We start from the raw sequence: 70,452 nt of genomic DNA on the forward strand, positions 1-70,452 counted from the left end.
TAGACCCTAATAGGGGTAACCAGTGGGGACCCAGAGATGGCCTAATGGTTCCCATGAATGTCAAGAGCAGAGCTCTGTGGGGGCTGTGACCAGGAGTCCAGGCAACAAGGGGGTGCTGTGCTAGGGTGGAATCTCCATCCAACCAGAAAGAGAGCAAAGAGAGCAGGTCAGAAACTGCTAGAAAAAAGGTCGTAAAATTTGATGCTTTTCATGGTGACGGCCTGGGCAAGTCTAGCCTCCTACCAGGGATCATGATAGGAGGGATAACGAGTCACTGACTGCGTTGACGAGCACTGATGAGTGACAGGGGCCTGGTGCTGAGGCTGTCAGTGTCTGTTCTGATGAGCATCCAGCTCAGTCTCTTCCGATGGACAGAGCTTTCCAAGTGGCCTTTTGGACTGAGCCATTTGTACCTCTTTTCAAGATAATCTGTGATGCTAATAGATGTGGTAATCACTGTCCCTTAGGTAGCGAGGGAGACTGTCCAAGACGTGCTTGAGTTCTGTGTCCTGAGAAAGCAAGGTCAGACACCTTAGCTGCCTCTCCCACCTGACAAGAGAAGCAGGGCTTGTTCCCAGCCTATGTCACACACTGGCACACTGTCTGGTGCAAGTGTTAAACCCTTCACCAGTTCCCACCAACCATCACAATCTGACACAGGGGGGTGGTGAGACCTGAATGAGGGGGGACCAGGGAAGCAAAACCCACTGCAAGCCTGATCATTTCGACTCATTTTTTTTTTTTCAGTCAACTGTAAAAAGGATTTAAGTGGTCAGCTGAGAGATCACTTTTGATAACAGGCTGGCATGCGATTTGGGGCATACATCTCAGAAAGATTGTAGAAAATTGACTGACATTGCTATAGCGTCTACTTATTTATTTGAAAAGCCTCCTCAGCACACGTAGCTATAAAAAATGAAAAACAGAAAAAAAAAATTGATCCTAAGTCCTACTTCATTCTTGAGTAAAATTATCCATAGAATCATGAGCAACTGAATTCCTACAATTTCATTAAGGTGTGTTTTCAATAAATGTTTCTTTTAGGCTTAATGGTTACTTATAAAAATGTTTAGTAATTAATGTTGCCTTAATCAATTGTTACTACATTCTATATAAAAAACAGTTGTAGTACTCATTCTAGGAGACTTTCAAAAACAGAACATTTGATCACAAGAGATTAAATACTTTATCTTCAATTCAAAAACATATTTTGCTGCAGATAAGTTTGAGAATGTGAGCTACAAAAGACTCTCAACCATCTGGGAGCAATGGTATAGCCCATAAGCCCCGCTGCCTGAGAGGCTAAGGCAGGAGGATCACAAGTTCCAGGCCAGCCTGGGCCAGTTAGCAAGAACTTGTCACAAAATAAAATATAAAATAATGAAAGAAAGGAGGAAGGAAAGAAGGAATGAAGGACGGAATGCAAAAGGAAGGAGAAAAGGGCTTCAAGATGTAGCTCAATGGCAGAGTCCTGGCTTAGCATGCATGAGGCCCTGGGTTCAATCCTGAGTAATGCAAAAAAGAAAAGACTGTCATCCCAGCAGCTCAGGAGGCTGAGGCAGGGGCATCGAGAGTTCAAAGCCAGCCTCAGCAACTCAGTGAGACCTGTCTCTAAAACAGGGCTGGAGATGTGGCTCAGTGATTAAGTGCTTCTGGGTTTAATCCCCAATACAAAAAAAATAAAAACACTTTCAACTATGAAAACATTGTAGCACTATAAAATTCTGTAGGAGAAGTAGGATGATAATATGAAATACAAAGGAAATAATTAAAAAATTTTTTTTGTGTGTGTGTGACACTGGAGATTGAACCCAGGGTCCCACACATGCGGGATAAGCACTCTACCACTGAGCTACGCTCCTAGCCCTTTGTGACCCACTACCTCAGTCAACGAGTGGCCAGGATTGCAGGCATGTGCCCCTGCAACCACCTAATTTCCACTTGTTAATGATGAGTTGGTTCAACTTTTCCCTTTGTGACAGATGAAGGTGGTTGTTAAGTAACCGCAGTGTTTAGGTTCCATTTATTATAAAGTGTTGTGGCAGTTTGATTTTAAAACGTAAATATTTACCAGATGCCAGAAATCACATCCTTGGAATGTTTTAAAACTTATTAAGTGTCAAATTAAAAATGTACAAGATGGAATATGTAATTTTTCAAAATTTATTTTTGTGGGGATACCTACAGTCAAAACCCCTTCTTGAACCAATGACCTGGCAGCTTTCCCTCCCCTCGATGCATGCCAGCCTCCCGGAATGGCACAGGGATGGAGCCAACCTGGAAACTGCCCTGCGGGCTGTTGCTTATGGGGTCTGAGGGGCTGTGACCACCCTACCTTGTGGATTCCAGAACGCTTGCTCTTGGGCTCAGCCCTGCTGTGGTGGCCGAGTTGTGTACCTCCTTTATCTGAATTAACTGCCTCTGGTTGGGGCCAGACACAGATATTAGCCTGGGAGAGTGACAGGGAAGGAATGGACCTGCAGGCACTTTGACCATGAAGATACCAGTCCTATGACAGGTCAGAGAGGTAGGGCTCCTAGGCTGGGGCCAGCATCTCCACTCTTGAGGGTGGGCCTGGCTGTGCCCTGCAGAGCCAATGCCCATCCTTGGCCACACCCCTCCCAGGCCTTCTCACTTGACCTAAGGGAGGCCATTTTCATGAGTCATGGTTTATTTGACAGAGAGTAGAGATGCTGTTTGGGGTTGGGGGTGGGGGCTGAAGCCCTATCTGAGAAGTGGCTGGGGGATTAGTTCCAGTCACCAAAGACGTAACTTTGGTTTTGACTGTCTCCACCTGCTCTTTCCTCCCGCATCTCCCCATTCCTGCTCCCCGTCTTGTCCTCCACTGTATATCTGGTTGACCTCAGAGCATGGCTGCCCGTGCAACCGCCTGACCCTCCCCTCTGCCCCTCCACACCCCAGACTGAGCACTGAGATGAGAAAAGTCTCTCCAGAGGGGACATGAGGCTCAGAAGTTAGCAACCTTCCTGAAGCCCCAAGGGGCAGAGCAGCTGGGAAGGTGGTGGAGGAACAGCTTGGACAGGGGCAGGGTACAGGGGAGGCTTCCCTAGCTGACGGCCCTGGGACGAAGCCAGCTGAATTGATCTTTGACTTCTCCAACAGCAGAGGGCGCCCCTGAGTGCGGAGGCGGAAGGCAGTGAGCAGGGCCAGCCCGTCCCCTGCTGCAGGTACTATGAGTCGGGTAACCAGCTGTGCGCCTTGGGTCAGACCCTTTCCCGCTCTGGGCCTCAGTCTCTTCATCTGTGAATGGAGCTATAGTGAGGATCCAGCAAGAGAGGCTGGATCCCTTTTCTCCCTCCTGCAGGAGGCTTGTGGCTTCAGCGGCCCCGGTTCCTTAGAGCCTCTTCCATGGCTGCACCCTCTCTTTTCTGCCAGGCTGGAGAGCTGGTCTCTTCCCCGCTTCTCCTACACCACCAGTGCCTGCACGGCAAGAGGATCCAGAGGAGGAAGACGGAGGGGCATGGGGAAACTGCCTCGAGGGTGGAGGAGTGATGGATAATGGGTGACAGAGGGGTCACACGGCGGCTGTCTGCTTGATGCTGTGGAAGCTGATCCTTGTGGGTGACGTGGGGATGGACATGGCCCGGGCCACAGGCACCCGGAGAGAGTGATGGTCCTGCCAGCGGTGCCATCTCTTCCTCACAGCTGAGCGCACCTGCAGGGAGGGGAGTCTCAGCAGCCCACCAGGCTGTCCCTGGCCCCTGGCTCCTGACCCCTCACCGAGTTGTCAAAGAAGAGGGGCAAAACCAAGGGCCTTCCCCAACCCCATTGCCTCCTCGCTGCAGCCTCTCTCTGGGGACTCCCCTGTCACTCTCTGGAGAAACCTGACCCCACACTTCTTTTGTCCCACATTACTCTTCTGAAGTGTCCAGTTTCCTCTGGACACTCTGCCACCTTGAGAGTGACCAGAGGGGCTGGGTTGGTGGCTCAGTGGTAGGGCGCTTGCCTAGCACATGTGAGGCACTGGGTTCGATCCTCAGCACCACATAAAAATAAATAAGTTAAATAAAGGTATAGTGTCCATCTACAACTAAATAAATAAAAGAATGACAAAGGTTTTGTAGACCAGCCCCTTTAGCCTACTTGGGGCTCTAGCCCCTCAGGCCTGGGAAGTGACCCTAGTGTACACACCTGGCTTCCTCCTCCTTAGGAAGGACTGTCATCCCCTGCTCTATAGTCTTCACCCTCCCTGTGCAGCACAGCCAAGTGCAAACGGCCCGAAACAGAAAGAGAACCGCTCCTTTTATTTCTAAGCCTCTTTGGATCTGTTTTTGTCTGTATTGGAAGGGGAAAATCTGTCAAATGGGTCATGTCTCATATTCCAGCCCAGCATATGGTCAGAACAGAATGTTATATAAACATCCATTGTCAGGTGGGCACTGTGCTACCCGCTTGTAGTCCTAGAGATTCAGAAGGCTGAGGCAGGAGGCTTTCAAGTTCAAGGCCAGCCTCAGAAATTTAGTGAGACTCTGTCTCAAAAAAAAAAAAAAAAAGGTGGGAATATAATTAATGATTAAACCCGGTGGTAGAGTGCCCCTGGGTTTAATCCCAGTACCAACAGACAAAAACATCTGTTGCTTGCTTCAGCAGCTCCTTCTTCCCTGCCATCCAGACTGCAGAGCCAGACTCCACTGCTGGGCTCTGCATCCAGGCCCATCTTTAATTGACAGGCACAGCCTGCGTAGATGCCCACCATCCTCTGCAGTTGCAGGCCAAATGCCCTCAGGAGAGCACTTGTGTTTGGTATTTGGAAGCTCTCGGGCCTCAGGGTGTGTCTGCTCTGTGCTGCAGAACCTGCTGCAAATCCTCACCCACCACTGGCTGGATTCGCATCGCCCTGGTGACTCACTGGGATTCTGGGTCTTCTTAGATAGCCAGGTTTTACCTGCTGCCTGGCACCCCCAGAGTCTAGGATATGTGGTCTTTTCTGTGGAGGGTGGGGGTAATGTGCTCTTCTCATCTGAGTCCATAAAGAAGTGATTGCATAGCACATGCCTCACCTCTTTCTGGAAGCTTCCTGTTGACATCTCTGCTTTGGCATCAGTTTTCCTTGAAACCCTGCAGCCTGGGCACCCTGCTCACCTGGCTCCCCAAGGGCATACATAGGCATACAAGGGCATAACCTGGCATGTTATTCTGGCCTGCATAGTTGACCTTCTAAACTGGCTCCAGGCCAGAAGGAATCCTGTTCTCCTTCGCCCAAGGTCTTCCCCTCCTTCCTCCGGGGCAGAACTGAGCAGAGCCAAGGACCAGGTTCTCCTGAAGGGCTAGGCAGCTTGACTGAAAACACCCCGCAGTGGGGTCTGGGGACCCTGAGATCCCAGGCTACCCAGAGGGCCCCATTTCATACCTCTCCATTGAAGAAACAGTAGAAGACAGATACGAAGAAACCCTAGGAAGGAAGGAGGGAGTAGTCAGGACCTGGGTGAGGAGGCACTCTGCCTGGAGGGTGGGGTGGGGGACAGGTGAGGGCACACTGACCCAGGACCCCAGGAGTCATAGCTGGACAGGGCTGCATCCCTTGGGGAACGGTTCACCAGGGGCCATGCTGAGTGAGGGCCGGTCTCTGGCCTAGAGTTGGGATTCCAGCTCCTCAACATTTGGTGGCCTGTCCCGGAGTGTCAGGGTTGCAGCCACTCTGACTCTTCAGAGGAAGTGCTGGGATGCCTGCGCCCTGAGGTGGGGACGATGGGCGGGGCCAGGGCTCTGTCTAGGCTGGCATCTGGTGCCAGGCGGGTTCTGAGTGTGTGTGCCAGTCCCTGTGTCTGAGCGACCAGGTCAGGAGAGCCCCCTGCAGCTGGGGCGCCCACCTGGAAGGACTGCAGGAAGGAGTTGAAGTAGATGAACACGATCTGCGACAGGTCGTCCTCACCGGGATTGACGAAGAAGAGCATGTAGGTGATGCCCAGCAGTGGCAGGAGGACCAGGGTGGCCTTCACCGCCTTCCTGGGGGTGAGAGGGTGATGACAGTCCTGAGTCCACGCTGCAGGCAGGGCCCCACTCAGGCGGAAGATGGGGCCGCTCTGCCAGTTCTGCTTCTGGGAGACGGAGCAACTCCCTGGGTGAGCACAGAGGGCTCTGCCAGGAGCAGGGGGATGGCCCGGATGACCTCCTCATTCCCCACTGCCAGGGTCAGGACACCCAGCTACTCACGTACCTGTACTGGATCGTCTCTGATGTGGTGGATGCTCGTAATTTCGTCATTAGGATTCTGACGATGTTGAACAAAAATACAAAATTGATCTGGAAGGAAGAAGGCAAGAGGGAGAAAGGAAGGCCCCTGAGTGGGGCTGAGCTGAGAGGCTCCATATCCCCCTGGAACCCGGCGAACCCCTGCCTCCCAGGAACACACCCCATCACCCAGCACCTGCCCAGGCCCCACAGCCTTTGCTCCTCCCTGGCTGGGACCTGGAGCGCCATCACTTCCTCTAAGACCTGCTCTCTGCCCCCAGCCCCAAGGAAGGAAAGGCAGCTTCTAAAGGTGGTGGACCAGAGCACAGCGGCTGCCCCTCTGGGGAAAGCTCCAGTCCCTCCCCACTCGGGTACCCCATAAGAGTCGGGCCCTGGAGTCTGCTTGAGTCCCTGCCTCTCTTGGCCACAGGGTCCCCAGTTGTTGACTGAGGGTCTCTGAGTCCCTTGCACTGTCACTGCTCCTAGCTGGCCTGAAGTCCCATCAGCCCCACCCTGGGCAGGGGTGGACAGGCAGATGGAGAGACTCAAACTCTGTGACCCAACGGAGGATGGTCTCTCACCACCCTGCACCCTGCAACTGCAGAGGCTTCCTTGGCATCCCCAGGCCAGCAAGATGAATGGGCTGTCAGATCGGCTCCGAGGCTTCTGGAAGGGCCTCGTTCATCTTCATTTTTAGCCTTCCCTCAGCATCAGAGCAACCCCCGGCCTCTGGCCCCAACTGATCTGCTGGGCTCCTAAGTCAGCTTCCTGTCTCTGGGGGCCTCCATGGCTTGTTCTGTTGTCTGGTTCCTATGGCATTGTGCTATCCCTTTGTACGTTGTGCTGGGAGTGAGTAGGTCTGTTCCCTGTGTGTTTGTGTGTGTTTGTCTGAGTGTGCCCTCTATACGTAGGGACATGGGTGCTCCCTGTGTTTCTATTTATCGGACTCCAGATGCAAGCAGGTAGGGACAAGCATGTGCAGCCCCAACATTGGACTCTTCAGAAAGTGCTCCCAGGCCAGAGGGACATGCCTATCAGCCCATGTGTGTGCAACCACACACACACACACTCGTGCATGCACACACGTTTAGAGTCTATCAGGACCATGGATGGCTTCTTGGGTTGGATCCTTCTAATCTTCCTATAGCTCAGATCCCATTGGGGTCATGGGCACACATGGTGGGACTGTTAGCCCTATGACCTCAGAGTGTCCCACAAGCTGTAGGGCAACTGAGAGACAGGAGGGGTAGACCCTCCCTCAGTGTTGGCCAGTTGCTCTCACATCACAGTGTGTGACCTGATGAGCCCAGGGGAAGGGGCCTGGGGAGGCCTATGATGCTGCCCATGGATGGCTGCCTGCTTTTGCTTAGGGAGCACCTAACTTCCAGCTCCTGGGTTTCTGACCTACTCCCTTGGATAAAGGGGCATATGTCACCTTGACACATAGGTCATTCCTATGTGATACAAAGAACTTGTTCTTTTCTGATTCTTCCTGGCTTCTCTGAGAGTAGACTATTAGAATCAAAATAAATTCTCATTTTTATCACATTTCCTTGCATTAAATAGTATTTAACTCACTAACTCAATTATCCATCCACTGTGGTCCATCCATCTGTTCTTCCATCTGTCTATCCATCCATTCATTCAGCCAATGAGTAGTCACTGAGCACCTCTTGGCTACAGGGTCCTATTCCTTGTTCTGAGGCAAGAGCAGGACAGGCAGGGTCTAGTGTGGAGCCTCTGGGAGGCAGGATCTGTCCTCACCTCACACTAGACAGGCAGTCAGTGAAGCTGCCTCATCCTGTCTCAGCCAGGTATACACAGCCTGAGTCCTTCTTTCCTTATGAGCTTATTTCTCAGCCTCCCCCTTTGCAATATCTGCATCAGCTTTCTTCCCTCTCCAGGAAGTCCTCTGACCCCAGTCCATGCGGAGCTCTCTGGCTCTCCATTCTTGGATGTCATCTTGCCCTACCCTCACTCCAAAAGTAAACCATCCTGATTCTTCAGTGTGCACTGGTGATTGTACCCTAACTCTGTTTAGCTTGGTTTCTGGTTTGATTAAATCATGATTCCATTCAATAACCCAACCTACCACCTGCTGGGTTCTGTGCTGGGCACCAAAGATGGGGAAATAGATATATAGGCATGGCTCCTGCTTGCAGAGGGCTTGTGGCTGGGCTGGGGGTGGAAGGGTATGGGGAGGAATTGCATCTTTCCCAAGGGCCTGGAGAAGTGGCAAGTGAGATGAGAACTGAAGATGAGGCAGTGCTAGCCAGTGAAGGTGGGGAGAGTATTCCAGGAAGACAAAGTCAGGAGAGAACAGCCAGGGTGGGAGGAGCCAGGGCCCTCAATGGTGGCCAGTATGACTGCTGGTGCTGTTTCAGTGATCAAGAGACCAGCCCCAGGAGGGTGGTGGAATCACCTGGGAGCCAGAACAGGAAAGGTCACCTCCTTTGGCGGTGAGTCCCCACAGGACCCTCCTACTCAACACACAATGTCCTTAGGGTGGCCCACAGGACTACTCTGAGACTACAGCAGGGGTGGGGTACCAGTGAGACCAGCCACCTGAAGAAGCTTCCCCTGAGAGGCTCTGCTTGTGCAAACTGCCATCTATCCTTACTCTGCTTTGGTGGCTCAGCCCTGACTGGCACCTCTGTCCTCCCCAGGGGACCAGCTTTTGCTCCCATGAGGCTCAAGGCAGGTGTGTGCTGGGCCTGGCGGGATCCAGGCCTGACAGGTGGTGTTGGTCAGGGCTGCCATGTGATCTCTGAGTGGGGATTTGGACATTTCAGACCTATCCTCCCGAGCCAGGACAGGCCTGCAGAGGCTAGCCAAGCACAAGGTACTCTGCCAAGCACTGCACGACTCTATTCCTCAGTAGGTAACTTTTATAGGCAAGTACAACCATTCACTCCACAGATGCGCAAACTGAGGTTCAGTGGGCTAAATAACTGGCCCTGCCACACTGCTGGTGGGGGATGCTGTCAGGATCTGAGCAGAGGCAATGGGCTTGGCAGTCTTCTCCTTATACCCATGACACAGCTTCTCCTGCAGGGTGCGAGGAAATGTAGGGCTAGACAGAAGGAATCAGAGACAAGGTGCTGGTCCTGCCGGGTCCTGGGACAGGGCATTTCTAGTCAGTCTGCATTATAGGTCTGAGTTCAGGAAGGCCCTGGGGGTCATCAGCACAGGGTCTTGAACCTGTGGCTCCAGGTGCTGGCAGGAGCTGCTGAGGCAGAGCCCCAAGGGCACCAGCACGTGTCTGGAGCCCGCTAGTCCTCAGAGTGATCCTGTGTGGCAGGAAATAGCACCCCTGTGTTACAGGAGGGGAACTGAGGCACCAAGACGGCAAAGAGATCCCTCAGGATCACATCCCAATCCCCAGGGGCACCAAGCATTGCACAGCTCCTGCCTACCTGCCACCACCCAGGGGGAGAAAATAGATCCAGCTCCCTGGTTCTTAACCCTCAGTGCACGAGCCCCTGCAGGAAGGTGGAGGCACCGTGCTTGCTGGAGCCCCTCTGTGTTCAGAGGCAGGGAGGGAGGAAGGGAAAGAGGAAGGAGGCAGACGGACAGATGGATCAGGTGCCTTGGCTTATCTTTCCTTATGTGGTTTCAGACTCAATCCCTGCTGTCTTTAACCAGGTCAGGTGAGGAGGTCCCAGGCCTTGGACAGGTCCTCTGCTTGGCTCTGTCCTGGTCCTGACCAGGCTTGCTGTGGCTCTGCACCATGTCTCAGGCCCTCCTCCTCACACTTGCCAAACTTCCAGCTCCCTGTATCAAGCATTCACCAGGAACACACCTCTCTGCCCCCCATGGATCTGCAGAGCCTGGTGACTGATTACAGGAATCCCTCAAGATGAAATTGGGAATGCCCCAGTAGTCACAGGCCTTGAGAGACTGGTCCTCATGGGAAGTCTTGTTTTGCCTTCCTATGGGCATTTTCTTGGCAGGCGAAGCCTCAAAGGCCCAAATCTTGAGGCCTACTACATGCAGAGCCCTGGCTAGACCACGGAAAAATCCCAGACAGCTCACCTCCCTGCTCAGCAGCTAACCATGCCTGGGACCAGGGTATACACTGCAAAAACCCTGGGTGCTTGTTACAAGCCACCATGCATTCAGAGCCCAGGCATCACCCAGGATGGACCAGATGTACCGCACACTATAGAAGCCCAGCCTGGGTCCCCTGGGCTCTTGGTCACTTGCAAGGGACAGTAGCCAGTCTGAGGCTTTCTCTGGTGTCACAGGGGTTAGCTCAGAATGAAAACAGGATGGCCTGGAAATTTGGGATTTTAGCCAGGCATGGTGGTGCATGCCTATAATCCCAGAGACTCTGGAGGCTGAGACAGGAGGATCACGAGATCCTCAGCAACTTATTGAGGACCTAAGCAACTCAGTGAGAGCCTGTCTCTAAATAAGATATGAAAAAGGGGTGGGGATGTGGCTCAGAGGTTAAGGGTCCCTGGGTTCAATGCTCTGTACCAAAAAAAAAAAAAAAGGAAATGTATGTGTGTGTATGTGGGGCGGGGTGTTAATGTCCCCCAGGGGAACCTCCATTGAAGGAGACATGGTTCCAATTTGCATTATGTGACCTTAGGCAAGTTGCTTAACTTCTCTGAGCTCCTGCTTCGTTATCTGTCCAGCCAGGATAAACCACTGTCTTGAGTGAGGGTCAGCATGTGTGGAATCCTCATGGAAGGCTCTGGCCCTGGGCGGGCCTGATGAATGCCATATCCCTTTCCCATGACAACACCCAGTCGGAAGTCAGGCTTCCTGCAAATCAACCACCCAATTCACTTCCCAGAACCAGAAATAAATGAGCGTCTCTTAGCAGCAGAAATGTAGCTGTGAACCGGTGAAGAGGCAGGAATGCCAAGCATGTCTCCAATCAGGAGGACAGCAGGCAGGAGGTGGGTGAGTAGAGAAGAGACCTGCCCCAGCCGCACAAAGCTCCACCAGCTCTGAGTGTGGACTTGGGGCGAATCATTCCACCTCTCTGTGTTTTGGGGGAGCCTAATTCCTACTGCTGTCCTGCATCAAGGATGTGAGGATTGGAGGTAATGCAGACAGGGTTTGTGGAAGGCTCAGCTTGGAACATGGAAACACTTATCTGTGCAAATAGCTGGGTCCAATAGCAAGGTGGGCATGATGCCAGAGAAGGGGGCATGCTCAAGAAGGCCGGGAGCTGGGTCTTGACATAGCCCTTGCACAGCTTACTTCCCCATTCCTTGTTACCTGGCCAACAGCCCTACGGCAGGGCGCTACCATTGGCTCAGCCCGGATCAGCCTTTCTTGGCTGGGTCTCAGTTCATCAAAAGCCCTATCTATCCTCATGCAATGGGTCCTCAGCAGCAGGCGGGGAGGAAACAGATCTTGTAGGGTTTCCATTCACACAGAGGGGTGAGTGACTCACCGCATCACTGTATCTGGGAGTCCAAGGACCATCCCTCCCCCACTCACTTCTGACAAGGACTGGCTCCCGCCTCTGACGTGAGTGAAGCCCTGACAGTGGAATTTCAGGCAGTGGGTGAGAAAACTTCCTAGTCATCATCAGTTACAGACATCAAGGACACTCCAAAGATGGGGTCCAATGAATCCTGGAACTCGCAACAGGGAGGAGAGTAAGGAAATAGAAGAGATAAACAGTAATTGTCTCCATGGTAGACAAAAGAAAGCCCCACTGGGCACCTGCTGTGTACAAGAGGAGGACTGTGCTCTCCTAGAAGGTGCAGTGGCCCTTTAAGGAAGCCTGTACATACCAGAGCCTGAAATTACCGTGCCTGAAATAAGTCTTACGTAAATGCCAATTTCTTATGGGTTTTTTTTTATATGTTTTTTTAAATGTATGATATATAATGGGTTCTTTTTGCTGCAGCAGCCTCTGCTTAAACTCTATCTTAATTAAAGCTCGTTGTGGATTAAAGACGTGGTGGCAATTATACCTTAGATGCCAATACATTCAGCAAAGGGCGGGAGCTGGACAAGGAACAATGGCTCATTATGCTGCATTTGGGATCTGCTGCTCCAGGTTGGGGGCGGTGGGCGGTGCCCCGGAGGGGGTCGCTGGGGGCAGAGAGGAATGCAGGTCTGGGCTGCACAGAAGCTGCACAGCCTTCTCTTGCCACCAGCTGCCTGTTCACCTGGTTGTTTCAGTATTGTACCTGGCAAGGGGAGGTCAGATGGCAGATGGTACTAGAAATTCACCAATCAGACCCTGCCTCCACCCAGAGAAAGAGTTTGAGGTCCAGAGAGGAGCAGAGGGCTCCCCAGAGCCTATAGAAGGGGGAATTGGGTGGTGCTGGGAAGCAGGGTGGTGTGTACCAGGTACAGGGTTGCAAGGGGCTGCCCAGGTGACATCTTTCCCAGCATCTCTGCTTGGGTAGGTCCTCTGCTATTCTCCCGGTGCCCAGCCCCATCCCAGTTCCCACTGAGGACCTACCAGGAGCACCAGGATGATGGGGCCCTGGTAGATGTAGTCCACCAGGTCACCAGGCTCCTTGCCAAACCAGCACCTGCAAAGATGGGGTGGCTGTCGATGGCCTGCTGAGCTGTACCAGGGGGACCACTCCCAACCTGGAACCAGCTCCTCCAGGTTGACCCTTCCTGAGCCCCATCTCCAGGGCTGCCCCTTCCCAGAAAGCCTTGGAGGACAGTCCCAGCCCCACTGACCAGCCTGGCCAGGCCTGGAGTTGTCTCTTGCTCTACATGATGGGTCTGATCTCCCAACCAGACCAAGGGAAAGTCTGGAGTCTCCTCCTCAGTCCCCCATCCCATTGGGGTGCAGGGTTGGGCATGCAGGAGCACAGGAACGAAGAGAGAGCTGGGCTCCCCTCAGTGTCCTAGGGCCTACCTGCCCTGTGCCGCCTGCTCCCACATTGCTCAGAACCTGCCGCTCTGCCTTCCAGACCCTCAGCTACACAAAGCAACAGATGTGGAGGTGGAGACTCCTCCTGCCTGAGGTGGGTCTTTCAGGACTTGAACTCAGCCTCCTGTACCTAGCAAAAGGAGCTTGCTACCTGGCTGGCCTCACTGGCTGCCAAAGGCTTGGTTTATTCTCCAGGGATGCTGGGGAGAAGCTTGAGAGTCCAGAGACAGGGCTGGGCCAGGTCTCTATCTGGCACTGCCAGCACCTACTGGACCTCAGGGAGGGTCCATTGACTTTAGGACCTAGTTAGGTCTGTCATAACTTCAGAGGTCATCATGTATACCAGCCTCAGATGGGAACCTCTCCCACTGCTTCCCAGCACCTGAGTTTCTGGTCTCTGCTTGGACACCCCCTTTGACAGGAAGTTCACAAACCCACCAAGTCAGACCTTCTAGTCTTGGGTATCTTTCACCTTTACAAGCCGTTCCTAACTTTGAGCTCCTGGAATTCTAACCCCCATTCTTACCCCCACCCCTCAACACTTCCAGCCCCTGAAATGCTGTGGAGATCTGCACAGAGATTGATGGGTCCCTTCTCTCAGTTGCTGACAGCTGACTTCCTGGTTGCTCCTTGGCTGGCCTGTGGCAGAGCTGTCATCTGGGCCATAGCTCAGCATACCAGACTCTGATGTGGGAAGGACCCTAGAATGGGTCATTGCACCTAGGCAGAGACTGGGGTGCCAAAAAGCAAGCTCTTGTGAAGAGAAAGCCTACGGAATGGGAGAAAATCTTTGCCAGCTACTCTTGACAGGGGATTATGTCCAGAATATATAAAGAACTCAAAAAACATAAAAAATTCCCAATCAGTAAATGGGCAAATGATCTAAACAGACATTTCCCAAAGAAGAAATACAAATGAGCAACAAGTATATGAAAGGATGTTTAGCATCCTTAGCAATCAGGGAACTACAAATCAAACTACACTGAGATTTCATATCACTCCAGTTAGAATGGAAATCAGCGAGAATATAAATAATAGTAATTGTTAATAAGGATGTGGGAACTCACGCATTGTTGGTGGGACTGAAAATTAGTACAACCACTTTGGAAAGCAGTGTGGAGATTTCATGAAAGATCAGCAATGGAACCACCATATGACCCAGCTATCCCATTCCTTGGTATACATCTCAAAGAACTGAAATTCAGCATATTAAGCAATATATGCATCCCTAGGTTTACAGCAGCACAATTCACAATAGCCAAGATATGGAATCAGCCTAAGTGCCTATCATCAAACAAATGGATAAAGGAAATGTGGTATAGACACAGAATGGAGTTTTACTCAGCCATAAATAAGAATGAAATTATGTCATTTGCTGGTAAATGGATGGAACTGGAGAATATCATGCTAAGTGAAATAAGCCAGACTCAGAAAGTCCAGGGTCAAATGTTTTCTCTCATATGTGGAAGTTAGAGAGAAATAAAAAAAGGAAAGGGGGATCCCTTGAAAATGGAATGGAGAACAGTGGAGTAGAGGAAGGGGATAGAGAGGGAATGAAGAGGGATGGGAAGGGGAGGAACTGTGGAATGCAGTTGACCAAATTATGCTATGTACATGAATGAAGGTATCACAATGAATTTCACTTTTATGTGTAACTAAATGCACTAGTTTAAAAAAAAAACAAATAAATAGAAGGACGTCCAGTAGAGGAGATGAAGGGGATCCAGGGGAGGGAGGAGGGGAGAGAAAGGGGAAGGATTGGGGATTGACATGGAACAAATTATTTTGTAGGCATATGAATATGCCAGAGTTAACTCCACTATTATGTATAACCATCATGCACACATAGCAACATTAAAAAACCACACACACACACACACAAATTAGAGTGAAATAAACACAATTTCAAATAAAGAAGAAAAGAAGCAAGCTCTTGGGGGACTCCAACAAATGCTCATTGATATGGCCTTGGATGGAGAACCCTGAGACCTTGTTCTCATCCAGATTCTTAGCCAGATCTGCTGCATCCAACTCTGAGGAGGAAGACATCCCAATGGCCAAAAGAGGCACACTGATGGGGCACTTCAAGAAACCCAGGGCCTCGCGGAATTCAACAAAGCTGCCTTGAAACCTACCACGTAAGCATTCCTGGGAATCAGTATATTTCTTCCAGTCTCAGGACAACCGGAAAGAAAACCTGTCATCATGGCTATGGCTTGTCTGAGCCCAAGGCTGACCTGTGCTGATCCACAAGCCACATGGCAGCCTGTCCTACTTACTGTTCATTCTCGTAGTAGAGTTTGCCAACTGCCCAGGCGATGATGATGGGGCAGGGGATGCCTGAAAGAAGGACAGACACATGCTGCAGGGATCACATAAATGGACAGGGACTCTCTTGTAGGATTCAGGGTAAGGGACCACAGGGGCCTGGGACCATATTTCTGCTTTTCCAACTGCAGGTCATCCACGACCCAGGGATGACCTATTCCTGGCTCATGGCTCCCTCTCTCAGCCATCTTTCCCAAGCAGGGAATGGTGTGCTTTTGTGACAGGGAGGTAAAGTCATCTTGTTTCTCTCTTTCTTTTCCTTTTTTTCTTTGGTATTGGAAATTAAACCCAAGGGTGCATTCCTCCATTAAGATGCCCATGGTCTTTTTACATTTTGAGACTGGGTCTTGCTTAGTTGCTAAGGTTGGCTTTGAGCTTAAGATCCCCTCCTACCTCAGCATTTCGAGTTGCCTGCATTACAGGCGAGTGCCACTGGGCCTGGCCAGTTTCTCTTCTGAAGCCAGAGACAAGGGTGTTTGGACTGGTCACTCTGGGCAAGGGAGGAGGGCTAGGTATGACCCATCCTTTGGAGGGACTCCTGGCTTTTTCCTCTGAAGCACTGGACCCAGGGTGAGGGGAGATGACTAGTCAGCAGTGTCCCCTCCCCCACTGGGCCCTGACACCCCTGGGAGCCTCACACCATCCGATGAAGAGGAACAGCCACTTGCGCAGGCGCTCGGTGGAGTAGGTCATGACGATGGCAGTGTGGAGGTAGCAGCCTTCTACAAACATCCAGAAGAAGTTGGTGACCACAAAGTAGTTGAAGATGGTGGTGATGCAGCGGCACCAGACCTACGTGTGGGGCAGGGCTTGTCAGGGACTCCTGGGGCCCAGCAGGGCCAACCTGTTCAGGCAGGGCAGTGAGGTGTGGGTCCCCCAAAGTGCGTGGATGGATGTGGCACTGTCCCCCTGAGGTTAAGGAGTCATTCTCCCTGGTGCCTGGGGGTTTTAACATCTCTCCGCTCCTTCTCAGGGTCTCTTCTTAATAAAGGGAGAGGGGAACTGGAGGGCTGTAACTGAACTGTGCCATGTTTTCATTGTCCTGTTCAGGGTCACCTTCAATCCATGGCAAGTTCAATTGGCTCCATGTAGGGATGGGATATGGAATTTCATTTGTGGAAAAAAAAAATGAAAACCAGTGAGAGAAGACAATCAAGGGAGCTTGGGGCGGGGCTGCAGCCCAGGAGGGTTTCTCCAAAGCCTCTGGCTTGGGGAACTTCTAGACTTGGAATCATAAGCACTGGCTCTGGAGGTGGCAAGTCGCTGTGCCTCTCTGAGCTGTCACTGACACTACCTTAAGGGGTGGTGAAGGGACGTGAAGGGTGGCACAGGTGGGCACCAAGGAGGAGTGTCATGGCTGTGATCGTGACTGCTGTTTTGATTTGCTTCCTTGGCAGAGGGCGGTTTGACCCTGTCCTTCTGAGCGAGGTGACCCTCCCGAGCACCTTGCTTGGGATACAGAGAGGGGAAGAGCCTGCCCAGAGCCATAGAGTGGGCCATGCAGAGCCGAGGTCCAGGTCACAGACCTCCAAACCTGGCCACCCCATCAGACCCCATCTGGTCCTCTCCTGTGGACTCATCCCCAGAGCGTCTCAGAGTCAAGGTTGGGACTTGAGAACAGTGGGGACAGCAAGTTGGGGTGTGAGCCCACACTGGGTCAGGGAAGCCCTGGGACTGCCTAGCTCCTTCCTGTCTGGCTCTGACTCCCCTGGCTCCTGGATAACCCTCCTGTGCCGAGCAGGTAGCTGCTCTGCAGTTTTGCCCCATGGTCCCAGTCCTGATCTTTGGCCCATGTGGCTGTCTGTCCTTCATTCTAGAAAGTTCTGCCTTCTGGGTGGAAGAGTAATGATCCCCTACTCCGACCCTGGTCTTTTCTCTAAGTTAAATGATGTCTCACTGGTCCTGAAGCATCTGATTAAATTTGTTTGAACTTGACTCAGGGTGAGGTCAAGTTAAGAGTCAAACTGGATTGGTATCTGCTGAAGTCCAGGTCCTCTGAGGGAAAAGGATTGAGAAGTTTCATGGCTTCTCTCTCATAGATGTGCTGTCACAGTTTTATGATGACCTGGACACTTAATAGCAGTTGATACAAATCCAGGGTGGACACCTAACATAGGAAGCCCCGATGTAGAGGCATCATTACAGCATTGACACTGGGGAGTCACTTAACCTCTCTGGTCTCAGTTTCCACATCTGTGCCCAGGAGGAAATGACCCCTAGCAGTCATTCATTGGGATTAAGTAAGATAAAGTACAACAGAGGTTAGTTCCAACCTCTTTTTCTCTAAGGGACCCAAATTCACAAGACAGAGACAGGAATGGGGTAAACCAGTCCAGTGACAGGTTTGTGTAGCTCCCAACACCCTGACCCCTGCCTCCCTGCCTCTAGTGGGACAGTGACAGGGGTGGAAATGAGCTCATGTTTAGTTTTGCACCTGAGTATCGAGCAGAGAGTGGGCGTCCCACAGAGCCGGACCCCCAGCCCAGCCCCGGGTCTCCCCAAGCAGTGACCTCGTTGCTTTCGTGCACTTCGTGGTCGACGAGCTGCAGCAGGAACCACATGACGTTTCGCAGGATGAAGGTGGTGATGAGGTTCCAGTGAATCACGTTCCGCAGGCAGCGGATGCTCCTGTGGGAGGCCCCAGGCAGGGGTCAACCAGCATTAGCTGGGGTCAGAGCTCAGATGGGGCTGGGGCCAGGGGTCAGTGAGGACAATGGCTACCCCAGAAGCCAAGTCCACCCATGGTGGCCCTGGTTTTGTCCTCTCAGCATCCCACATGCCTACTGATGGTCAGTGCCAGGCACCAGGCCTAGACTTCCTCTGTCAACTGGCCCTAAGTTCCTTAGAGTGGAGGTGAGAATGTCCAGGAGAGAGGAAGAGGAAGAGAAAGCACGTTGGGAGGCAGACCTACCGCAGAGCCAGGAAAAGCAGGAAGGCGGCCACCAGGGCTGCCACGGAGACACAGTGGCCCAGGTAGTTGAGGACAAGGGCGATACGGTAGTGCAAGTCATACTTCCTCTGCTGGACAGACAGACAGACACGGGAGACAGAGGCATGAGCATGTGGGAGCAGGCCTGGGTGTTCCAGCCATGACCATCCCTGTGTGTCTTGACCTTGGGGTCAGAAGTCACTCCAAGTGTCACCACATGCTTCAGAGCCTCCACGAGCTCCCTCTGGTTGGTCTTGGTGGCTCTTATTATAAACGGCTGTGGTCAGGCCTCCCGACATGTGTTTTGGGGGGCACATTTGGACATGGTCTATTCTGAGATAGCTCAGAAACATGTGTACAATTAAGAAAGAAAAATCTAGGCTGTACAATGCCACATCTGGGTTGAGTCTCTGCCAAGACCAGCTGACTGAGTAACCCAGGGTGAGCTAGTTCTTCTCTGGGCCTCAGTTCTGACTCCTATGCATTGGCGTCAACCTGCCTTCCTACCTCAGAAGCAGTGGCCTATGGGAAGTGTTGGGGATGCTGTGGGAGGGGTCTGCCCTGGGTATAGCAAAGAGGGGGTGCAGCACTGGTAGAGCATTTAGGAATACCACTCACACCAAGTGGCTTGGTCTGGGTTTTGTTATCGCCAGGTACCGGCAATTCTAAACAAAGCCAGTGGACCCCCTCCTGCCAGGGTGAGCCAAGGCCCCACCCCACTGGCTCCCTGGCTGTAAGAATAAGAAGAGGTGAGGACAGAGACCAGGCTGGAGCCTCTTTCTCTCCAAACCTTATGACCCCTGCCCATTCCTCTGCTGCCTCACTTCCTCGGGGCAGGCAAATGCTTTGGCCTGTGGAGTTGGATTTCATTTGGGGCAAAGGTTCTATCACCACCGAGGTCTGTGTTGGGTGAAAGAGTTGGCCCTGGGGTCAGGAGAGAGGTGCAGCTAGCTGGGGACGTGGCTCAGTGGCTCAGTGCTTGCCTGGTCTGTGGGGGGCCTGGGTTCAATGGCCAGCACGACAATGACAACAAAAAGTTGGGGAGAGGAGTCCAGACCTCGGGCTGCACAGGATCCAGTTCCTGAGTGAGCCGGAGCAGGGAGGAGCGGTCCCAGCAGTGTGTAGGACCCAGCTTCCGGAAACGGCCCTCGTGGGGGGCCCTACTTGTTCCACATGGAGTCGCAAAATCAAGAATGCCAGATGGGGAAACTGAGGCTCAGAGGAGGAGCAGGGTATGCAGTCTCAGTCGATTAGACATTGGGGAGCTCTGGTCATGTGGTCATTTCCTTTTTGTGTCCCATGCTGCCTTGGCCCACGCTCTCCTGGAGACGGGACCCTTCGTCCCCCTTCCTGACTCCCACCACCGTGTTGCTGAGCACAGGGTAGGACTATAGGGACAGGGGCACGAGGTACACAAAGGAATGGTTGGGTGACACAGAACTGGTTCTGTCACCCTTGGGATCCTCTGTGCTCCACCTGAGTCCTAATACCAGTATGAAGACCAGGGTCACCACAGGTAGGGGGGCACTCACCTTGTCATCCAAAATGGGTTCGCACTGTGAATAGTTGATCCTTGAGGCCCAAGTCCCGTTCTCTAAGCATTCTCGGTAGGCATTCCCTATGAAAGATTTCAGTCACCAAGAGTTGGGTCACTCCCTGCCCCCCCAAGAACCCTCCCAGGCTCCCTAGTGCCTGCAGGATAAAGTCCACATTCCTTAGCTCCCTTGGGTTCAGAAATACAATGCACCTCTAAAAGTCTAAGGGAAAGTCATTTATGTGTAATTGCACCCAACTGTGAGTACTAGGTGTGTGGTTAAAGATTTGCTGCCTTTAGCCCAACAAATAATTGCCACCCTTGCCTCAGCCACTTTACATTCATGAGTTCCCTACTTCTTTTCACCATACAAGCACCTACATTTTAACACCAGCTACCACAGGTATAGCATATGTTTCTATGTGCAAGGTCATCTTCAGAGACACTTGTCCATTTGATCCTCATGACAACCTTATGAAGTAGTACTAATGCAATATTAACTCATCCATTGGGAGGAAACTGAAGCCCAAAGAGATTAAGCTGCTTGCCAAGGATGTGAGGATGAAAAGAGGAGTCAAACCCAGGTCTGCCTCTGAGCTTTGCATTCTTGACCTCTGGGCTTCCAAGTCATGGTGAATGGGAATGAGGGAGGTGTGGACGCTGGGGCTGTGTTCCTGCCCCTGAGCTGCCTTTGCCCGGGAGACCGCCATGCCATGTCTCCAGATGTTCAGGATCCAGCATCCTCATTAAAGTTGGAAAATGGTTCATGAAAAGGCAGGAAGGTCTAATGTAGAAAATTGCAGTTCTATCAAAGGGGAACACACAAAGGTGGAAAGTTGCTGGTACGTGCCCTTCTCTCAATCCTAGCCCTGACTGCGGTGGAGGTTTAGTGCCTAAGTCACCCCCTGTGGACATGCTGCCCTCAACTTCCAACCAGGAGGGCCTCCTCCCCACCCCGAGGCTCCCCAGAGCCCTTTGTCTGCCTCTGCTTTGCATTACACCACGAGCTCTGCATTACATCGTGAGCGTGCCTCGCCTGCCACTTGACTATAGTTCCGAACAAGGCATTGTATGGGGGTGATTTGTACCAGGGTTCTGCTCTGACTAATGGGCAGGTATTTTTGTATATTTTTTTCTTCTTGGCTTATGTTCGATATATAATACAGAGCTAATTAAAATAAATAGCTCACAGAGCACCAAGTCACAGGGCTGAAGGGGGAACCTTAGATTGTTTTTGGAAGCAGCAAGTTCTAAAATAATTAAGTTACTTAAAAACCCACTTCCGTTGAGCCGACAGTGAGTTAAAAGCAATGGAATTATTAAGGAGCACTTGCCAGAGAGCAAAAACAACGGGGAGATTCTATTAGCTTAATTATTCTTTAATCTGGTGCTCTGAGCTCTGATTTTTTATACTCAGGGTTGTGGCCAGCCTAGTCCTGCCCCTGGGGCCTGTCAGCGTGAGGCGCATCTGTGGCAGGTCCAATGAGTCAGGGGTTTGTCCTGGTCTTACACTGATCCTGACTCTTGAGGAGAGGAGACCTGTCCCTCACACTTGCTCCTGGCATCCAGCTCCCCGGTCGTCTTGGGCCTCTCATGCACAGGACCACCTCTCTCACAGACATTCATTCCATGTTTGTGCTCCTAAAGAGGGGAGGGGCTGCCTCAACATGTGGACCAGTGACATCACTAAAGGAAAGAAGAAGGGTATCCTGGGAGGGCAGATCCTTTGTAAGATGCACAGTCTCTTTCTAAGTCCCTCTGAGGTGTGTGAGGGGTGAGGTGAAACAGACCCTGATCCTGGTGAGAGCATAAAGGGCAAAAAAAATTATCTTTTTGGAAAGTGCTCCTAGAAACCCATTTTTCCTGAAGTTCAAGGAGAGGCCAAGGAAGGAAGGCTTCTCTGATTACTCCCATCCCACTGCTTTTTCTCTCTCTGGAGCTCCCCTCGTCCTGACCACCCCAGCCCCACACTCCAGTCCTTGTCTCATGACCAGTCCAGAGTTGTCCAGGTGTGAGTGTGGTCTCTCTGATAAGTGTGGGGATCTCTAAGGTCAGGGCCTCAGAATACTTGTCCCCAAGCATGACATCTCATGGGGATGCTGACCATGGGTGAGCTCATGGAAGTCAGTGGGGTCAAGATGGAGATGCTGCAAATGGGAGACTTTCCTGTTTTCACACCAATGTCCCTAGGCCCCTGAGAGCCAGGGTTCTGATCCTTCCTGTCCTTGTTCTGGAATCCACCTCCTCCTGCCCATCCCTCAGCACTTTCTCCAGTCCTCTTGCCTGGATAGTCCTCTCTCATCCCCCTGCTGCTTCTCCTGACCCCTCGACCATGCTGAAAAAAGCCACCAATAGCTCTTTACTGCTTTTAAGAATAAAGTCCAGCCTTCTTGGCATGATAGTCAAGGCCCTCAACACCTGGGCCCATGTCTACCTTGCAGTTGATGCTTGTGCTAACAGGTCTGGCACAACCCAATCTGTGCTGGCCCATCCTTAAACACCCTCCTGATTCCCACTCACTGCCCACAACGAACTCCTCTCTCTTGACCCCCAGCTCAGATGCCACCTCCTCCACAGGGCCTTCTCCCACATCCCAGGTCTGAAGTCATCTTCTTTTCCTCTCTATACACCTCCAGTATAGTCCCATCTTTTGGAACATAGATAGGCCTTCACACTTTATTGCTCTTGAGCCACAATAACACATTTTTGTATCATGATCCAACACACACACACACACACACACTTGCCTGAATCCACTTTCACAAAGTGAAATTTGTCTTGACAACTGCTATAATGTTTTTCTTTCTATTCTGTTATAATTGTATTCTGTTCGTTTTATATACAAATGCTGGTCATGACCCACTAAATTGATTTCACAGTCCACTATTGTCCCACAATCCATAGTTTGAAAAGCAAAAATCTATTTTAGATAGATTGTCGTAATTCTATCATTTTCTTGCTCCCAGACAATCATTTCTTGCTCCCAGACTTTAGCTCCCTGGGGACAGACAAGTAGGCAGAGACCATATTGAAGTCCCCCACTCAGCAATAAGCCATGGAGTTCATGTGGGCTGAACTGAACTTGTTTGGATCGGCTCAACCTTGGAAAGCAGGGTCTGATTATGTGGCATGTGGGGTGGGAGGGACTTCCTTCTGGGGACCTGGCCCTGCCTGGGGCTGAGGTTCTGGCTACAGAAACTGCACCAGAGGATCGGAAGATAGATGTGGCTGCTGCTCTTCGAGGGAGCTGTGCGCTGTGGCTAATGAGGACATTGAGCCCCCAGGCACAGCCTTGGATAAAAAAGAGGAAGAGCCCTCCCCTCAGGAACCACAGGAGAATGGCCATGGAAAGACTGAGGGCAGGTGGCCACACCAGAATCGTGGGGCTGGAGACGAGGTGGGTGCCTGTTACCAAAGCAACACAGGTGCCCCTGCTGAGGATCAATGCCGATGGTGTGCTGTGTGGCCTGTCAGGGGCATTAGGGTCTGGATGATACAGGTGGGGTCTTTCACTGCAGGGTTCTGTGGCTTAGGAAGCACGTTCCTATCCCCAGAGCAGCCCTGACCTGTTAAAAGTCCCTGAAGCAGCAGGCTGTCACCCTTTCAGGTGCCAACACTTTGATAATAGTTGGTTTAGGGACTCATCAGGAATGGTCAAAAGCCTGGCTAGGAGATGAGAGTTATAATCTAGTTACAGTTTTATCTCTGGCTGGCTAGACGACCATAGCTAAGTCACATCTCCCTTGGCTTCAGTTTCCCCTCTCTGAAAAAGTAAATAAATGGGTTCCCAATGATGCTATTGGTATCTCAGGTGAGTCAATTTTTTTGTTGTGTGGAGCTTCCCAATTTACTGAGTGCCAGTAAATCACTGAATCATGGCAACTCCAAACATCCCTACCTTACTTTCAAGTGCTCCCTAGATTGGCACCTATGTCTCTGATACTGTAAGTGGTGAGACACAGACCTTGGGAGACTGGGGCTGGGATGAAACATTTTTGGTGGTAGTTACCCTGGAAACAGTTCAAAAGACAGGTTAGGTATGGAGGGAAGAACAAATGTGTGGGGACAGCAGTGTGGTACTTGGCTATCTGGAAAGGAGATGACAAGGAGGGAGAGAGAAGGTAATGGCAGGGAGGTGGGGAGGGCCAGAAGCAATATTTACTGAAAGAGTGGGGTCAGCACAGAGGCCCAGAACTTTCAGCACCACGGACAGCTAAACTCTATTGTGCCCTGCCCAGAATCAGCTCCAGTTCTCCAGGTGGTTTCCATGACAGTTCCAGACCTCCTGGGGGTCAAGCTGCTCACTTCTGTGCGGCTCACACTGGGTTAGGGTTGTTCTCTTGCTGATCCCTGTAAAGAAGTCATGCTTTCCCATCTAGCACAGAGGCTCCCTGGAGCAAGAGTTTACCTTCTGCACAAGGTCAAGATCCCAGAACAGGAAGACTTGGGTAGCCCTTTTCTTCCTCCCTCCCTTCCTTCCTCCCTGTTCTGGGGATGGAACTCAAGGCCTCATGCATGCTAGGCAAGTGCTCTACCACGGAGCTATGCCTCCAACCTGTCTGGTCCTTAAGCACTAAACAGAGTTCAGTATGCAGGGTCCTCAGGATGGATCAAGGCTGATACTGTTGCCAAGGTTACTGGGGAATTCAATGAGGGTGAGAGGCTCAGTGAAGGCCAAGAAGACAGTCTGCCATCTTGGATGTCCAGGCTCCAACAAGCTGCATGGTGAAGCTAAAGCAGTCACACATACTTAGGAGGCATCTAGGTCTTCCACATGCCCCTCACTGCCAGAATTCCAGCCACTGCGATGTAAATCCATGTTGGGGAGAGGGTATCAATCTCAAAGAGCAAACCTATGGGCAGTGTCCTCCAGATTCCGGACATGGACATCTTGCCTGTTCTAAGGAAAGCACACTAGAAATTAAGTCAGTGGGCATCTCCTTGGGAATTTAAGAGGGGGAAAGTAACTTCTACCTCATTTGGTCTGATGAGGCCCAAAGAGGGAAAGAAAGTGACACATGGGATCACCTAACAATGAAGAGGCAGAACAAGAGCTGTGTCCTCCGGACACACACTTCCTCCTGCAACATCCTGCACTCAGCATCTCTGTGGGAGGAGACTCTCCCTGCTGCACTGTGTTTCAGCACATGCATCTGCTGTGCCACCTCTGCAGGGTCTTGACCAATAGTATCCAGATCACCAGAAGAAAATGCCTTAGGAGCCAGATAGCTGACCCTCAGTCCCCTGACTTCCTGGATTTGGAATGTTCCAGATCCAGCCATTTCCTTGTCTGGGTTGATCTTGACTTTGAGCCACTTTTCTTACCTTTGGTGGGAAAGATTTCCTTACTAATATCTGCTCCCAGCCTGGCCACTGCTGCCTGGACTGGGCAATGATGCTCTGGGGCATGACAACTTAAGAGACCACTGAGAAAATGTGGCCAGAGATGGTGGGGTTCGGGGGCATTGTTATGGTGCCAACATCACATTCCTCTGAGCTTCCCAAACAAGGCACATCTTCCTGAGTTGACATTCCTCCATAGCCTTCACTCTATCACAGGCTGATTAGGATTGGCTGGCTCTGGGGCCCTCCTTGTACAGCTCTACTTTGATCTGATCCTAGCACATTGGTGGAGGTGGAGCAGGCAGCTGGTGTGGTTCATCCAACCCCAGACCTACGTGACCTAAGAGGGGTGCTGTGTTGTGAGAGAGACTGGGAATCTACCATGCCAAACCCTGATGCTGAGTGGGAAAGGCCTTTCTGGGGCCATCTGCCTAGGACATCTAGGGTTATTTTATCACATTTTTATCACATTTCTTCCACGTTGTGTGGACACTGCTCTCTGGGTTTTGATGGCCCACTTGGGACTTCTAGAAAAGCCCAGATCTCTATTTTCATAGGACTTTTCACTCATGATGCCATCCTTGAGTGGGCACAGTGGGGATAACAGTTCATACTTATAGGAGACAGTGGGGAAACTGAGTCACAAAGGCACTGAGCAATTTAACCAAGACCAAGTTGGGTGCTTGAAAGAGGCCAGGGGGTGAGTGGAGCCCAGCTCACTGTGTGAGATCACTGACCTTCCCAGGAGAGAAGCTCATGGAAGAGCACACCTACCCCATGCTCTAGCCTCTGCTGGGCCAGGTTCCTTCCTTCCAGTCATCCCTAGCAACACTCAATGGGCAGGTCGCATGACATTAGCCTGCTGAGGGAGGAAGGGAGGAGAAGGTGAACAGGGGACCCCTGAGGCAAGGTTTCCCTGAAACCAAGAAATGTCATTGAACTCCACCTCTGCTTCACCTTGTGCAGAGAAACCAAGGTCCACAGAAGGGGAAAATCCTTCCTAGAGGTGACAAGCAGGTAGCAACATGACCAGAATTAGAATATCCCAGCCAACTGCTCCTGTGACATACCGTAGAAGACTCTGGCTGGCAGTATCCTTTGACCTCCCCTCAACACTGGCAGCAGCCCCTAGGGGAGAGGAGGGGTTGTCTCTAGAGGTCTTTGGGGATGAGATCCTCTCAGTCTAGGTAGAGAGATGGCCACCTCCCAAGAAAATATCCAGAGGCCAGAGAGTTGTGGGGCTTCTTAGAGGTGACAGAAGATCACACCAATCCAGAAGGAGGACAGCCATTCTTGATGTGGGCAGGACAGAACCAATGCTTCAGCATGTCTCTAGAGTGAGGTTCTGCAAAGAACTCCCCAAGGGGTTAGTTTAGGTGGAGTGTCCTCTCCTGCCTGCCTACCCAGTACAGATGGGACCGGTGCTTCCCAGCAGGGTATGGTGGGAGGCTGAGGTCAAGAGACCAAGCTGCACCTGGAAATTCTGCTGAGGAAAGTGGACTGTAACCTAGAAGGAGGCAGTAGGAACCTTCTTTGCAGTCACAAAGACCACAGGCACAGGCAAGAGAAGGTTCCAGTGTAGGGCAGACAGAATTAAGAATAGAGCAGAGAAGGAGATGGAGGGGTAGTGGGAATAGAGATAGAATAGGGAGGGATAGAGGGGAGGAGAGATCTGGAAAAGAAAGATCAGACAGGAAAGAACACAAGAGAGAAAGCAAGAATGGCAGAGACACACATGCAGAAAGAGACAGAAAATACACCCAGAAACAGAGACAGGAAGACAGAATGGCAAACACAGGGCATAGACATAAGGCATACAGAAACAGAAACAGAGGGAGACACAAGAGAGAGAAAAACACACAGAGATGGGCTCAGAGGTGTCTGTGTGGAATGGGGGCAATCAGAGGAGAATGGAGCATCATTCCTGTGCTAACCCACTTCCCTGCTCCCGATAGACAGGGAGACAGAGGTCCAGGAAGGGGATGGACTTGCCCCAGGTTATACCATGCAAGGACCTTCAGGATTGCTTTGGTCACCAGAATTTGAAGTTGGGCTCAGGGAATCTTGAGGAAAGGCAGAGGCCACTGGCCCGAGCTGAAATGCTAGGTCCTCACCTTCCCAGGCTCCCTTGCAGCTAGAGCTTGGGCATGTAACCCAGAGTGCCCTTTCCTTCTATCCAACAGATGCACCTGCTGGAGGGAGTTAGTGAACTACAGTCTATAATAGAGACAGAGAGAAGGTGTCTCCATGGAGGGCTGCACTTAAGACCCCAGGGCAGTACTCCAGCAGGACTGTGACCCAGGTGGTGGTCAGGGCTGGGGGCACTGGGATGGCCACCTGGGGAGAGCCAAGGTTCCCTTACTGGCTCTGCTCCATCCTGTGCTCTTGGGTGAGGGTCTCAAATCTGGTTCTCAAGCCACTCTGTGATTTCAGAATCTCTCCAAATCTCTTGAACAAATTCTTCTCTCTGCTTAACCCAGCAGAGCTTCAGAGCCAGAGAGGCAGCAGAGCCTTGGTTAAATCCTTGTTCTGTTACGAGTTAGGTCATTTCCCCAAGTATAACATGAGGATATACTATGTTCCCATCCACATATTGGTGTAAGGATTAGTGAGGTTGACAATAGTACAGATGTGGAAGCTCGTGGTAGTACTGAGCACACTGGAGGGGCACACAACTACTAATGTGGACTAGCATGTGTGACCTTGTGTGAGTCCTTTCCTTTCCCTGGGTGAGACCAGTCAAGGCTCTGACCAGGCCTCCCAGACTTGCTCATGCACATCTTAAGAACTACCAGATGGCTCTCCTTCACCCATGGAGCCCTCTGGGACTATTTTCCACCCAGCCAGCTGCTTCCTGGACATCTCTGCTGAGATGTCCCTTCAGCTCCTCAAAGTCAGCACATGTTCCACTGTGCTCAGCATCCTCCTGTGGGCTTGGGGTCAACCTTGACCCTCTCCCTTTACCTCCCCCATCTGGTCAATTCCAATGCCCAAGGTCACTTGCATGGCAGTCCTTCTCTGTTCCCACAGTTTCTGCTGTACCCAGGGTAGAGCCTCCTGGTCACGCCTTTCCTTCCTGAGGACGGGGTGCTCCCAAAGCCGAGCTCCTCTGCTCCTGTGCTTGTCCAGGCTCCCTCCTGCACTGACGGTGATGCTGTGCACCATCAGCTCTCCATGTCCCTCTATTTCTTTCTCTACACAATGCTCACTAGTCCCCAGTCACAAAGCAGGCTCCATATCTGGGCCTCTACTCGCTTTTCTTGAACTGGCTTGACTCTCCTATGCATTGGCCTGATAAAACCACTATGACCCTAGAAATGCAGGTCAGAGGACTGAGTTCCCCCAATTCTCCAGGCTTGGAGGCTTCCTTTGTCCTCTAAGCTTGCCTTCCAAATTCATTGTGTCACTCCTGGAAGCAGACTTTCCCCATGGTTAGAAGTGGGAGCTCTGGGTTCCGTGCTTGCCTTGGTGCATAGGAATGGTTAGAACCTTGGACAAGTGACTCCAGGTCTCCAGCCTCTGTGTTCTTGTCTGCAATATGGACATACAAGCAGCATGCATTTCATGGGGAGTGGATTATGGGTGCAAAACTCTCTTGGTGGAATCTGGCATCTGGATAAGGAGCAGCACGTCATAGTTTTGTGGCAGGTTCTCTGCACTCAGCTGAGTTGAAAGATTTCAGGGCCTACTGCCTAAGCTGCTCTCAGATCCAAGCAATTCCTGCCCTCCAAGGGATGAGGCGTTGGTGGGGTTTGGAAGTGGTATAACAAGACTGGGGAAGGAAGAGCTGCCCAGACTCCCTGTAGGCTTCTTACAGGGTTGTTTTCTCCATCCTTCTTTCTAAAGGAAGACAAGGAAAAGGCACATGGAGAAGGAGGAGGCAGCAGCTGGCTGGCCAGGGTAGGCAGGAAATCAATCACGCACTTTTGTTGCCATTAGCTGCCTTGGCTCTTCCCACCTGGACTGTCTGCTGCCCTCCAGTCCCAGGTACCTGTTAATGACAATACTTCCTGCCACCTCCCTCCCCCATGCTCCTCTCATTCCCTGGGAGTTACAGTGAGGATAGCTTTTTGGTCCAAATAGAGAAAATTGTTCATTAGACACCAGGGGCTAATTGCTACCACATTTATCAACCCTAAGGCCCTGACTTTTTTTCAGCTTCTTATTTGACTAGATGTGAGTGGTCTGGTATGTGTTGTCCTTGCCCTCCTCCCATTCCCAATGTCTCCTTTCTCTCCCAGCAGGGCATTTATTACTCTGTATTAGTTTTGTCTCCTGCAATTATGAGTGAGGCCCTCGATACAGTGCCAATGCCCTGGGTCACATAGTAGGTGTTCAATAAACTGGTTGAATCATACTGTGCTCAGTTCTGCTCTGAAGAAGAGACCCAGACTCTGCCCTTGATAGAAGGGGTGGGATTTCCAGGCTAACTGGGAAGAACAGGGTAAAGCCAGGCTGGGCTCAAAGCAGAGGCAGGGTTTCCTCAGGCTCACACCTTGTGGGGTGAGAAGTTTCATCTCCCCATTTGGCCCTGGATGGCCCTTAGTCTCTGAGCCCAGATAGAATCAGGCACAATGATCTCCATTGCCTCACTCCACAAAGCTCACAGAACATACACACACACACAAACAGTCTTATGACATCAGAACTGTGAGGTCCTTCCTCCTGCTTGCATACCTCCTAGATTGGGGACCTCACTTTCTCCTAACGAGATCTGTTTTAATCATGGATAGGAAGCATGATCTCAGGTGATGCAGAAGCCTTCCTCAGAAATCCCACTATTTCTACCAGTTCCTTCCATTAGGAGCATCTTGCCCTAGATTCCTCAGAGTAGGGCTGCTGCCTGGGTCCACCAGAGCCCTCAGCTGGTGCAGCCAGAGGAGTGCAGCGTGGCACCAGAAGCAGGCCTGCCTCTTGCCTTCTAACCATTACTCACCATGAAGGACTTGGAGAGCTTGGACAGGTATATACATATACATATGTGTATGTGGTGACAGAGGAGCCGGGTCACCATTCAGATGTGGACACTCAGGGTTTGATAAAATGATTTTAGGCAAACAACCCCCACATCAAGTCTCATGGGGGTGCTGTGTTGTTGGAGTAGGGCTGGAGATATGAAGGGTGTTCAGGATGGGTCAGTGATTGCAGCATCCCCACACTTGGCTCCCATTACACCTTCCACAGGGCATAGACATAAGGCGATTGCAGGCACAGATGTGACACATGCGCACGCGCGCGCACACACACACACACACACACACACACACACCCTTCCCCAGAACCAGAACCCTGATTGAACACCCCATCTGGAGGCTGTGTAACTCCAACAGCTTCTGCCTCCCTCTTCCTCAGTGTCCAGTCAGCTGTGATTTGCCAGGAGGAAGGAGGGGCAGTCTCTCTGGGAGGTGGGGGTGGACCTGATTCAGACCCCTCTGCATTCCCTGGAGTTGTCACGCAGGAGTAGTGCTGCCCACAGCCCCTGACTCACGGGCTTGTGGGACAGCCCTGGGACATCCGATTAGTAAAAAGGTGACACTCCATACCTCTGACTCCCCAGTGTCTATGCTCTGCACACTCCCTCCAACATATATGTTCATCCCATCTTTCTTGACTCCTAACCTCCCCTTCTCTTCGCCAGTAGTAAAAATCTAATCACCGAATGCACCCTGGAGACAGGGATGGGAGACTAAGCATATATACGCCACACCCCCTCCCGGTTGGAGGGAGCATCCTAAACCAAGAGATGAAACCTTAATGGGGAAACTTCAGGCAACCGGAGCAGTGCAGGAGAGATGTGACCTTAAGAAGGAGGAAATATTTCCTTCTCTCTTTCTCGACTTTCTCCGCACAGTACGGAATTGTGTGCCCACAATTACTGAGGTTGGAAGCACTCCTAGGGTAAGGGCAGAAGGCGCGCCCCAACGTCTAAGCCATCCTTCCAGTCAGTGATAAAACGTTACTGCGGCCGTGAGCAGGTTTCCGACACAGGGTCCAGAACCCTCCCCACTCCCTGAATTGCACTCCTGGGAGGCCGGCGCAGAGCCCGCAGCCAAGGGCCGATGGGCACTCACGGGTGGTGTTGTACTTGATACCGTTGAAGTACTCAGGACACGGCCTCTCCACGAGGGCTCCAGCCGCGCTCCGGGGCCAGCATGTACCGATCTGGTCCAAGGTCGTGTTGCAGTAGGAGTAGGGACCTGGCGACGGGAGAGAGCAGAGCGAATCTCAGAGGGGTCGCTGGGGCGCAGGGTGCTGAGGGACTCAGGGGGCCGGGCGCTGGGAGCGCGTGGCCCTGGACGCACAGAGGGCTCCCGGGAAGGAGCCCGCGCCGCCTCTGTCCTCTTGCCTCCCGCCTACCCTCGGGGTCGAGGGACGGCCCCCAGCCGTCCAAGAGCATCTCTTCAGCCAGCGCCAGACTGCAGTTGGCCTCCAGCAGGCTGTGGAGCAGTGCCGCGTCCATTGCGTCCCGGAGCTGCGCGCGGAGAGGGAGTGGGAGTGCGCCCCCGCCGTGGCAGCGAAGAGTGGGTGCGAGGGCGAGAGGCCGAGAGTGCGCAGGGTCCGGGTCCCTGCCCGCCCAGTCCTGACCTGTCGAGCAGCCTCCGGCTGCCACACCAGATTTCCTGGAGCTGCCAAGCCAGGACCTTCCCGGAGAAGAGCCGCGGAGCTCAGAGCGGCGGTTCCACCCGCTTCGCAGCGGCCAATGGCTGCGCCGGGGGGCGGGGCCGGGGCCGTGACCAGGCGGTTCCTCCCGTCGGACTCAGTCTGCAGCCCACTGCCCTAAGTTCGATTTTTTTCAGATCCTGACACTCTTCCGTCAGCAAAGTTCGGAGGAGGCGGGCGGGGCTGGCGAGCTTAGGTTTGGGGTGTGGAAAGCCCCATCGGAGGAGGATCTCGGGTCCCAGTACTGCAGGGACAGCAAAAGGCAACCGCCTGCCCAAGGAACCCACTGCGGTCTCCCTTAAGATCCGATAGTTGTCAGCCAAGGTCGGGCGACTCTTTGCCTGAGTTTCTTCTCCAGAGTAAGGACGCTAGAACGGGTCGCGGGGCGCACCATCCACGTGCAGATTTGCACCCTTTCTAAGTCGCTGTTGCCTCTGAGAAGGAAATGGACTGGAAGGACCTCGAGGGAAGTAGGGAGGCTACTGAAGAGAGTCTAATGAGATGGAGTGGCCTGAATGGGTGAAGACCTGCACCAGTCCATGAAAGGTAGACCTCAACCTGGAAGGAGGCACTAGAGAGGGAAGGAGGCCGGTGACTTCCAGCAGGAGTCAGAAGTCAGGGATAATGCCAGGTTTCCCATTTGGGTGACTGAGGGAACACTATTGCCACTTAATGAAATGTGAAAATTCTAGAGGAGAAATTGATTGAAATTAAATGGAAGACTTCAAACACTAAGGTGTTAGTGACCTAGGCACCAAAGAATAAAATGAGACCTGAGAATATGTCTCTCTTCCTCCTGGCTTGGACAGGGACACCTGATCGGTTTCTGCACCAGTAAAGGGGGGAAAATTAGGTCCCAGAGCAGGTGTGGAGGAGCTAAAACCCTTCATGGGGAATGTGTCCAGGTTTCTCCAGGACTTGTCTGCTTATTTGTTGCATCTGCACACTCAGAGTGCTCAGAGTGGGCCTCTGGCTCATGCCTGATCAGTGGACTCGGGCTCCAGAAACAGGGCTTTGGGTGTGGCAAGCTCCAACTCAGTCTGGGTTCTGTGTCTCCTTTTACCTCCATGTTACCCCAGACAAGAGTAGAGAGCAGGCTAGGCTGCCTCTGTGTGTGCCAGTCTCACCAGCCTCCGTATTAATGCTGCCAGGCAGAGGGAGTGAGGAAGAGGGCGAGTGATCAATGAGGTCAGGGCTGAGCCCTAGAATCTCTCCAGGGTCTGCCAACTGGCAGGGATGAGGTGCAGAGTACCAGCCAGGTCTGTCCTCTTCTTAATGGACACTTAGAGCCTTTGGCTCAGCTTGAGGCAGCTGCAAGGGCAAAGGCCTTGGTCTCCATAATCAGCAATGCCAGCAGCAGGGGAGGATGGGTTTTGTCCTAACCCTAGACTAAAACCTGATACTAACCCTAGTGTTAGGCAGAGTCCTGTCCCCAGTTCCTAGACTGAGCCTTGCCCCCTGAGGTCCCACAGGGGCCAGAGTGAGACTGGCTAGGTTGGTCTGTCTTCACAGGGAAAGCCTCCTTCATGCACAAAGGAGGGCCACATCACAGCCTGGGGCAGGGACAAAATCGACCGTGCTTAAGCAGTGATCATTGCTCATCATCGGATCCCCTGCCCAGGAGACACATGTCTCAAAGGTGACTAGAGTCAAGGACTCCTAATTTCACAGGAAGTTTTCTGTAGAATAGACAGTTGGCCTGGGTGACTTGGATTATTCCAAATGGAAGGGCACATGTGGCAACATTCCTCTGGGAAGTGACCATTTCACTGGATGGGCAGTCAGGGCCTGAGTGCACCCCATAGTACCAAGATCCATGGGTTTCCAGGATGTGGGGCCATTTCTTTGTAGGTCTTAGTATTAGAGGTACGATTGACTGTTACTCTAGATGAGACAAAGGGAAAAGTGGAAAAGGTAGTTTTGGAGCAAATTAAATTTACAATTCATTTCACTATTTGCAAATAAGCAAATGAGGAAGAAATTGGAAAGAGACAAATCTTCCCCAATTAGGTGAATTTCAACTACACAGAGGAAAACCGGGGATTTTTGACTTGCTAAGGAAGCAGAGGTGGAGGTCCCTGGGATGGAGGTGGGGCTTCCTGGGCTGATCCGGTCACTAATCCTGGACAGGTATGCAGGGAAAAGTATCTGGAAAGTCTACGTGTCCTTAGGCTGGTGGGGACAGGGACAAGGGGCAAATAAATTCAGGGAAGTACAAAGGTGTGTCATGAAGAGCCTGGGTGAGGCAGGTGCCTCTGGTGCCTGCAGCCCATGTCTTGGCCCACCTCTGATGTCAGCTCCTTCAGCCGTGGATGGTTCCAAGGCAGCTTACAAACGTCTACTTCACAGCCCAATACATGGCATCAAATAAGCATACAGAGTGCAACAGAATCCCACATGACATCACTATCCAGCATCTTGACCACATCACACCCATTCTCTTGTCAGTCAAAAAAAAAAAAAAAACAAAAAACAAAAAAAAACACACACACAAAGGATTTAAGGGGATAGTCTATACCTTTGCATATCTAAGGGGCTATTCTCTGTTAGATCACATAGACAGGGAGTCTTTTCAGACAGAGCTGGGACAAAGTTGTGGGGTTTCCTGGAATGACAATGGAGTGTGGAAACTCAGAAGGAGCCTAAATGCACTCCTCTCTTGTCCTGTGGCACCAAGGATTGTGCTCCCAGGTCAAACGCTCCTTCCCCATTCCACCTCACTCCACCTTGAGACATAAGAAATGACGTGGTATCTTCATGTCCAACAACTATAAGGCCAGGGTGTAGGACCAGGAAGGGCCCTCAGAGACCAATCAATCCCATATTTTCATTTTACAGGTGAGATATAGGATACCTAGAGAGGGAGAAGGAATTTCTTTCTCATCCTACCAGGTCATCCTCATCTCTGAGCAACTCAACTGGACCCTCTGTTCTTCTACATGGAAGATGAAGAGACTTTTTTACAATTATGATCATGTCACTCTTTCTCATAGAAGTGACTCCCCAAGGATTGCGAGTTCAAAGCCAATCTCAGCAACTTAGCAAGGCCCTAAGCACTGTCTCTTAGCAAGGCCCTAAGGGCTGTCTCTAAATGAAATATAAAAAAGGGCTGGGGATGTGGCTCAGTGGTTAAGCACCCCTGGGTTCAATCCTCAGTACTAAAAAAAGAGTGGCTCTTCCTTTCTTTCAGGATGGAGCCTGTGTCTTTGGCATCGTAAAGAAAGTTCTTCATGGTTGTTCATCCTCCCTCCTTGCCCTCCTGCTAAATCCTTTAGGAACATCTAATCATTGTTGGGGACCATGCTGCACCTCTGCACCCTGGCACCTGCTGGGCCCTCTACTCTGAAGGTCCTTACAGCTCCACACTCCAGTTGGCCCAGTTCACTCCTTCTCATCCTTCAAACTCACCTGAGTCTCACCTCCTGTCTTGTCTGGGGGGGCAGCCCTCCCTGGTGCCCCTGTCTGTCAGGCTGGCCTATGTCTCCCCAAGGTGGCAGCTTTTCCTTTGTGTCCTCTACCAGCCTGTGCTGTGACTCTCTGAGGACAGGACTGTTCCTGTTTACTAACTGTCCCAACCATCCATCAGAATGTCTCAGGCTTGGGCTCAGTGATCACTACGAAAGAAGACATGCCTTGGCCACAGAACTGAGGAGAGCAAGACTCTTCCCTTTGATCAACCTGTGGGTGTGTGTATACGGGTCCGTGCGTTGGCCTGGGGAGTTATTTCAAGCGATCCTTGGATCCATTTAGACCTTTATTATTGTCTGTGAACAGAATAAATAAAATGTCTCACTATATATGCTCTATTATTTTTCAAATATATGTAGATGCTCTGTGATGAAAGCAATAGAAACAAGCCATTAAAAGCCTGCCTGGAGTCACAGTCACTCTTGTGATTATATATGGTTTTCATTTCTTTGGACCTCAGGGACATACAGTTGAGTTGGTCAGTCTTTGATTCATGACCCCTTGTCATGGGCCCACGTGTGGCCTCACTTTGTTTTACTTTGGTCTCTTTTATGGAAGTTTGCAGATAGTCATGATGGTAACTGGCCTACCTCCCAGTTCCAAACTGATCATTACCAATAACTTACATATTTATTCACACACTCCTTCCCCCGAGGACATGTCCTCTCGAAGGTTGCCTTGATCATTCCCTTGGTCTTATCCCCCCCCCCCCCCCAGTTTTCTCACACATATGTGTGTCTAAACAATAGTGTTTGGTTTTACTTGTCTTTGACCTTCATGTTTGTTGTTCTGTGTTTTCACAATCGATGGACAGTAAATGGAGGCCACTACCGTGTGGGACTTGGGAGGTGATTTGTGAGACTCAGTGGGCATCCTAACAGCTCACATGTCCCCCTCAGGGGCAAGGCTAATGAAGGACAATGCGTCCTCATGGTAGCTGCCGGGCAGCGTCAGCAGCGATGCGGTGGCTGAATATTTAATGACAAGGGGAAATGTTCACTGAGTTATTGGAGGAAAAAGCAAAGTTATAAAACTATGGACACGGCCTTATCTCAGTTTTGCAAATAAAAACAAATCAACATAAAAACCAGCATGAGGCTCTATGATTCTATAAATCCTAGGTAATATTATATTAAAATTCCTGGGTCATGGGATCATGAGCATTCATAGTCTTCTTTGATTACCCCCCCCAATTTTATATTACGGATGCCTTTTGTCAAAAGATAAATGGCATTAGAAGCTAAGCAGGGAGGGCCTTGTTTTGGGGAGAGGTCAGAGCCCTCCTCACTGGACTCAGAGGCAGGGAGGATGCAGTACCATCATCCAGGGTAACAGCGAAGGGTCTGTGCCACCTGCCCAAGGAGAGAAGAGGGACAGGTGGAGGGGAGGGGAGCAGGCAGTGTGTCTGCAGATATCCAGCCTTGCCCGAGAGCAGAGGTCTGGTGAGGAAGGCTGCACCGTCCTGCAGCGAGGCGCCTCCATTTCCTCTCTGATGGCTGCTGGATTTGGCTCGGGCTGGGTGTTCTATGGTCTCTCATTTAACCTTCATGGTAAATTTCTGGGGCAGGCTTAGAACCTGTTCTAACAGATGAGGAAACTGAGGTTCAGATGATGTGTCCCTCCAAAATTGATTTGTCCAAGTCCTAAGTTCCTGTACCTCAGAATGTGGTCTCTCTGGATAAAGGAACTTAAGAGAGAAAGTAAAAGTAACATAACTTGTTCAGTGGGTCCTAATCTAATTGGATTGGGGTCCACATAGGAAGAGGATATTGGGAGCAGACATGCACAGAGGGGAGGTCTTATGAAGACACACAGAGAAGATGGTCACCTACAAGCCAAGGAGAGGGCCTCAGAAGCAACCAACCTGGATCAGTACCTTAAACTTAGACTCCCAGCTTCCAGAATTATGAGAGAATGATTCTTAGTCAAGCTACCCAGTCTGGGATACTTTGTTACATTAACCCTAGAAAACTAATGCAGATGGGTTAGGTGATGTGTCTGGGATCATATGCTAAGTGGAGGAGCAAGGATCCAACTGGGTCTGCCTGACCCCAAAATCTGAGCTCTAAACTGCCCCACTGTGAGGAAGAGGATGGCCAGAATTTCTTCTTCAATGCCAGACACAGGCTGCTTTTGGATGTAGGATCCCAGTGCTGGCTACAACTTTGATCTCTTGTGTTCTGGCAGCAGCTCCAAGCCAGAGGGGTACCCCCTTCTCTCCCCAGCCCTCCTCCGTCCCTGCTTCTCCTGTGGGTGCAGCCCTGGGAAGGCCAGGACACTGGGTAAGACCCTAGAGAGATCTCTTCAGAGCCCTGAGAGTTCAGCACCCTTCGGAGCTCTGCAGCATCTGTCGCTGACTCTGTGAATTAGCAGCTGGAAAACTGGCAGGGGTTAGAACTCAAGGCCCAGCTGCTACTTCACAGGTCCTGATGGGGTGACACCTGTAGCCACGGCAACAGGAGATGGTTTTACACCTTCTGCTAGCCTCTCGCTTGAGTTTGAAAGCAGAGGGGTCACCTCCTCCCTGGGCTTCTGAACACCAGCCCAGCTCCCTCCCTTTGGGTACCTGGGGAAGCCGGGGATATGATGAGGACACTCAGCTCAGTGTTTGTCAGCAGCGAGGAGCCTGAGGCTCACGAGGGGAAGAAGACCCCAAAATAACCCCAGCAAGGCGGAGACCAGCCCAGGATTGGACTCTGGGGCTCCATTCACCCCAGAGAACTTTCCTTCCTCAGGCCTGGGGGACCCACCCTCACCTTCAGGTCCACTACCAGGCAGTGGGGGCACACGTACCTGAGAGGTCCGTGAGGGTCAGGACAGCATGACAGTACCGCTCCAGCAGGGCCCACTGGGGTTGTTCTCTGGGCACCTGGCTTGGCCTGGCTGCCTGTGGGGGAAGTAGGGATGAGGTCAGAGGCCAGGCACTAGCAGCCATTGATGGCACTTGTCTGTCACCTGATCAGTCATTCCTCTTACCTCTATTATGCAGAGTGGGGAGCTGAGGGGGAGACAACCAAAACCCCATAGCACGATCGTGTCCTAGTCAAACCTGGAGCCCTGGAATGGCATTAGAAGTGGTCCAGTGCAGTGTCACCTCTGAGCAGAAGTCTGCTCTGCTTGTCCTCAGCCCCTGGAGCTGTCTTCCCCTCCATTGGATGGATGCATTGGATGGGGCCAAGGCCTTTCTGTCAGCAAAGCCAGGTGGGGGGTGGCCACCAGATGTTTATTCCCCAAATATTTGCAAACACTTACTATGTGTCAGGTCCTGGCTGGGGGACCCTGCAAATGTTCCCAGGGTGTCTCAGGCCAGGTAGGGATCCTAGACTTAGAACAGGCAGAAAGGAGGAGAGGAGCACATAACTACTTTATTTCCTTGTCACACAGATAAGCAGACAGTTACAAGGGCATTAGGTTAATATGTGGGAGAGACACCTAACCTGGACTTGGGAAGGCTGCCTGCCTGGAAGAGGTGGCATTTTGGGGGCAACCAGAAGGATGAGTAGGGAAAAAGAAAGGGGCCACAATGTCAGTCCCGACACTCATCAGGGAAAAGCTATGATGGCGGCTACAATGTCAATCCTGCCCCAAAGACTCAAACCATCCACTATTCTATCAGAGTGGGTGCCGAGCATGGTGGGGTGATGTAGGTGTGGTCCTGTCTGCCCTTGAGGGACCATCTTCTGGTGGGAAAGATGGATTGGTGACCAGTTCCACAGTATATGAATTCACTGAGGATGGCTAGGGGCATCTTATGGAAGAGGTCATGCTGAGGTGGACTTTGAAGTGTAAGAGTTTGTCCACCTGATAAGGGAAGTTCAAGGAAGGGCCTCCTGTGTGGACAGCACAGCATTGCAAAGGCAGAGAGGCTGGAAAATGTGCAGTGTAGGACTGAAGGAGAGCGACATTCTAACCCTGTTCCCCACCCTCCCAAGACCAGGCTCTACTCTGTGGCCAACGTGCTTGTGAGCCTGTGCACTCGCGTGTATTTCTTCCATGGCCTCTCCACCTGACATTCTGACCCTGGGATTCCAGAAGGCACTGCTTCACCAGTGGGCGGCCCCTCCTCTTTCTCTTGCTTGTCAGATGTTCCCTCCCTGGCAGCTGGGCCGATGTTTGCCCCAGAATGTCCCCATGAGCCAGAGCCCTCAAACATCACGTTCCCCGCATCAATCTCAGTTCATTTCCTGTGCTGGGGCTGGAGGCCACATGCTCAGCCTCACTATGCTGGCTTAGAGCTTCTAATTAATGATCCCACCTGATGAGATGGGAGAGTGCTTCCCCACCCGCTCCTGGAGCCCAGGGTGGGGGCAGACTGCTCACAGGCCCTCACTGCACCTGTGCTCTGTGGAACACTTGCCCACAATGCTGGGTGCAAAGGGAGATGAGGGGAACAGGGGTGTGTGATGCTGTGCGTGCTAAGAAAGTGTGTGCACGTGTATGTGTGTGTGTGTATTGGTGCTATGAAAGGATTCCTGAGCTATCACCTGGAAGCTCTGACCTCTTGGTCTGTAGAACAAACCCTGAGGGTCTGTGGTCTTGCTGATTGCAGGGGCTGCTGGGAGCTCCTTAGCATCAGCTTCCGGGCATCAGAAAGGCCTTACTGGTCCAGTGAGCCACCTGCCTGCAGGCTAGGGAGTGCGGCAGGCTAGGAAGTGGAGGGGAAGCTCTGAGCCCTGGGACCTTCCAAGAATTCTCAGGCCCTACTCTCAGCTGAGTCTAGGGTGAGTGAGAGCTTAGGGTTGACCCATCACCTCCTTCACGGCCTCATTGGAGAAGCTGCTGGTAATGTTTCTCTGGGAAAGAGACAAGTTCCCAGGGAGTCCCAGCCTCTCAGGCAATGCTCAACTCAGAAGCAAAGTATCTGCGGTGGACGGTGGACCCCGAGGTAGGCACAGGCTTTGCATCTCGGTGACAGCTCTCAAAGCCAGCTGCAACATTCCTGGTCCCACCACCCAGGTGATGTCCTGCCTGACTCTGTGGGTGACCTGGCTCTTTTCTTGAGCTCACAGGAGCGGAGTCATGGTAAGATAGGGGTTTAGAATAAAGAGATATCCTGAATCTTTCAGGAAATGCCCATGAGCCACCAAGATGCAGAAAATACAGCTATAAATATTGAGCGACATGCCTTTGGCCTGTGCTCTTGTGAAAGGAAAGAGGGCTGGGAAAACTGGTGAAAATTTGTATGGTTCTGCCTCCAGTCTGCCCCTAATTACAGCCCTTCTATAAATACTGAACCCCAATCCACAGAGGGGCTTCTCACTGTCCAGATAGCATTCTCCCTTGAATGTGTATCTACTTCCTAAATAAACCTCTGTCTGACTCCTGCTGAAATTCTTTCCTGACATGGATGCCAAGACCCCTATGGGTCCTGAGTTGAGTTCCCTGCCCCTCTGGGAACTCCTCTGACCCTTCTCCTGTGACAATGGCACCTCCCCCAGGACTCGGATGGCTTGGGACTATCCTTGCCTCTGATGCTGGGGTCTCAGGTTGTGGCCGAGTTTCCTTGCTGAGCAAAGCAGCTTGTGTGGGTCGCCGGGCTTGGCATCTGATGCCTGCCGTTCCAGCCTCGGCAAACGGATGAGCAGATCAGAAGAGCATTCTGGAATAACTCCCAGATCTTGCCTCCATCACCTAGAACTTCTCCCCTGGTCCAAAAAGTTGGCACAGTCACAGATGTTTGTTCTCTTTCAGGGGCTGGTTGGGTGGATTTGACTCAGTACAAACCCACAAATGCCTTTGAACAAGTGTTCAAAATAACCTTCAAGTGCCTATTTTGAACAGAGTCCCTGGTGGTGGTGGAGATGAGTAGGCAGGGAGGGGGAGAGGCCCACTGGATCATGTCCCCACAGAAAGCACGATCTGATGGGCCAGGGCAAGGCAGAGACATGTCATGGATAGTCCCACTGCATGACCTGTGCGTTGAGCTCTCAGAGGGTATAGAGTGCAGAGATTCCTGCTGCTTCCTAGCGGTGTGGCCCTGGCAAATCTACTTAACTTGTCTGGGCCTTAATCACCTCATCTTTAAAATGGGGATAATACAAACCCTGTAGAATTACTGTGTGCATCACATTACTGTATGTCAAGAAAGTGGCACACAGAAGGCCTCAGCTGAATGGTGGCTCTTGTCAAGGTCTCCTTAGAGAGCTCAGAGATGGGGGACATAGCCCCATTGTGGGGCACCCCCTGGCCTAGTTCAAGCCCTTCCCCTCTGGAAAGGTTTCCTAGAGACTTCATGCTTCTCCTTCCCTAGTGCTCAGGCCAGTATGGACCTCTGCAGGTCCTGGGCACCCCTGCTGTCCAGTGGGCTCCTGAAGACACAGCATCCACCCACTTAGGAGCTCAGTCCTCAGCCTTGTGCGGTGTGTGAGGAGGACCAGGAAGGCTTCCTGGAGGATGGGACATTGGAGCCTAGTCCAAAAGGAGGGGAGAACTCTGGCTGCAGGCAGGATGGAGGGTAAGAGAGGAGAGAGTGACCCCATGGGCAGGAGCTGAGTGGGCACAGGAGGTGCCACAGGAGGAGGAGAGAGTGGGGAGGGAAGGGGTCGCATCTTTATGTTCTAGACACAGCTCTACATGCTTTACAGAAAACAGCTCGTTTATTCTTCTGCACAGCCTCGGAGGGAGCTGTAAATAACTCCATTTTGAAGATGAAGCAATGGAGGCTCAGAGAGGTGAAGCCATCTTCTAAGGCCACACAGCAGGTAAGGGGCAAAGGCAGGATTTGAGTTCAGACAGGGTAGGGTATGGACTGGTCTGATATAATAGGAATTGCTAGTCTTGGGTGAGAAAGTGAAGGGTGGAGCCTGAGAAGCTCTGCTATGGTTAGGCTAAGTGTTCCTCAAAGGCCCACAGGCTGAAGACTTGTTCCTCAGCCTGTGGCACTACTGGGAGGTAGTGGGACCTTTAAGAGGTGGAGCCTAGTGGAAGGAAGTTAGGTCATTGGAGCTTGCCGTGGAAGAGGAGAGTGGATCCCAGTCCCTTCCTGTCTCTTTTGGCATCCTGGTCATCATCAGGTGATTAATCCTTCTCTGCCACATGTTCTCCCTCAGTGCAGGCCCAAAGGCAATGGAACCAGCTGACCATTGACTGAAACCTCCAAAACCCTGAAGCAAAAGAAGCCTTTCCTTTTTATAAGTCGTTTATCTCAGGTATTTTATTACAGTGATGGAACACTAACACAGGACCCCAGCCCCAAATGGGGTGGCAGTGGTATTCAGGAGGCCACAAGAAAACGCCCTTCTTACAGGGAGGAGCAGAGGGTGGGGTTGATGTGGGGAGCTTATAGGCAGAGCTCTGGGACACATGATGCAGACCTAGCAAGCTGGGCAGGATCATGCACAGGGGAGATGAGAACTTTGGATTCTGTAACCTCTAAGCCCCCAGTAAGTCCCATTATGATACTGGGATATAAGAAGCAATATCTATTTCTTAGTCCCTAGTACTTGACAAAGGGGTCCTGAAACGCTTTTCATTTCCTGAGTGATGGGTACGTCTTTCCTTCCAATGAGGCAGCTCTTGGAGGGCTCCTGGATGGAGCTGTCATGCAGAACCAAAGTGGTGATTAGAAGCCTGGAACTTTCAGGCTCTGCCCCTGAGGGAGAGGGAGGGGCTGGAGACTAAGTTAGTAATCGATCATGCCTATGTAATAAAACCTCCATAAAATTTCTAAAAGATGAGATTTGGAGAGCTCCTGTTTCGTAAACACATGGAGGTGGCAATCCCGGAAAGGGGCAGGGCAGCTCTGTGCCCTTCCTGTGTATCTCTTCATCTGTATCCTTTGTTATGTCCTTTAGAATAAACTGGGAAATGTAAGTAAATATTCCCCTGGGTTCTGTGAGCTCTTCTATCCATTATTGGACCTGAAGAGGGATGGCAGGAGCCTCTGATCTGTAGCCCAAAGGACTTGCAATTGGTACCTGAGGAGGCAGCAGCTCAGTGCACTGAGCCCTTGGCGGAGGGTCTGCACTACCTGGGCTAGATAGTGTCAGGTCAAACTGGATGGTAGGTGCCATCGGTGCCCCAGGGAACGGGAGAACTGCTGGTGTCAGAGTGTGAGCGTGCCGAGAAGGATCAGAGGACTTCCTTTTGCCGGTATTCTCTATTCTGATGGGGGCGTCTTGGACTTTGGTACTGAGTGGCTCTTTGCTGTCCCAGGGTCAGAGCCCAACCTCCATCCCTGTCTCTGCCCCATGAATCTGAATTGCAGCCCAGGGTCCTTATCTGTGTCCATTCCCAGCTCGGAGCCTGGCACATATCAGGTTTCAACAAATGTTTGTTGACTGACCAACTGAATGGATGAATGAGACCATGGTCTCCTCAGCCAGGTAGAGACACCCCACGCCCCCCAGTAAGGGATGTTATGGTTTAGATATGAGGTGTCCCTCAAAAACTCATGTGTGAGATAATGCAAGAAGGTTTAGAGGTGAACTGATTGGGTTATGAGAACCTTAACCTAATCAGTGGATTAATCCACTGATATGGATTAACTGGGTGGCGACTGTAGGCACGTAGGGTGTGGCTGGAGGAGGTAGGTCACCGGGGGCATGCCTGTGGGGTTTATATTTTGATGTGGTGAGGAAACCTCTCTCTCTTTTTCTCTCTCTCTCCTCTCTCTGCTTCCTGGTTCTGGCCCCTATGTGCCTGGCATAGGAACCCCTCGCCTTAGAAGAGGAGAGGGGAGGCCCTGGCAGGGAGCAGGAGAAGGCAGCAGGCCAGATTCTGGTTGCTCTTCCTCTACCTTGGGCCCTGTTCAGGCAGAACCTGTGTCCCAGGGGCCAGACGGGCCCCCAAGGTGCCACCTCACAGGAGCCAGTGGGTCTGGCCCAGCCTAGTGTTCCCTCCTGGGCCTGACAACAAACCTCTGTCTAAATATAGCACTTGGTCTAAGCTAGGGAGATTTACGGGACCACAGTCCTGGGACCAGGCTGCCAGTGACAGAGGGAATGGGGATGAGCCCTCCCTGCTCCTTCCTCTGCTCCCCAAGGTCAGGGAAGGACTCACTGGAGGGAGAGGGTTCCTCATTCAGAGGCTTTCACTGAGCTTGAGCTCAGTTAGGACACAGTCAGGAGAGGATAAGAGAAGGAAGGAGGAGAAAAACAATGGAGGGGAGGGCAGGGGAGGAAGGGGAGTGAGATGGGGGGAGGGACGAGAGGGGAAGAGGCAGGGAGGAGAGAGGGTAGGGAGGCAGGAACACAGAGAAGGCAGCCAGGGAGCTGAGCCTGGCTGAGGAGAGGGGAGGCCCCAGAAGGAAGTCGTGTAGAGGAAGTAGAAGTTATTTTCTAAAGCATCTGGGCTGGTTCCCAGGAAGGGGAGAATTTAGATGCTCTAACTTATAGGATGTGGAACCTGGAGTGAAGACCCCAAGATTCCAGGAGCTTTCCCATCCCTGTGTCATTTCTTGGGCAGATCCCTCTTCCCAGGATGGCCCTCCTCCTTCCAATCCCATCAGCCTCCAAGGCTCCTGGGGAAGCTTCTAGGCCTCTTCTTATTCTGCTCTTCTTTTTCTCTCTGAAAGCCAATGACCCTTCCTCTCTTCTCTGTCCCTCTCCCATATCTGGGCCCAGAAAGGGAAGAAGGGTGGAGACTGGCCATCAGGAGATCCTCAACAAGTCACCTAGGCTAAAACAATCTCCTTCATGATCAGCTCATCTGACATCCAGTTTGCCTAATAGTTACTCCTGGGTTTGTTTTGGCTTCTGTCTGAATGGTCTAAAAATAGCCTAATATTGAAATTAAATTTTTGTTAAGGGAAGAGAATCTGGAGTCAGGCTGCCTGATTGGAGTCCTGGTCTTGCCCTTTACCAGCCCAGTGACATTGGGCACAGGGACCTCACCTCAGCTTCCTCTTCTGAAAAATGGGGATAAGGATGGTCTTATCTCCTCGATTGTTGTGAAGCAGCAGATAGGTGATGCATGTGAGTGACCTGCCTGTGTCAGCCATTCAGTAAAATAAACAAAATAAGTTGATCCAATTGAGCTAGCCTTTCCCTTTTCCTGCAGATTGGAAATGACATCTTAAAAAATTAGAATTCTGAATAAAGTGACTTTAGACAATCCGGCTGAGGAGGTCTTAAAATGTTTGCAATTAGATAAAGTACAAAATGTCAGCGAAGAGGATGCAGAATAGTCCCATCATTTGTAAACCTCGGCAAATTTGAGACTTCCGAGAATACAGAAGTAAGTAGGCAGAGCCCTCAGACAAATTAAAGAAAAAAAAAAAAAAAACTTAAACACCAACAAAATGACAAAAACAGAGACCAAATTGGCTGATTATGTTAGAAAACACTCAGGAGGGAGTTGAATTTTGGGAAAAAATCATTAGATGAATCTGCTCTGGCAAAGGGCCCCTAAACCCCAGGCCCTGCAGGTCTGCCTGAGTGCTAGGGGGAGGGTGGGGCATGCAAGGCCTTGGACTTGGAGCTGGGCTGTCCAGAGGGTCCAGGTACCTGGGGCTGGCAGAGACTTACAGGACGTCCCTGTATTCTTTCTTTGCCGAGCCTTCTGGGGCATGTGGCCCCATCAGAAGCCAGGCCCTGGGGTAAGAGACCCTGGGGAGGGGATTCCTGTCCAAAGGTGAGGGGCTGAATGAGAGGTTGATAGGCTCCTGGGACCTCCACAGAGGGGTGGGCAAGTTGCTGGAAGGATTAGACTCAGGGCTTTGGGTATCCAGGCTGAGTACCCCTTATCTGAAATGCTTGGGACCAGAAGAATTTTGGATGTTGAAGTTTTTCTGGGTTTTGGAATAATTGGACTTTGAGCATCTCTAATCTGAAAATCCAACACCCCAAAAGACATTTTGCTTAATACATTTTGGACCTGGGGCATTTCATCTGCATTGCAACCTCCATTTCCAGTCTGCAGATAACCTCTCCTGGGTTTGAGGAAGATTTAGCACAGCACCCGGCCAACAGCACAGAGCATGGTTATAGTGCCCTCTCCCAAGCGGCCCCCAAAACCTCTGGGGGAACCAGGAGTACCAGAGTCAAGACTTGGTGGATTCCTCCAAGCTGTATGATCTGGGCTAGGGTGTCCTCTCCTCTCACTGTCACCAGCGGAAACTTCTACAGAGCTAATCAGACCAAGCCCCTCCCTGGCTTAGAGAGCTCTGCATGCCCCAGGGTTACATTTCTGATGCCCCCCTGCTCGCTCTCCCTCCCCAGTCGCCTCAACAACAGCTCCTCTCACTCCTACTGGACCTGTCGCCTCCCACCAGACTCCTGTCAGGGTTCTCACACCTTTATTCACTTTTTCTTAGATCCAATTTCCAGTCTGTAAACACACACTATTCCCTTGTTATTCTTCCTGCCAGGTCTCCTTCTGGGTCAGAACTCCAAAAGGGCAGGAGCCTTGGGTGGGCTTTTGTAGCCTGCGTCCCTGAAGTGTGAAGTCCTTGTTAAATGCAGGTTGAATGGGTGAGAAGGCTGGGAGCCAGGCTACCCCTGGGCTGCAACCACCCCCCCACCCGCCCACTGCCTGTTCCGGATCTCAGGTTCTCATTTCCCAGCGAGCAGAAATCTCAGAATACTTGGCCAAGGACCCAGAAATAAATCCTATTACCACAAAGGCCCAAGTGAGGAAGGCTGGGCTTTGGGCAGCGAAACCAAGGTGTAGTTTCTCTCCAGCTGGTTACATGCTGAGTAACTTTGGGCAAGGAACTAGTTTCTATCTCAGTCTGGGGTCATAGGAGAGGAGGGGGCAGGGCCTGGCTGACTGAACTCACAGTCGCCTCTGAGGTCTCCTCTTCTGACCTCTCCAGCACCCAGGGCACCCTTCCTCACACCCTCCACCAGCCTGGGCCCTGAAGCAGTGAATGGAAGCTCTTCCTGTCTAACAAGCTTGGGCAGCTGCCAGCACAGCCCCCTTCTCTGGACCCTGGCTCTCACAGTGATGAGGACAGACAGATGAGAATGGCAGGAATAATTCTATAAAATGGGCCCACCATGCTGACCCCCACGTGCTTTCTTTTCCAAGAAGCAATTTCCCTGCAGCCCTGCCTGGCTTAAGTAGTCAGGATATGTCACATTCCTCAGCAAATCACCTGTTAACTGCAGGAGAAATGTAGGTCCCAAATAATGTCGATGAAAGGAACCCAAGTTACCCTAAGATCAGATCCTGAAACTCAGGGAGATAAGAATAATTCCTCCAAACCATAGAAGTCTGTAAGAATTTATGGTTAAGAATCCAATTAGAAGCACTCAGCATGAGCCAAAGTGGCCTAGAGTTGTCATGGCAGTGGGGACCTGAAAGTCTGATATCATCTTGCTGTCAGTTGAGGTGGACTTGGATGGGACTTTCTGGAAACTTCTCTGGGATCCCCAATAAAACTGGAGTTCTGGAGAGGCACACCATCGCTGTCTTTTCTGAGAGTGCCCCTTGAGAGTGTCCTCTTTCCCTTTTCCTATCCCTTCAAAAAACTCATGCCTGTTGCTCTGAGTGACATGTCTGACTTGATCTTTCTGACTTGATCCCAAGAATGGGGTTTGAAGGGAGGTCTTAGGACTGCCTCAGTTTCTCTGAAGACTCCAGCCCCTAAGACAGGTCCTGGTCACTAGAGTGTGGCCTCTGGGGATATAAGGGTAAATGGCAAACCTCACTCCACAACCTCCTTCTGCTCCAAATACAGTCTGCAATGTCATTCAAAGGGCCTGACAGAGAGGGCCGCATGCCCGTAATACTAGCTACTCCAGAGGCTGAAGTAGGATTACCAATTTGAGGTTATGTGGGCAATTTAGCTAGACACTGTCTCAAAAGCAAATTTGAAAGGGCTGGGGGTTAGCTCAGTCAAGTACTTGCCTAGCATGTGTGAGGCCATGAGGCCAATCCCTAACAGTAGCACTGTGGAAAAAAAAGAAAGAAAAAAGAAAAGAAAGAGAGAAAGAAATGGATGGATGGCAGGCCCAGGGGAGCACTGACCACACCTCAGCGTGGTACACCACTCCCAGTGCTGGCCAGGCCCTCAGGAGGACAAGGCCTCTGGTGTCTCCATGCCTGACACAACACCATAGCCAGTGTGTCCTGTTGCCTACTCCACGCCAAGCTCAGTGCCAAACGCTTCACTTGCATTATCTCAACTATTCCTCAACTAACCCTGTTCAGGAAGCACCAATGTCATCCTCATTTTACTGATGAGAAAACTGAGGCTTGGAAAGTCTGAGTGGTCTGTCCAAGATCACATATTTAGGGGCAAATATGATGTTGAATGAATAAGTTCTCCTTACACATATAGGGACATCAAGAGCCAGGACACGTTCCCTGAAGCTGGTTCATGGTGGAGTCAGGACAGGAATGGACCTCCTGACTTCCTGTCTGGCTCTGTCCCTCTTTGTCCTCTGTGCCATTTTAATGTTATAGTTCTTCTTCATGAAAAGTGCCCAAGGACCTCTCTGACACTCAGTTTCCCCATCTGTGAATGGGAAGAGATCCCTCCTGCATGTTTCTGGGAATCCCTCCCTCCTCGTCTCACCACCCCAACTTCCTCAGCTCCTTTTTTCAAGCTCCCTCCATCCTTTCACCCCAGCTCCCTCCAGCTGACCCTGACTCTGGCCAGAAGGTAGAGGTAGGGGTGGGGAAAGCCCAGAATCTTAAGAACCCCTCTGACAGGGTGGATTTCTTCTGTCCCTCTGTCCCTGGCTCATTTGGGGACAAGGCAGCTGTGGGTGGGTGGGAGGCAACTCTCTGGTGGTCTACTGGGGGAAAGGGTCAGAACTAGGGTGGAAAAGGAAGTCAAGTGTTCTGCAGAGGAAGTGGAGGAAGTATTCATGGGGAGTGAAGAGAAGGGGCTGTACAGAGAATTTCTTGTCTTAAGGACAGGTCCTGGTCACTGGAGTGTGGCCCCAGACCCCTCTGCTCATTCACAAGGGCCTCCTTGTCTCGTCCTAGCTGGTTAGTTTTATTTCCCTTCCACCTGCCCCCTCACCCTGCCTGAGATCTCCATCCCTGCTTGGGACACAGGGATCGCCAAGAACAACCCAGTTACCACACCTTGAGATCTCCCCCACCCCAGTAGGAAGAGTGCAGAGCTTAGTTCCTGAGGCCACCATTGTGCCCACCCACTCCCGGCACTTACCTGGAGCAGTGAGAGCAGGCAGAGCAGGTAGAGGAGGGGCTGTGGAGCACTGAGGACACCCGGCAGCCCCTGGGGACCCCCCATGCCGCACCTAGGGACAAGGGACCAGTGCGCCCGCTAGCTTCAGCGCAGCAGGTCCTGCCCCAGCTGGCCCCTCCCAAGGCCTGTCCCTCTGCTCCTGCCCCTGGAGGCCGAGGTAAGGCCCGGGGCACTGGGGGCATGCTCCACCGCCTCCCCTCAGGGCAGGGGTGGCTCCGCCCCACGGCCCTGCTCCCTCTGGGTTATTTATAGCTGGAGCTGGGCAGCGGCTCCTGCCCTGACAGCCAGGGGACCCAACTCCCCAACCGCCCGCAGAGCAAGGTAATGGCTTCTGTCTGCCGGCCAGCACTAACAGGGCAGTAGCTCCCAGCCCAGGGACAGGGAAAGGGACCTCCGACTGACGACTGACGTCCCTGCCTGAGAGCAGAGGGGGGTGCCCCTGTGTCCTCTGGACCAGCACTTCCCAGTGCTGCAGGAAGATACCAAGTATCTGGTGAACTCTGAGCCTAGCGGGACAACCGTGACTTGGACCTAGCTGCCAGGTTAAATAATAGGACTGTACAGGTGATGTAGCGCTTCCTGATTTTGATAACTGCACTGTGGGTAGGTAAGAGCGTGTTCTTGATATTAGGAAAATACACAATTAGGGTTAAATGAGAATCATGTTTGAACTTATTTTTCAATGGTTCAGAAATACATACGCAGAAAGAGGCATAGGAAGGATAAGAAAGTAAATGGAACTGATTGTAAATTACTGGTAAATCTGGGCAAAAGGTATATGAATATGATTTGGATCATTCTCCAGCTTTTCTACACCTTTGAAATGGTATCCTAATAAAATTCTAAACAATGATGAAACAAAAATCCAAAGCAGTGACAGCAAAAGCAGCAATGCCAGGGCCACCCAGAGATTCCCAAACCCATTGCTTGGGACAGGCCAGGGGAAAGTGCTGGGGACAGGGGTAAGGCTTCCAGCACCATGAAGCAGCCTCAGAACCTCAGGAGGGCTCCTGACAGGTGGGTGGTGCAGGAGTTTAAATGCTTAAGCATCAGTTGCTAGGATGGAGAGGCAAGCATTCCAGGAATGCGATTAGATGTGGGGAGGTGCCACCAGGGTGGTAGAGGCCTTGGAGAACTGAGCCCAAGTTCAAGAACCTAATTTAAAAAAAAATTTTTTTTATTTTGCAACAGGAATTGAACCCAGGGGCATTTATCCACTGAGCCACATCCCTAGCACTTTTTTTTTTTTTTTTTTTTCTTCTGTTTTAGAGACAGGGCCTTGCTGAGTTGCTTTGGGCCTTGCTAAGTTGCTGAGGCTGGCTTTGAACATTTGATCCTCCTGCCTCAGCCTCCCCCATCACCCTCCATCCACTGGAATCACAGGTGTGCGCCACGCCCAGGCAGCCTTCTTGACTGCTCTGGCTTCCATCTCTCTGCTCTGAAGTCCCACCGGCCGGAGTCTTACCAGTTTGGCCTGCTCTGAGGTTGCCCTCCTGTCCACCGTGGATGAGTAGAGGTGTGCCCTGTCTTCTGCATCACCTGTTTTTCTTCCCCGCTTCTTTGGCACAGAGTTGGTGCAGGGGAATCTTTGTGGAAGACCTGACCAGAACTACTCCTCCTTTTGGACAGGGTGGAAACCCCATCCCAAGTCCTGGGACAGGAAATAGCTCTACTAACCCCAGACACATAGGCTTAGACAGAGAGGGCTCCCCATAGGAGGTATGTGGCTCAGCAGGACTTGGAGGGATGGGCGAGCCCAGAAAGAGTTGATGAGCCAGCACAGGTCAGACAGTTCTGTTGAGCGTACTTGTGGATCATCTCTTTGGGCTGTCTCACAGCGAGAGCAAAGGCTGTGCCCTTAAGGCCAACCTCACAGCCTGCAGGGGGAATGGGAAGGGAAGGGATGCCGAGGAACCTAGAAGAACTGGGTATGGGGATCTGTGATGGGAGGTGAGACAACTCCAGTGCTGCTGCAATCCGAGGGGGTGCAGGAGGGGACTTCCTGGGGAAGGTGCTACAGAGCACCTTGAAGGGCTTAGACCAATGGACAAGAGGGGCTTCTACCCCAGCCAAAGGAAGCAAGGAACTGGGTGGGTGCAGGATGGCTCGACTAGGGACCTGGCCCTGGAGGAGACAGTGTAGGGCCCAGAGAGACCGAGACATGCTGGAAGAAGTGTGATTCTCTGCAGCTACAGGAGTGTCTATGTGGCCAGTGCTGCCCTGCACACCCCACATCCCTCCCTGTGCAGAGCAGTCTGTGTGCCTGTCTTATCAGCTTGGCTGCTATGACAAAATACCGTACCCTGGGTAGCTTAAGTAACAGACTTTATTTCTTACTCTTCTAGAGGCCAGGAAATCCAAGATGAGGCAGTGCTCCTGAGGGTCCTCTTGGTTTGTAGACAGCAGTCTACGTGCTGTGTCCTCCCAAGGCAGGGAGAGTCCTAGCCTCTTCCTTGTGTTATAAAGGTACCAATCCCACTATGGGGCTCTATGCTTATGTCCTCATCTAAGCCTAAATACCTCCCAAAGGCCCTACCTCCAGATACCATCACACTGGGGATTAGAGCTCAGTATGAATTTTGGAAGGACGTGAACATTGAGTCCTTAGCCAGTCCTTGACCTGGCTTTCCTTTGCAAATAAATACCCTCCCCAACCTGGAACTCTCTTTGGAGAGAGAGCGGCTCTCAGGAACCTCGAATTACTTTTTGCACAGTTGAGATCCCTAAGTACTCGCTAATTTATGTCCTCCCAGCTCCCCACGGGCATCCTGAGCAGCCGCTGATTTGTGCTTCTTTGCCTGGAGGTGGGACAAACTGAGAGTTCCCCGAGGGACCAGGCCAGGCTGGGATCTTTCTGTACTCTGTCCTGTTTCCCCCCTTTACCAAATTCTCCTGGGAGAACTTCCTTTACACACCACTCCATAGGAACAGCTCCATAGGAACCCTCATCTCCCCTCCGGGGAGCCTCTGAGGAGAGGTCTGGGTTTGCCCCTACACATGAAATCTGTTAAAAACAAAAATGAAAAACAACAGCCCTGAGCCTCTGGGGTTTCCTCTGGACTGTCTTCTCCACTTTTCCCAGTTTGCTCTGTAAGGTCAAGCAGTGGAAAGCACTGGAAGAGTTTGGCATCCTAAGCCAGAGGAGGGGCAGAGGGCTAGGGTCTGGGCTCTAGAAAGGAGAAGGAGGGAGGCAAAGACTGTGGATGTAGGCCAGGTGCCAGGAGGGACGGTTGGTGGCAAATGGTGATGAGATGAATGCTAGCAATGGTGTCTTTTGCTGTCCCCATCTTCAGAGAGTTCACAATGCACAGCAGGCTGTATCAGTGGTACTGAGGGAACCAGGAAGAGGCGCTGTGGTGGTGTGTGGATAAAGGGTTGGGAGAGGTCAGCAGTGGCAGGAAGTGGGAGGCGGGACTGGGTGCTGTTTGGTCCCAGAATGGTGCTGTCCTTCTGAGAAGTGCTCCATCCTCTAGGATTTCACAGCCCCCTCCCCCATCATTCCCATACAGAACTCTGCTGTGGTTTGAATGTTTCTCCCAAATTTCGAGTACTGGAAACTTGGTCCCCAGTGAGGCAGTGTTGGGAGGCTGGACCTTTGGGAGGTGATGGGGTCATGAAGGCAGGGATGAACCCATTTGTGAATTCATGGGTTATTGCAGGGGTGGCTTTGTTGTACAAGTGAGCTCTCTCCGCTTATTTGCTCTGTCTCATTGTGCAATGTCTTCTGCCATGTTACCTCTCTAGATGCTGGAACCATGCCCTTGAACTTCCCAGCCTGCAGAACTGTTAATGAAATAAACCTCTTTTCTTTAAAAATTGCCTGGTCTCAGGTTTGTTTGTTTGTTTTGGTTATAGCAACAGAGAATGGACTAAGACAAAACCTTTTTAGCTATTTGTTTTTTTGATTACCCTCTTTCCCCCATGGGGAATTTTTTTTGTGTGCAATGCTGGGGATTGAACTCAGGGGTGCTCTACCATTGAGCTACACCCCCAGTTCCCTCTCCCCCACTTTTTTTGGGACAGGGTCTTGCTAATTTGCCGAGGCTGCCCTCGAATTTATGATCCTCCTGCCTTAGCCTCCCCAATTGCTGGGATTACAAACATGCGCTATCAGCCTGACTCCCCTGTGAAATTTCAATACTAGATAGACAGATAGATAGACAGACAGATGGATACCTCTGTTATGCACTTGGTTCTCTGGAGATTCATGGTCAGTGTAATACCTAAGATTGTCCTGCCTCTCAGGAATTAATTCTGCCTCCTTGGGAGTGCAGAATCCAACCCGGTGATTTGATTGGCAGTTGGCTGCTATGAATTTTCCCAGTGCAATTGATGGAGCTGGACCCACTTTGCTGATCACAGTTAGTCGATACAAGAATGGACAGCTGATCTGAAACCACCCAATCAGACCCTCCCCTGATTTTTAATCTTTACTTCAAAGAGAGAACCTGTTCTCTGATGGAGAACTAGAGAGACTCCCTGTGTCTCTCTAGTGTGAGCCTCTACACAGAAAGGATCAAAGAACAAAGGGAGAGAAGGATCTGGTGGCCTTTGGGGGTCTGATTTCTGCTGGACCTGAAGCCAGGCCTACCTTTGCCTTTAGTGAGAGAGATTTCCAGTTAATCTTCCCTGATGTAAGTGAAGTTGCTTCTTTTGCTCATCTCCTAAGGAATTCTGACCAATACAGGAGGGATCAGGAATATGAGCATTTGTAGAATTCAGAGTAAAAGGTGATCAGGAAAATGTAAGACACTCCTTCCCCGTGTCTGGGAACCAACTCTGAGGGTGAGAGCCCAGGTTTTCTATAAATTCAGTGGGGGAGAGGTGGTTGGGTCATGGCATGTGGCCATGACAGGAAAGGGGACTTCAAAGGACTGGGGGACTTAGGGACATTGTTGATGACTCTGAACAGGAAAGGGACGGGGAGGGTCAGCATTCCTAGAAGACTTGCTTGGGCAGCAACCTGGTCTTGGGTTGGAGGTGAGTCTGGAGTTAAGGAGGCAGAGTGGCTGGCACAGCAACCCTGGCACACCGAGAGGTAAGAGACCTGCCTGACCCAGAATCCCTGTCCTGCTGGGCCCTGCAGGGAGCCCTCGTACTCCCCTGGGACCGAGACTGCTCCAGCCCACTGCCATGGCAGGCAGGTGTCTGAGTCATGTGGAGGGAGCCCCTCTTACCCCACCCCAACCTGTAGCGAGGTGATGTCCCCAGGTGCATGAGGCTGTCTCCTTGTTTTTGCTGTGGTCACACCAATTTAACCTCAGACTGCAGAGTCTGCTCTTGCCATCCAGATTTGGAATATAAGTCCAAAGCATTGTTGAAAGGACAGGTGTTGATTTTGCTCATTTTTGATTTTTATTGTTTTCTGGATGAGTTCTGTGGAATATTCCTGTGTTCTCTCTCCTCTCTCTCTGCTCTCTTCCTCCCCAGATCCTGGTTCAGGGAGGCCAGGTCACTGCATTCCCATCTCTCAAGAATAACAAGTCATCGTGTTTGATTAGTAGAGCTTAAGTCAGCTCTGGGGGAGTTTTACCTGCTCACAGAGGAGCCCTGAACAGCTGCAGGGCTCATATTTTCTGGAAGAGTCAGGCTCCAGGGCTGACTGGCACTCAGGCCTGGCTCCAGTAGTTGTGTCTGCGGTTTCACAGCTGTCCCCCTGTCCTGTGGGCAGGCTCTTCCCAGCAGCAAGTGCCAGAGGCTGGGCCTGGCACAAGTCCCTGGAGGGGTCTGAGGGTGGTGCAGGATGGCAGCTGTTGGTCCCCTGGAGGAGGTGACTTGTGAGGATCTCTGGGGTCTGCTCTGTGGGGCCCACCTGCTCCAGTGGTCACTGTGGCCCCTGTGATGCAGGTTCTTGCTCTCTCTCTACTTTTCCCCTCTCACCCCCTACCTGTGAAATGCAATAAGATCACCTGCCTTAGAGGATCACGGAGAGGGGCCTGCAGGAGCCTATAGCTGGCCAACGATACCGTCAGGGAGGATTGTCATTGTCACAGTCATGCATCAGTTGATGATGGGGGACACATTCTGAGAGACACATCATTGGGAGATTTTGATTGTGTGAACATCACAGAATGTACTTACACAAACCAAGATGCTACGGTGTCACTAGGTGATGTAATGTCACGGGCCTGCCTGCCATTGTATGCGTTGTTGAGACACATCCATAAGTGGTATGTGAGTGAATTTTCTTTCTTTCAGTTCAAAGTCAATAAGTACAGAAGACTGACGATGTGCGAGACCCCATGCCAGGCATGACATGGGTGCCTAGGCTGGAGTAAGCTCTCTCAAACGTTTGTTGAGGGACTGAATGAACGGGAGGTGTGGAGTGCTCAGGGATGGGGGATTTGAGGAGCCCCTGCCTGGTGGGCAGGTTCCAGCCGCTTCCGCCGTATCTGCCTTTCTAGACACCTGCAAGAGCACTGGCTGGAAGGAAAAGATAGTCTCTATATTGAATTTGATACTATTTTCTTTATTGCGCAACAGTAATTTCAAGGTGCAGGGAGGGAAGACACGGTGGCTGTCCCTGCTTGGTGGGGCGACAGACAAATAAACAGTCTAAGGTGGGGGGGGAGGGAATATGGGGTTGCCAGTACCCTCAGCAGACAGTGGGGTTGGAGAAGGCGGGGGTAGAGGTTGAGGAGGGCTCAGCAGGGTGAAGGTGGAGTGGGGTCCGGAGCAGTGGAGAACATTCCAGGTGGAAGGAGGGACTCAATAGAGGTGAGCAACAACCAGCAGGCTCAGCACCTGCAGAGGGATCGCAGTCCACCTGGCAGCCTGGCAGGGTTGTCCTCTGCCTCCTTCATTTGGCTGTGAGCCTGAACTGGGAGGGACGGCTCCAGTCCTGCTGCCCCACTTACTGGTTTGGAGATCTTGGAAAACGGCTTCACCTGGGACCTCAAGTTCTCATCTGTGAAATGGGGCTAAGAATCATCTCCCCCACGTCATGGACAAGGCTGGAGAAGTTTGGATCGGCAGGCATCTGGCCTCCCTCCCCAGGGCTCCCCTGGTCTCTGCTTGGCCGTGCTCTATCCCGGGGCAGATGGCCTCTGAGGCAGACACTCTGATCATCAAGCTGGCCCACTGGACAGTGGTCACTCTGCTTTGTTCCCTTGGTCCAATCCAGTCTGTCAGTGACGAGGGATGAAATCCCCTGTCTTCCATTCTTTTTCTTCTCTTGTTCTCAGTACTGGGAATTGAACCCAGGGCCTTGAACTTGCTAAACAAGTGCTCTACCACTGAGCTACATCCTCGGTTCTTTTTTAAAATTTTATTTTGAGACAGAGTCTCTCTGTGTTGCTCAGATTGGCCTTGAACGTGTGATTTTCCTGCCTTCGCCTGGTGCGTAGCTGAGATTACTGGTGTGTGCCGCCACGCTGGGGTCACTGCTGCCCATTCTGAGCTCTTCTGCACGGTCCTCAGCTGTTCCTGGACAAGGCAAGGCTTTGAAAGGTACAAAGGAGGGGATACAGAGGCTGTGACGGCCATAGCTGGCACCTCCTGCTTCACCCCTCCCATCTTCCCATGACATACAGAGGTAATCAGCAGCACTGAAGGCAGAATTCAGTCAGGAACAAAGGCCTGAGGCAGGTGCCACACCCTTCAGCTCCATGCAGTGTCCCCTGCAAAAGGGAAAGCCATGGTCCTGCTGTGTGGAGCTGCTTTCTCCTTTGCCTCCCCCATCTGTATCTCTAAGCATGTGCTGACAGCCGTCCCTTGGGATTTAGCTCAAGTTGCTGGGAGCACGCTATCCTGCCTCCCCAGGGGGAGGGTTAGTGACCTCTCTGGGCGTTTGCATGTTCCAGGGAACACATGTTCTCATGGTCACCTCTGCTCGGAGTTCCAGCTGTTGCTGCTGCTGCTTCTCTTCCTTCTCCTCTCCACCCCCTTCCTCCTCCTCTTCCGCTTCCTCCTCCTCCTTTTTCTTCCTTTTCTTTTTTTGTACCAGGGATTGAACTCAGGGGCACTTAACCACTGAGCCACATCCCCAGTCCTTTAAAAATTTTATTTAGAGACAGGGTCTTGCCAAGTTGCTGAGGCTGGCTTTGAACTGGAGGTCTTCCTGCCTCAGCCTCCTGAGTCTCTGGGATTACAGGCGTGAGTCAGGGCACCTGGCTGAGTTCCAGCTTCTTGATCCCACCCATGTCTCTTGTGGGTGGTTTGCACAGACCCCTAGCCCCCAACCACAGCAGGGCGTAATGTAAACCACTCCTGCTATGTGGAAGTTTTGCAAGAGGCTGTCCTCTACCCTACTGCCCCTCCCTGGCTGCACTTGACCTCTGCAGGCTCAGGCTCCACCTGCCCTTGCCTGGGAGGACTGAGACTGAGGGGTGGAGGGACTTCCTGCACCGCCCACTGCGGCCACGGCAGTCTGATTTCCATTAGGGAGTGCTATGGGGCTTATTTAATGGCATTGCTCTTGTACTTGTAACAACTAAATGTGCCCACAGGCCGCCAGAGAGGTGAGTGTAAAACTGTTCAAATAATAACCACTGTGGCCACTCCTTTCCTCTGTCCTCTGACCTACTGCGATGCCCCTCAGAGCAGCCCACCATGTTGTCTTTGACAGACTGTTAGTCAAGAGTCATCCAGAGAAACGGAACCAGTGGGAAATGTATCTAAGATAGAGAGACCAATTTATTTACTTATTTTAAGAAATTGGCTCATGCCACTGGAGGGGCTGACAAGTCCAAAATCTACAGGGCAGGCTGGAAATTTGGGTAAAAGTTGATGTTACAGTGTGGAGTCTGAACTCTGTGGTCAGGCCAGGCAGGCTGGATGTGCAGGCAGGGCTTCCATGTGGCAGTCTTGAGGCTGTATTCCTTCTGCTTTGGGAAAACCCGTCTTTGCTTCTGAGGCTTTCAACTGATTGGATGAGGCCCACTCACATTATGGAGAGTCACCTGTTTTAGTCTATCTCCTGATTGAAATGCTAATCGTGTCTAAAAATTACCTTCACAGTGCCATCTCCATAGATGTTTGACCCACTAACAGGGCACCATAAACTTGCTAACTAGACAGCTAACATTAACCATGACAAAGCTGCATGTCTGTTTATCTCACAGGCCTGTGTGTCTGAATCCCTAGTGTAGGCTCAGGTTGACTTTGCCTGGGAGTCTCCTAGGTCAAATGCACAACATGCTGTGCTACTAGTTGGAATGGGGACGGGGTGACCAACACCTTCCACTGAATGTAGCTGAAACTCATGCATCTAGTACATGAGAATATCTAGTATGACAGAATAGAACCACCTTGCTAGGCCTTATTAACTCCAGATTATGGAGTTAAAATTTCTTCCTTTTTCCTTTGTGCTTTCAGTATTTTCCCAAAAGTTTACAAGGGCATATGTTACTTTTTAACAGAATTTTTTAAATTTAAAGATGTAGAAATTGGGCCAGGTGTGGTGGTGCTGTAATCCCAGCAGCTCTGGAGGCTGAGGCAGGATTGTGAGTTCAAAGCCAGCCTTAGCAATTTAGCAGGCCCTAAACAACTTAGTAAGATCCTATCTCCAAATAAAATGTATATAAAAAAGGGCTGGGGATGTGGCTCAGTGATTCAGTACCCTGGGTTTAATCCCTAAAACCAAGAAGAAAAAAAAAAAAAAAAAAGATGTAGAAATTGGGCTTCAGTGGGGGAGGTTGGCTATGGCTTGTCTTGGGGGAAGGGAATGGCTTGCCTGCAGCCCCCAGGTTGGGAAGCCAGGCTGGGCTATAAGCAGGGTTACCAGGCGGAGGCCCAGAGCCTCCTGAGCCCAGGCCTGGGTCTTCTCCCACCCCACCATGCCCTTTGTGGTCTCCAGTTTTTCATTAGCGGCTCAGAGGCCAGGGACTACAGGGAGAGTAGAACTTTAGGTTAATTCTGAGCCTGGAGACTGGGGTACCAGTGAGTGGTAGGAGAGGAGATTAGGAGATCCACTTCAGGGTCAGATCAGGTGCAGAAGTCAAACCTAATCAGGCTTCTGCAGAGTCTTGGCAGGTGTCGGAAGAGGCTGACCTTTCTAGGGCTGGTGTAGGCTGAGCCCTGGAGACTGCTCTGTAGAATGCTCTGGCGGGCATTTACCCAGGGTGTGAGCCCAGCTGTGCTCAGGGAAGGTTGGAAGAAGCAGACTGATGTCAGGGAACTGCCCTGACTGGTCTGTGCTCTCAAGGCTGGGAGAGTACCAAGGAGTGATGGGGGCGGCGATCATGAGGTCTGGCACCGTCAGAGGAGGATCCCTGGGAAACCGAAGGATGGATACGATTGGGTGCTCAGGAGAAGGGAAAGAAAGTAATCCTTGCTGCTTCGTGCCCTGGGAAGGCCATCGCATCACTATTCTTAGGAGGAAGTCTACTTAGTGGGAAAGCTCAATTCCATACCAAACCCTTCACTCCTTCACTTCCAGATTGCAGGCTTTGTGAGTTATCTGAAATTGTACTAACAACGGCTAATGCAAATGCAGTCTTGGTCCTTGCTGGGCATGATTATAATCCCTTTAAGTACATACACTCTGTCTTCCGTCTCCTCGGGTTCTGCATCCATGGATCCAACCAACCTCGGCTGAAATATATTTGAAAACCAAAAATTGCATCTATACGGAACACTCACAGATCTTGTTTTCTTCCACCTGCCATTATTCCCTAAACAATGTGCAGAATAACTATTCACGTAGCATTTACACTCATTAGGTATTATAAATAATCTAGGGGTGATTTAAAGAACACAGCAGGATTGTGTAAGTTATATGCAAATGCTACACAATCTATAAGGCACTGGAGCATTTATGAATTTTGGTACCCACAGATGTCCTGGAACCCATTTCTCCTTGGTACCTAGGGATGACAGTACTGTATGGACTTATTTAATCTTCATGAAACCTTACTGTTGAGTGTGTTTTAGGAATGAGGAAACTGAAGCTCAGAGAGATCAGGTACTGAACTCGAGGTCTCAGAGCTTGCATGTGGTGGGTCTGGAAGTTGAACCCCAGGGGTCTGTGCTTTGAAATACCAAGCTGTGGTGCCTTTCTGTGGGAAGGGTCACCCAACATCTCTGGTCCTTAGAAATACCACTCTTGCTTTCCCAGGACCTGCTGGGAAAGGAGAACATCAGCTCTCCCCCCGCCCAGATGTCTTGCTGAATTTCAGAGCCAACCTGGGCATCAGTCACCTGCCCCTTTGGCTGCTCTTACATTGGGAGGCTCCTTGTGAAAGGGGAATTGGAATTTCACTCAAAAGCTTTTTCTTTTCATTTTTCTGCCCAAGTTCACATCAGATGGGGGTAATGTGCTGATGCTGTAATGAGGTTTGAGGAAAGCACATCTTACAACAGTGCAAAACCCAATCATCATGTGTATGAACTGCAAACGAATTGAGCTTTTTCTTTCCTTAAAAAGGATAGTGCTCTCAAACTGAGCACTGTGGCCATTGATGCAGCCATAATAGAAGGTATTTGTGGGGAGAACTGCATCTCCCTGCACAATTGGCTAATGCTCTCTTTGTCAGGTATAAAGAATATTGACAAAGAAGAATCAAATTGTCCTGCATTTTCCTCGGCTTCTCAGGAAGAAGGGGAAATTGCTTTTTGAGCATAGCATAAATACCATCATGTATCCCCAAATTTTGATTCTGCGCGGTGTCTTGTATGCACATAGTAGGGGCTCAATCGAAGCTAATGGATGCAGATTGCCTGGTGAGAATTTTGTCTGCTGCATTCCAGCTGCATGAACTTGGATGAGTGACTTCATTTCTCTGGGTCACAATTCCCTTTTTAAAGTAGAGCTGGACTAGCATCTATGGGGCCATGTCCTCACCAATCCATCACAAGGTGAAAATACTGTAAGTTGAAAATACATTAATTCACCTAACCTCACAGCTTAGCAACACAGTGCTCTGTTGGCATGTGGCTGCCTGGCAGCTGTGGCTTCTGTCACTGACACGCTTCTCAAGAAAGCATTGCTGGTTAGATATAGTGGTGTACACCTATAATTCCAGTGACTCAGAAGACTGAGGCAGGAGGATTGCAAGTTCAAGTCCATCCTGGATAATTAGGTGAAACCCTATCTCAAAATAAAAGATAAAAAGTGCTGGTATGGGCCGTGGCTGTGGCTCAGTGGTAGCGGGCCTGCCTCGCACATGTGAGGCACTGGGTTCCATCCTCAGCACCACATTAAAAAATAAATAAATAAATAAAGATTTTTTTTTAAAGTGCTGGTATGTAACTCAGGGGTCAAGTGCCCTGGGTTCAATCTCCCTGCCACCCCATAAGAAAAGCATTGCTATCCTGGGAAAAGATCCAAATTCAAAAATTGAAGTTTGGTTTCTAATGAAGTTGTGTTGCTTTCATATCATTGTAAAGTCACAAAATCCCAATTGGAACCATCTTAAGTTGGAGACTGTAACTACTGGGCTGGTTTTGAGGGTTTCATGCATGTATCCAGACCCAGAGTTAGGTCAGTGCCTGCCCCATGGCATGCTCCCAAAGCCCAGTGCTGCTTTGCAGGTGTTAAGTGGGAAAGTGAGTGGAAGATGTATTTGGAATGGAAGGTCCCTTAGTCCACCTGATCCTGATGGTTTAGACCAGAAAATAATATCATTTTTTTTAACAGATATTTTCATGGTGATCATGGCAAACACACAACTTTGCAAATACACCTTGTAAGCGACTTTAGAGGTCGTCTGGTTTAATTCCCTTCATTTTAGATGTGGAAACTGAGGCCTGGGGAGGGAAAGCACTTGCTGAGACTCCCAGAATGAGTCCCTATTCAAACTGGGATGTAAGTTTCTCTAGGCAGGAGACTTTACCACATCTCCAGATCCATTTGTCTGTGTGACTGTGACCTAATCACAGGTTTGAAGGTCAAAAACTCAAGAGACTGCCTGTGGGAAAAAACAATTACTATTCAAGGTGGCAAGCTTGGTATGAAGGCACCCGAATTCACTGCTTGGGAGGGATAGCAGCCTTCAGTTTAATAATCAGGCTTCTGAGCCATGTGGCTAGTTAACCAGGACGTGGGGATTGGAGTTCTCAACATGGTTTCTGTCTCTGCCACGGATGCCTGAGCCGCAGGCAATGTGCATTTCCAGGTCATTAGAATCAAGGTGATGACATTGCAAGAACAAGAGAGCCTTTCTGCCCAGTTCCCAGGGATGGAAAGTGACACCCAGAAAAATATTTGCCTCTTAGTTAGCTAGTGCTAGATTGAAAAAACTAGACCTAAACTGCTGACTTCCCAACCAGGAATCTACAAGAGACACTATTCTAGCAGGCTTCCCACGGGTGACTTACTTTCCTAGTAGGAAAGTTTTAAAAAATATTTCAGAAAATCCCTCAACTCTGGCCGTTACACAAATAGACCCCATAGACACAGGAAAGAGAATCTGATGCCCACCCAGATTTGAGGACTCTGACACAGAGAGGGAGCCAGATGACGTCTTTGGAGGAGGGAGAGTTAGGCACTTGAGGACCTTTGTCTGACTTGCGCCTGGACCTGAGAATGAGCTAGAGAGTCTAGCCTGGAGCTACTCAAAAAGGGTGTCCAGAGATGTTGGCAGTTTGTGAATTTTTGCTTATCAGTCTGCAATAACTGCAGAAATTGAGACTAAGTGTTTAGAGATTTTTATGGCAAGTGACAGAATAGTTTCATGCTTGCTGGATGTAATAAGAAAAATGGAGACATCTATTGTGTAGATCTTTATGGCTTATTTCATTTTTTCTAGAAATTTACTTTTATGCATTTCTCAGAAGTACTAACCTACAGTTGATTGACAATAACAAGGAAAAAATACTGGTCCTTCACCTTAGATGAAGTTTGAGAAGCTCTACTGCCTGGGTTTCTTCTCTAGAGACTTGGATGCAATTTATGGCCAAGGATGCAGCCTGGACAGCTCTGAATCTCCCAGGAGGGTCTAATGAGCAACCAGGACTGAGAACCACTGTTGTCCCAGTTCAGCAGAACTAGCATCACCTTGTAATTTCTTAGCTTGCACTCTCAGGCCCACTGAATCAGAAACTCTGGGGTTGAGGCATAGCAATCTGCAATTTTAAAAGTCCTCAAGGTCATTCTGATGCATGCACAAGTTTGAGTACTATTGCCTTAGAATAAGTTCCTGAAGGTCAGGATCTGCTACCTCTCTTAATATTGCTCAGGGCCCGGCCCAGTAGGCATTCATGTGCACACACTGATCCAGAGAACATCCAGAACTGAAGCCCAGAGACACGCTCTCACTGCCCAGTTTTCCCTGTCCCCTCCCCATGTGGGCAGGCCACTCACTTTAGCCTAAAGAAATCTCTTCTTTATGTTCCTAGAAAGACAGCCTCTCCCTACCTTCTTTCTTTTTTGGGGGGTAGCAGGAATTGAACTCAGGGGCACTCAACCACTGAGACATCCCCAGCCCTATTTTTTGTATTTTATTTGGAGACAGGGTCTCACTGAGTTGCTTAGCACCTGGCTTTTGCTGAGGCTGGAATTGCTTGCAATCCTCCTGCCTCAGCCTCCCAAGCTGCTGGGATTACAGGCGAGCACCATCGTGCCCAGCCTACCTTCTTTCTCTTTGAGAAATCCAGCATTGTCTTTTATCTGTTTGTTTTACCCATTTATCAATCATCCATTTGTTGAATCAAAAATTTATGGGCTCTCTCTGCATGTAGGTGTGGCATGGACCCAGGATACAGAGTTGAAGGGGAGATGCAGATGGGCAGGGGATAGGCCTATGCGGGGTGCATGGCACTGTTTTTTGTCCTGCTTCTGGCCCTACCTCCTGGTGGAACTCCAGTAAGTCATGCCTGTGTGCTTATCTACTTAATGGTTGAAGTTTGGTCTAGATGAGCTCTTCGGGCCCTTCCAGAGGCAGTGACCTTGTCTTCCAAAAGAGCGCTGGTGACTGAGGCGGAGAGTTGGGTCCATGGGCACATGGTTCCACCCAGAGCCAGGGTCCCTCCTCCTAGCTGCCTTCCTGACCATTCTAGCTCCCAATGACCCGCTCACTCCTGCTCTTTCCCCAGCTTGGACTCTTCTGAGCTGTCCCCACCAACTTGGAAGCCTCCAATACTTATTTTAAAAATCATTTTTTGGTTATTGTATATAGCATTAAACATACACAAATACACTGACATTATTAAAGAAAAAAAATCAAAATAAGAGAGACAAACTTCTTTCTTGGTTCTCCCAATATTAACTACCTTCCTGAGAACACCTTGGATCAGTTTCTTGAGTTACCACACCTTAAATTTGCATTTACATTTGCATATTTTGCTTCCATTTTTGTGAAACTGTTAACATTAATATCATTCAGATGTACCACTTCCGGCATCTTGGAAACTTTTCAGTGCCAGCACTGTTGAGCAATATTATTTTCATATGTCATCTGTGCTTATGCTCTGACATAATATGGCATAAAGTGCCATTTATGCTATTGGCTGCCTTACACACCAGGACAGGGACACACTTCCCTTAGTGATGGAAATGTGTGGAACGTTCCAGTCTCGCCATTATAGAAAATGCTACAGGGAGTGTTTTTGCATATGGCTGTTTGGGTAATGAACAAATATGTCTCTGGGGTATAAATTCAGAAGTAGAAATACACATTTTGCATTTTCAGAGATGCTACTAAACTGCCCTCCAAATTGTCTGCTCCCTGGTATCTGAGGTCCCCAATATATCTTGCCTTTGCCTATAGCAGTTATTATCAATCTTTACTTTGCCAATTTGATAGGCAGGAAGGTGAATCTGATTCTGGCTCTAATTTGCATTTCCCTGCTGACTGGAGCTCCAGTGTGTTCTCATATGGTTATTGGCCGTTCATAGAGGAAATGTGCATTGAATGAATAGGTGCTTGGTAAAGGTACTGGTACCTTTATCAAGGTAAAGATCAGTGGCTCTGGGCAGATCATTCTGTGAGGTTTCAGCACTGACCTAGTCCAGGAGAGATGTGCTAGGATACAGGACCTGGCTAGGGTACAGGTGAGGAAGGCATTTCTTATTTTATTTTACTTTATTTTATTTGTTCTAATGAGTTATACACGACAGTAGAATGCATTTTGACATATTATACATAAATGGAGTATAACTTCTCATTCTTCTGGTTGTACATGATCTAGAATACACTGGTTGTGTAATCATACATGTCCATAGAGTAATAATGTCTGATTCATTCTATTCTTCTTCCTACTCCCATACCCCCTCCCCTCCCTGACTCCTCTCTGTCTAATCCAAAATACCTCTATTCTTCCCTAGCCTCCCCACTTATTATGAATTAGCATCCACATATCAGAGAAAACATTCAGCCTTGGTTTTTTGGGATTGGCTTATTTTGCTTAGCATGATATTCTTCAGCTCCATCCATTTACCTGCAAATGCCATAATTTCATTCTTTTTTTAAGACTGAGTAATAGTTCATTAATATTAATAGTTTAGCTATTGTGAATTGAGCTGCTGTAATTCACATCAATGTGACTGCGTCACTGTAGTATGCTGATTTCAGTCCTTTGGGTATAAACCGAGGAGTGGGATAACTGGGTCAAATGGTAATGAGGAAGGCATTTCTGATGCACACAATGATAGAGTCACAAAGTCAGTCAAAGCCAAGCCTGGAGCTCCACCTCACTTTATGGGAACTGGCCCTAGCTGAATGTGCCTCACTATCAGAACCATCTCTGTCTTAACTCAGGAACCCAGCAGATGTGGGTAAGGAGGATTAAAGCTCTTTGGCTACTATTTATTTCTGTTATCTACTGCTGCATAATGAACTCCCCAAAACATAGTGTGGAAACAATTACTCATGTGCTCCTGTTTATTTTGGGGAGGGCTCCCTGGAGGCAGCTCCATGAGTTGTCCTTTGAGGCTTGGAACATTCCAGAAGGCTTGTTCATTGACATGTCTGAAGTGTGGACAGGTATTGATGGACCAGCTGGATTGTGTGTGGGCATCTCTCTATGTGGCCTCTTCAAGTGGCCTAGTTCAGCCCTCTCAGGCATAAATGTTTCAGGGAAGTGACACTTTTGACATGGCAGCTGTCTTCCCCCTGGATGCAAAAGTGGAAGCTGCCATGACCTTTTAATGCCTGGATCTGGAAGCCCCAGAATGTCAGTGATGCCTCATTCCATTGACTGACCCAATCACAGGGCCAGCGGAGGGGAAACAGACTCCACCCCTTGTGTGCATGTGGGGGTGAGGGAAGTGGGGGCCTTGTTATGGTTTGGATATGAGGTGTTGGTCAACCCCAGCATGCTGTATTCCAACCACTCAACTCAACTCCTGAGGTTGAGGCAGGAGGATCACAAGTTTGAATCCAGCCTGGGCAACTTAGAAAGGCTCTGTCTCAAAAAAGTTTGGGGATGTAGTTCAGTGCAAAATGCCCATGGGTTCAACCCACAGTACTAAAAAAAAAAAAAAAAAAAAAGGGAGAGAGAGAGAGAAAGAAAGAAAGAGAACCCACCATACAACTGAAATATCCTGAAGCAAATTAAGAAAAAAGAGAAGAATTTATTGTAAGGACGTGGAGTGTCTCCGAGAACCTCAGGCCAGGAAATGCCTGTATCAGGAAATGCCATGGATAAACATCGATGCCCTTTCCTGGGGCATCCTGGTCTCCCTTAGTCTTCTTCCTCCTCTCCTTGCATGCAAGTGGGAGCCCCTGGCAGAACGAAGCTTTATACTCAGCTGAGAAGTAAAAGAGAAAGAAGAGGCCAGGGTCTAACAGTCCCCTCTGAGGACACACCTCCAATGACCCAAGCTGGAAAGGACAAGGAAACAAACTTTCCATTAGAGGTTCCCAAAGGAATGCAGCCTGTCAATACCTTGATTTTTAACCAGTGACTCCATTTGGAACCTCTGACCTCAGGAGTGATAAGGTAAGACATGTGTGGTTTTAAGTCACTAAGTTTGTTCTAATGTATTACAGCAGCATTCAGAAACTAATACGGTCATGCCACGTAGCTGGTCTCTCTCTCACTTTACACTCTGACTTGCCTCCCCCGTAACAGACCGTAGGGATCTTGTCTAGTTAGGGGAGCACCCTGACTGACCGTGAGACCTTGGACGTGCTCCGCTTTCCTTTCTTGTCCTCCATCCTTCTGTCCCTGCAGTTGGGGACACTCAGGTCCAGTGTCTCTGGGTGCTGGAGTTCTCTAGAAGCAGAGCTCACCTTGCATGTTAGAGGAGGGGAGCCAGGTGCCACCAGAATAGCAGGTCAGGCTGAGGTCCACCTCCCCAGCCTTGGCCTCAGACCAGCCTGTCTCACAGAGCCTCATTCTTGGGGACTGTCTCTCCAGAGTCAGAGGCCACCAGGGCTGCTCTTTTCCTGCTTCAAAAAACTCCCTTGAGGCTGGGCTGAGTGACACTGCTGGACGGGAGCCTGGAAGTTGCCGTCCTTCAAACTGGGGAAAACCTTAACTCAAAGGGTCAGAAGTCCATCAAAAGACCAGGAAAGGCCCTGGGTCGTTTCCCTTTCCCTCCCCTCACCTCTCTACAGCAGAGGTTGAGTACCCCCTCCCCCCGCACCCAATCTCTCCCTGGGCCTCCCCTGTAGTGTTGCAAACATCTGCATCTCTACAGGGGACTGTGAGATGGTCAAGCCTGCCAAGGCCAGAGATGGAAAGGTTTCTGAAACAGCCTTCAACCTAGGGCCGCAGGTGATGGGCTATAGCTACCTCACTCCCTAACCCTCGGGAGGATAACTGGGACGGTCTGTCCTATGTTGGTCCCCAAAGTCCACAACATGATTAAGCTCTGTTTATCCCAAAGACCAACACTCCCTATCAGCTTTTGGCCCTATACCCAGAGGGTGTTTGCCTGGTCTTCTTCCAAAGAAGAACTTGAATCCTTGTCCAGCACCTGCTTCCAGGGAAATCTAAACCAAGACCTCCCTTTCCCTCTGCTTCCTCTTTGGAGTCCTTTCCTGCACCCCTGCAGCTGTGGGACCTAGCAAGCCTCCTCCTCACTCTGCAGGTGGCTGAGCCCCTGCTCTGTATGGAGCAGCCCTGGGATGGGGGTCTGTGAGAGGTCAATGACAAGCCCTGTCCCAAGCCCTGTCACTCAGAACATGAAATTCAGTGTAACAGATCATATTGTCACTCCATGACTTGCTAGCTATGTGACCTTAGGTGCTTAACATCTCTGTGCCGTTTTCTTCTCTATAATATGGGAGTATCAGCAGACTTACTCATAGAATGTGAAGAGTAAATGAAATACAGACATGGAGTCCTAAGCAAAGGACTGAACACACACCAAGCTCCCAGCAAAGCTTAGTCTATTCATTTTCCATTAATGGCGCTTCAATGATTCAGGAGCTTTTCCTCTGAAATGCTTTCCTGGAGCAGTTTATTGACTTGGAACCCTGATCCTAGCACAGAGCAAAAGTCAACCAGGAAAGTCTGTGTGCTTCTCACAAAAGCTCCTCCTCCCAAGGCCCAGCGTCCAGGAGAAAGGGGAGGAGCTGAGGCCCACAACTTGAGCCACAATTAACTGGGCACCCCACCCCGCAACATATGGAATTATCTATAACTCCCAACTGCTGGGCCATTAACTCCCAGTTCCTCCTCTGGACAGGCAAGCAAGAGGGACCAGGACAAATCAGGGAGGGCCGCCACTCTTGGCAGAAGGCAGGGCACTGGCGATGTCCTGGCGGTGGGGCCTGGCAGGACCCACTGACTGTGGTTACTGCATGTCTTGGGCTGACACCGGAGTGAGGGTGGGGAACAAGCCTTTCCAAGTAACTGGGAACTTTCTGCATGTCCCTCCTTGGTCATTAAAAGTCAGTAACACTCCTGGGGCATTTTGATCATGAAAACATCTCCCTCTGGAAGGGACAGTTCTCTTGGAGGTAGAGGACCCTTATAGGAACCTAATTGGAATGCTGGGTGGTGGCTGGAAGGTGGGGAGGAACAGTGGGGGCAGGGCTGGGGGTGGGTGGGCCCGGCAAGGGGCTGCCTGCTGCCATCTGCCTCCACTCTGGAAAAAAGGCCGTGGCCTCATCTGCCACCCTTGGTGACCTTCCCTATTTCCTCTGAGAGCTCCCTCCACCTCTCCATTTCCTCTTTCCTCTGCTGTTGCACAGGAGGATTCTTATTCCAATGTCAGAGGGTGACTTAGGGCAAATAGCAGAGGAAAGAGCACAGAGGTACCCCTAGGACACCCAGGAGGCCAGCAGGAAGTGGTTACCTATGAGTATCTGGGGCTCCTTTCTGCCTTTTGATACATGTGACCTATTAAAATTTAATATCATTTAAAAAATAATTTCCAACTGGGTGTGGTGGATTATACTTGTAATCCCAGCTGCTTGGGAGGCTGAGGCAGGAAAATCACAGGTTTGAGGACAGCCCGGGCAAGTTAGCATGAGCCTGTCTCGAAATAAAAAAAATAAATAAAAAGGGCAGGGGACATTGCTTAGTAGTAGATTCCCCTGAGTTCAATCCCCAGTACTGAAAAAATAAAGAAAATGAAAAAAAATTCAAATGTCCTCTGTGAGTCTCTCACACAAATGTATACTGTACCCTGAATACGTCAATATTTCCTAAGAAGTATTCTTTTATATCACCACAGTACAGTGGTTAAAATCAGGAACTATAACTGTGATACTGACCCAACTGCTAGCTAATCTGTATGTCCCATATTCAATTCTTGCCAGTTGTCAATAATGCATTTTTTGCTACATCTTCTCGGTTCAGGATTGTGTTTGCATTTCCTGGTGGTGTCCCTTCATTCTCTTTTAATCTGGGGCAGTTTTGTGACTTTCCCTAGTCTTAAATGACCTTGAGACTTCTGCAGAGTTCAGGAGGGTTATTTTGGAGAATGTCCCTCCTTTTGGAATTGTCTGGGTTTCCTCATGATTAGATTCAGAAAATAGGTAGTTTTAAAAGGAGGGATGAAGTCACGGTGAAGCCCGGGAGTTTTAGCAATTGAGGGGGCTTCGTGTGAGAGGTTTTGCAGGCCCCAGGCCAAGTATTGAATCTGCTCATCACTACTGATTTGCTCATGCATATTCATTCCAGAAGTATTTACTAGGGGGAGGGAAGAGGAGGGAGGGTGATAGGGGTGGATGGGATCATAGTATGATATTTGC

General features: G+C 50.7%; 1 protein-coding gene and 1 non-coding gene across 3 annotated transcripts; both read right to left on the reverse strand.

The window, feature by feature from the left end:
• Window positions 1-2,147: 2,147 nt before the first annotated feature.
• On the reverse strand, window positions 2,148-49,629 carry Crhr2 (corticotropin releasing hormone receptor 2). 2 transcript variants are annotated; one of them, XM_047561234.1, is made up of 13 exons: window positions 49,385-49,629; window positions 38,113-38,206; window positions 31,263-31,388; window positions 19,847-19,932; window positions 18,297-18,403; window positions 17,896-18,013; window positions 16,024-16,177; window positions 15,337-15,397; window positions 12,632-12,704; window positions 6,179-6,264; window positions 5,832-5,967; window positions 5,372-5,413; window positions 2,148-3,676 (listed from the first exon to the last, which is right to left on the reverse strand). In XM_047561234.1, the coding sequence occupies exons 1-13, from the start codon at window positions 49,466-49,468 to the stop codon at window positions 3,536-3,538; spliced, it is 1,308 nt and encodes a 435-aa protein (XP_047417190.1). In that variant the 5' UTR covers window positions 49,469-49,629; the 3' UTR covers window positions 2,148-3,535. The 2 variants fall into 2 exon arrangements, with proteins under 2 accessions (XP_047417190.1, XP_047417189.1); XM_047561233.1 differs by having other exon boundaries at window positions 2,149-3,676; window positions 18,297-18,406.
• Window positions 49,630-60,661: 11,032 nt separating this feature from the next.
• Window positions 60,662-60,764, reverse strand: LOC124992047 (small nucleolar RNA U13). The gene has a single exon (XR_007110049.1). It is a non-coding gene; the product is annotated as a small nucleolar RNA U13 (small nucleolar RNA).
• Window positions 60,765-70,452: the final 9,688 nt, after the last annotated feature.

This window comes from Sciurus carolinensis, chromosome 8, assembly GCF_902686445.1.
Source record: "Sciurus carolinensis chromosome 8, mSciCar1.2, whole genome shotgun sequence".
In the NCBI taxonomy this organism is placed as follows: Eukaryota; Metazoa; Chordata; class Mammalia; order Rodentia; family Sciuridae; genus Sciurus; species Sciurus carolinensis.

Coding starts and splice junctions, on each gene's coding strand:
- Crhr2 (XM_047561233.1), bottom strand. CDS start 49,468: ATGGGGGGTCCCCAGGGGCTGCCGGGTGTCCTCAGTGCTCCACAGCCC. Junction 18,014..18,296: donor CTGCTTTTCCTGGCTCTGCG/GTAGGTCTGCCT, acceptor GGCCTCCCACAG/GAGCATCCGCTGCCTGCGGA. Junction 5,414..5,831: donor CCTTCCTGCAGTCCTTCCAG/GTGGGCGCCCCA, acceptor CTTCCTTCCTAG/GGTTTCTTCGTATCTGTCTT.